The 72089-nt window shown below is 36.8% G+C and overlaps 3 protein-coding genes across 3 annotated transcripts; 2 read left to right on the top strand and 1 right to left on the bottom strand.

Annotated features, from left to right (window-relative positions):
• Nucleotides 1-26827: 26827 nt before the first annotated feature.
• LOC149540071 (UDP-glucose 6-dehydrogenase 3-like) lies at nucleotides 26828-40984 on the bottom strand. The gene is made up of 3 exons (XM_089801261.1): nucleotides 40449-40984; nucleotides 28978-29418; nucleotides 26828-27851 (listed from the first exon to the last, which is right to left on the bottom strand). Exons 1-3 carry the CDS (start codon nucleotides 40899-40901, stop codon nucleotides 27294-27296), a joined length of 1452 nt encoding a protein of 483 aa, XP_089657387.1. The 5' UTR covers nucleotides 40902-40984; the 3' UTR covers nucleotides 26828-27293.
• Nucleotides 40985-59817: 18833 nt separating this feature from the next.
• LOC149540070 (uncharacterized) lies at nucleotides 59818-60408 on the top strand. Its single transcript, XM_089802647.1, has one exon. It carries the CDS (start codon nucleotides 59818-59820, stop codon nucleotides 60406-60408), a length of 591 nt encoding a protein of 196 aa, XP_089658773.1.
• A 2266-nt stretch (nucleotides 60409-62674) lies between these two features.
• Nucleotides 62675-64846, top strand: LOC149540069 (uncharacterized). The gene has a single exon (XM_089802646.1). The coding sequence runs from the start codon at nucleotides 62675-62677 to the stop codon at nucleotides 64844-64846; it is 2172 nt and encodes a 723-aa protein (XP_089658772.1).
• Nucleotides 64847-72089: the final 7243 nt, after the last annotated feature.

Genomic DNA, 72089 nt, shown 5'->3' with positions numbered 1-72089 from the left:
AAATATTTATTCGAAGGCAGTGTGTCACATTGTGTCTATTTTTAAGGGGGTTGTGAAGCATGTGGAAAACAACAGGGGAGAGAATCAAATTTTGAGATTTTATCTTGGGAAGCTACAATAGGCTAATTCTAACACGCATTTAAACCATTATGACCCCAATTTTAGTGATGGGTATTATGCCTAAAGTGGGTTTTATATTTTAAAACCATTTTTATTTTCTAGATTCACACAGTTAGTTGTTACAATCATAGATTAACATTGAGCTTCACTTGGTTTTGAGAATAGTTTAATATTCTTTACTAATCAAGGCCAATGATGTGAAGGAGGAATGTCATTTGGCCCCACACCCCCCCTCAAAACATCTAAATTTCTCGTTAACATCTAAAATATTTAAGAAAGGACCAATCTTCAAAGTACAAAAAAAGGTTTCAGGCTTGCAAAAGTGACATCATTTTCCCATCTTCTGATGCATGTCAATTTTCAATCACATCCAAAATTACATTTTGTCACTCTGAATCAAGAATGCACATGCAGTTGCATTCTATATGCATGGACAATAGGAAAAGCTAAAAAAATGCAACACAATTATATTTATTTAATATGTCTATTAAGTTTTTTTAATTGTAGACCATCGTGAACATTAGAACTCTAGCTGAAAGATTCAAAGTTGCAATGTCTATGATGGTCTATAACTTAAAATACCTAATTAAAGACCTCTAACAAAAATGCTAGCCTGTTACATTTTTCAGCTCCACCTAATGTTGTATGCATATGAATTGAGATTGCATATTGAACTATGGCCTCCTTCTACATTGTCTGAAACCAAGAGATCACATAGTTAGTTGTCATGCAATCATAGGTTAATGTTGAGCTTCACTTGGTTTTGAGAATAGTTTAATATTATCTACTAATCAGGGCCAACCATGTGAAGGTAGAAGCTCATTTGGCCCCACCCACCCCCCTCCAACATCTAAATTCCCTCTTAGCATTTGAAATCTTTAAGAAATGATCAATCTTTAAAGTACCTAGAAGTTGGGCTACTCTCAGGGGAAGTCCATTTTCATTGCTCACGAGCAATTCATCACAATTCTGTAGTGTTCCCATACATCTAACATGGGTACATCAAGGAATGTCCTCATCATCTCCTACATAAAATTAATCTAATATTACAAAATTTTCCCTAAGGAATAATAGTTCAAGTGAAATAAACACATAAAAAATGAGAGAAAAAAAGGAATCTACTTACTAATAGGTGTTGTCATCACATCTGTGGCCATGCTACATGTTGATTGAGTTTTATTATTTTTATGTTGTGCCAAGATCTCTTTGTTTATATACATACATACATACATAGACACACACACACATGTGTGTGTGTGTGTATATACACATATATATACATATACATACATATGTATTACATACATACATATATAGAGATCACAAGGGCATGGTAATGAGATGCAAAGATCACAAGGGCATGGCAATGAAATGCAGCGATCACAAGGGCATGGCAATGGAATTCTAGATCTCCACTAATCTCCACTAACATTTAGAGCTCTCCACCCTCTTTTGCACACAATTGTCCACAATCGATCAAAACAAATGGGGAATGATTAATATTGTGTTTTCTTTTTTTTGTTTATAATCCATAATCCATAATCTACAAGATCTTGCTATATACATACATACATGGATACATAGTTATGTGTGTGTATGTATATGTACATATACACATATTTATGCATATACATTTATATATAAATATATACATATACATATATGCATACATACATACATACATACATACATACATGGGTAAAAGTACAAATTTGTGTCACCTTTTAGGCTGACTTATCAAAAAGACTGAATTTGAGTATTTCTATTTAAAAATCTATTCTTTTTAAACATATGATCTAGATAAATTCATTCTAGCTAAGTTATATATGGTCTCACACGTTTCCAATTGGGAATATCTATTAAATGCATGTTTTCAACTAATTTGTATCCAATTACTAGAGAAATAGAATTATTTTAGAAAAGCAGCATTTCAATAACTCTAACTAATTTTAATGATTTTTTTTAATAATATGTAAACACCTTTTTATAGTGCTCGGAGTCAAAAATACTCTCATATAGATTTTATAGTGTTGCAATTAGATATAGTATATTGTAATTAAAAAATTCTATAACCATGTATTTTAACCCTTGAATAAATGTCAATTTTGAGAAAGAAAAAATATTAGATCATATCAAAAATGTCTAAATATTATATGATGTTCTAGAGGAGAGAGTCCTCTTCTAGAATGTATAATTTTTCTCCTAATTAGAATAGATTTGTTTTGAAAAATGTGGTGGGAGATGAAAACTATCGATTTCAGGTGAGTTGAGAATCCAATCCTTATAAAAGAGAAAATATAGATCTAAAACCAATTTTTATTTTTAATTGTTCTAGATATATATGTTATCTATAACATAGCCTGATATCAAAGGGAAATAACTCTTTTTCCATATAATTTTGTGGTGGGAACTAGACCCCTAATTTTCAGTGTTTTTCAACACCTAAAAATTTATCTATAAAAATTAGAAAAATATATTAATTATTATTCTAAATAATTATTAAAACTTATAATCCTAAATTTCCTCCATTTCTACACATTTTATTAGTTTGCTTCATTTCCAAATTCAAAATAGTAATACCAATTTTATGTCATTGAAGGTGAACAGTTATACTTTTGTTAGTCTTTTCCTTTACAAAAGGGTGACACAGGTTTGTGTTTTTACCCACACACACACACATATACATACATACATACATACATATATACTTACATACATGAAAATAACCTATGCTATGTTTTCTGGAGACATGGGAGAAGTTACTACTAGTTTCACTACTTAATAACATTTTGGATCATATAGTGATGCCCAAGTTAATAGCAACAGTAGATACTTGGGATCCTCGTAGGGAGATTGTGCCAATACATGCATGGTTACATCCTTGGCTTCCATTGTTGGGCCAATGTATGTGATGCAAGAGCATCAGGACATGCAAAGATCCCTAAATAAGAAAAAATAAGATGGATCAAAGGCAAGGAGGAGTTTAAACCAATCAATTGGCATGTGTTGAAGCCAATCATGGCCTTAGAAGGCTTTAAAGATGATAAAAATGTAATGAATCCTAAAGGGTTTGTTAAGGACCTTAGGCTCTTTAAGAGTGGAATATGGACATAATTGAAAATTGGAGTTAATTGGGTCCTTAGGAGTCTTAGAAAGGTTTAGGATTGGTTAAATTGGTCTTGGGGACTTGATAGGAAAGTTTAGTGGGTTAGTTATTTTATTCAATAAATTGTAAATTGGGAAATTCGTATATTTGAATCCCAATGGTTAGTTCTATTTTGGGGGGAAATTAGATTTAATGAGTTTTGGGCATAGCTAGGCATTGAAATCAATCCAAATCTATTGGCATAGTTGTAAGGGATGCTAATAAGTCAAGTTTGAGGCATTGTACGAAGAGAGTAGTATTGGGATTGATCAATTGTATGGACTATGTAAAGAGAGCCAATAAAAACTTCATTTTTCAAGCATTTGGTGCATGGTGGCTTGACTATCATTGATTTCTTGTAGTCTTATGATCTCATAAGCCTTTTTGCATATTTTTTGATCAATTCCTAATGCACGGAGATTTGTGAAGTTCATTCCTTTCAAGTTTGTTGTCTTTGAAATAAGGGTTTCATTATTTGCATTAGCAAGTTTGAGTTTCAGCTTGAAATGTTGATCATTCTATGAATGTAGGTGTCTAATTTTCATGGAATGATCTTGTAATAGTATGTAAAAATCATATCTAACAATTTTTTGACAGGAAGTTCTAAGGATTGGTGATCACCATTGGAGTTTGTGAAGTAAAGGGCACTAAATTCATGGCTATGGAGTAGCAATAGGAGTTCTAGCAATTAGAGGTCAGTGTTTAATGATTGGAAGTGATTTGGTATGTTAGATACAAGGTGAAACAACCTTCAATTGAGTTTTAATGTGCTTGGAAGGAAGAGATTTAGAAAACCCTACCTTTAAGGGTTTAAAGGAGACTAATTTGGGGCTTTTGGGGTTACAGGATTTTGGGACTAATTCCTTTTGGATTTGGAACATTTACAACATAAGGAGAGATTTTCTAGAGTTTAAGGTCTTGGGAATACAATAAACTTGTAGTTTCTTTGTTAAATTGCCCTCTTTTCATGCATTTTTTAGCAACAGTATGGTAACAGCAGGATATGGTCCAAAGGAACACATAGAACCCTTCTGATATGTTGTAATACGTCTTAATGGGTATCTGAATCCATAGTTTTTTTGGGGAGTGTTTTGGAAAGTTTGAGAGGAAATTTCACTTTTATGTCTCTATAGGGCTATTGGGAAAACAATTAGGCCTCTAGAATAGTTTGAGGGATTTGGGTGTTGGATGTTACTTGAGGACCAAAAATTAGTTGAAACCTTTTGAATCCACCTTGATTTGGCCTAAGACACCCATCCTAATCATTGGGGAGGTGTTGGATTTTTTTGTGTACTTTTTGCTTTATAGAGGGTTTGGGGAACCTTGTACTTCCCTTATAGATTTAAGTGGGATTAACTTGGTTTTGAGTCTCACCACCCTTACCTCTGCATTACTATGGAGCCTTTATATTCAGCCAATTGTTATAAGTTGGTGAATGTGCTTCATGCCTAGCATGAAAGTGATGCATCTGCATATGCAATTTTATCACCTTGGAAAATTGTATTTGATCATGCTAGTTGGGAACAACTAATTGTTCATTTTATTGTACCTAATATGATGATAGTTCTACATGAATTTTTAATCAACCTAGCTAGTTAGCAACTAGACCCATTTAACTGGGTTATAGCTTGTGTCTTCTTTTAAAAATATCTACTATGATATGTTTCTATAAAATTTATTGCAAACTTTGCCCATTTTTCTTGGTCTACATTATTTGTGTGCAAGGTTTTGAGGTAAGTCACTTACCACGGGTTGAGTGAGTTTTACTGATTTATTAGTTGGATTCTAGAATATGTATGTAGCTAGATCAATTTTTTGTTGTGCTAAGATGTAATAAGCACCTTAAAAAAAAATCTCTTTGTATATATACATACATACATAAACACATACACATGTGTGTATGTATGTATATATACACATACATATACATAAAGTGAAGCTTCTCTATATATATACATACATACATACATAGACACACATATATGTGTGTATTTATATATATACACATACATATACATCAAGAGAAGCTTCTCTATTCACCTACTAAGAGAAATATAAAGAGATACATGTTTAGAAGGAAAAAAGAACATTTACATAGGTACATGTTCTCCCCTTGAAGCAAAATCACGAAGCAAGGGCACAAAGATCACAAGGGCACAACACGACAATAAAATGATAGAGAAAGGGCACGGAGATCACAAGGACATGACATGGAAATGAAATCATAAAGCAAGGGAACAAAGATCACAAGAGCACGACAATGAAATGCAAAGATCACAAGGGCACAACCACAAAATGCAGCAATCACAAGGGAAAGGCAACAAAATCCTAGATATCCACTGATCTCCACCAATGTTTAGAGTTCTCCACCTTCATTAGGAGCTCTCCACCCTCTTTTGCATGTAGCTCTTCACAATCAATCAAACAAATGGGGAATGGTTAATGTCATTTTTCTTTTATTTTTTTGTTTATAATCCATAATCCACAATCCACAAAAATTTCTCTATATATATACATGCATACATACATACATAGACATTGATGAAGGGTGCTCCTCTTAATACCATAAACACAACATAAATATATAAAATGACACCAAATGCAAGAACAAAATATGGACTTCTTATTATCGTCACAAATGTAGAATTACAAAATTTACAAGTATAATATGCTAACCCACATGGGTGCCTTCATGACAGTAATCTGCAAAACTAAGCTACGAACTACCACCTAGAGTTGTCTTAGATAATGTTCGGGTCTTTCTTTAATAGGTAATTTTATGCCACTCGAGAAGGTTCTATAAATTGAAACTTAATACCTAGGGCCAACAGACCCTAATAATACATATAGAGTCAGCCAAATACATCTTTGTCATTTATTTTAGGAATTTTGGGTAGCCCAACTTTGGAAGGCCATAATGTTGCTTTGATTGGCTATTATAACCACTTTTCAAAAATGTCAGCTCCTAATCTATGGGCTAAAAACCACACAAGCACCTTTTCGTCAAGTTTTTGGACCTCATCTAGGCACTCTAAGGCCTCCAATGGTGAGCCTAAAAAATTTTCTCCTAAATTTCCCACTAAAAATTCACAATAACTTCGCTGATAGTTAAGCTGGAGCAATGAGATTTTTATGGTAGGCTTATAACTCTAAAATGAACCTTCATGTAGAAAATGAGAACATTCTGAGCTCATATGAAAAACTTACTAAAAATGGAAAGTTCCCAGAAATAGCAACCTCCTGTCTATTAGTCCTTATTAAAATAGAAAAGGATGAAAATAAAAATATTTTTTGGGTGATGCAAGATTGCTCTTACACTAAGGACATCAAACACCTAGGGTAATTTGAGAAGTGACTTCGTCACGTCTCAAGTGTTTAGAGGAAAACCAAGATGGTTAACCTTCTTCCTTGCTAGCCATGATGATCCTCTACTAGCCTCCCTTTCCATTTGACCAGATATTCCTAATAAGTTTTTTCCTTTTTCTTTTTCCAACACAATTATCCATTATCTCCTCAATCTCCTTTGTAGCCGAACTAGCTGCTAGAATACTCCACTGCACTTCTGTAACTTCATCTCCATCACCTCCTTCATAATCCTCTATCAAATCTAAAATATTAAATCCTAGTGAAATATTCAATTCAGAAACCAACTCCACTTTATAAGCATTTCCAGAATCATGACTTTTCACTATCTTGCACAGTCCAAACTTCTTCATCTTCAACTCATTATATGTACCCACTGAAAAATGCTCTTTTCTTAAATGAACCATGACTTCATCTCCAATATGAAATTCCTTATACCTCCTTTTCACATCTTCCTTAGCCTTGTAAAGTGTATTCATCTTTATGATGTGCTTCCTCACCTCCTCATGGATGTTCTTCAAATGTTCAGCAAATTCTTCTACTTCAACACTACTTATCTCTCTTTTATCCAATTGTTGCAATTCAAAAGCATTTTTGAGACTGCTCTCATATACAATTTGGAATGGTGATTTACCAGTACTCCTATTGGCAGAATTATTATATGCAAATTTTGCCTGTAGTAAAATCATATCCCATCATTTTGGCTTGTCTCCAACCAAACATCTCAGCAAGTTTCCCAAACTGTGATTCACAACTTCTTTCTGTCCATTAGTATGTGGATGATGTGATGAACTAAACTTCAAATTTATCTTCAAATTCTTCCACAATGTACGCTAGAAATACCCAAAATAATTGGTATCTCAATCTAAAACTATACTCTTTGGTAGGCCATGTAGTCTCACCACTTCTCTAAAAAACAACTCTGCCACATGAAGAGCATCGTTGGTCTTCCTACAAGGAATAAAATGTGTCATCTTTGAAAACCTGTCAACTAACACAAAAATAGAATCAAAACTATGTTGCATCCTCGGTAATCTAAGAACAAGATCCATGCTAACATTCTCCCATAGCTTCTCTCGTACAAGTAATGGATGATACAACCCTATATTCTGCTTTACTCCTTTCACCATCTGAAATAATCTACAACTCTGTACAAACTTCTTTACTTCTTGTCACAACTGTGGCCAATAATAATTCTCGGCAACCAAAGCTATGGTTTTATCTCTGCCAAGATGTCTAGCCAATCCTCTACTATGCTTCTCCTTAATGAGATTCTCTCTCATTGAACTTCAGGGAATGCATAACTAGCTTCCTTTGAACAACATACTATCTTGGATCATGAAATCCAACCACTTTGTCCTATCAAGTGTAACAAGTTCTATACAAACCTTCCATGTTTCACCAAAATTAGGATCCTCTATATACAAAGTACTAATTTCTATGAACCCAACTACCTCTATCTACATTTTTGTCAGCAAAAGTTGTCTTCTACTAAGAGTATATGCAACTATGTTAGACTTCCACTCCTATGTTTCAAGACAAATGTATAACTCTGCAAAAACTCAACCTACTTCAAATGTCTTTGGTTTAATTTTCCTTGACTATTCCAATATTGTAAAGCTTGATGATTAGTATACAAAACAAACTCCTTAGGAAGAAAATAGTGTCTCCACTTCTTCAATGCTTGAACTATAGCATAAAATTCATGATCATAAATAGAATATTTTCTTTTTGCATCATTCAACTTCTCACTAAAATAACCAACGGGTCTACCTTATTGGCTCAAAAAAGATCCTATTGCGGTACCGTGCATCACAATCTACTTGGAACACCTTGTTGAAATCATAAAGTGCTAAAACAAGCTACTCAGTAACTTTCTATTTCAATAGATTAAAACTCTTATCTACTCCTACAATCCACTTAAATTCTTTCATATCCCCTCTCATTGTTTCAGTCAAGGGTCCACAAATACTGCTAAAACCTCTTATGAACTTTCTGTAAAAACTAGCGAGTCCATGAAAAGATCTTACCTTTTTCGTGCTTCTTGGAGTAGGTCATTCAAGGATAACCTTCACTTTCTCTGGGTCCATTTTTAGACCTACTGAGACTACAAATCTCAGTACACCAACTCCTTTACAAAACTACACTTCTTTAGGTTTATTAGTAACTTTTCTTCCCTCAACTTATCAAACACCTTGTGAATATGGATCAAATGCTCCTCTAATGTCTTAATAAATATCAAAATATCATCTACGTAAATAGTGACAAACTTACCTAGAAACTCCTTGAGTACCTCATTCATGAGCCGCATAAAAGTGCTTGGTGCATTGGTTAGCCTAAAAGGCATGACTAACAACTCGTACAGTCCTTCTTTTGTCTTGAAAGTAGTCTTCCACTCATCACCTTCTCTAATACGAAGCTGATGGTACCCACTCCTCAAATCTATCTTTGTGAAATACTTAGTTCCACTTAGATAGTCCATAATATCATCCATCCTTGGAAATGGAAATTTGTACTTGATTGTGATCTTGTTGATAGCACAAGAAGCTATGCACATTCTCCATTCACCATTCTTCTTTGGTACTAATACAACTGTTACAACACATAGACTCAGAATCTTTTGAATCAACCCCTTCTACAACAACTCGTGAACTTGTATGTTCAACTCTTCACTTTTTTCTGGTGTCATTTTGCGCACTGTCTTGTTTGAAAAACTAGCTCCTAGAACTAAATCCATCAAGTGACTGATCTTCCTCATTGGGGGCAATCCATCAGGTACATTATCTGATACAATACCATAAAACTCTCTGAATATATTTGCAACTTCTTCAAGTACCTCCTCTACTTCTTCTTTACTATCTTTTGGAATTATAGAAAAACACATAGGCTCATGTTTCATACCTTTGAGAAACTCTTTTCCATCAACAAAACATATTCTAGCAGCACTACATACCTTTTCTTTTTTATCCTTCAATGGCTTCAACTTATGCTTCACTCCATCCTTGGTCAAAGTATAGGTATTTTCTCGCCCATCATGTACAACATGCCTATCAAACTACCACGCCCTACCCAACAATATATGACATATGTCCATAGGTATGATATCGCATAGTACCTCATCCTGGTAGCTTCCAATCTTGAACTTCACTGAGCATTGCTCATTGACCATGACTTTGTGGTCATCTTGCACCCAAGCAATACAGTATGGATGCAAGTGTTTCTGTCTCTTCACCTTCAGCTTTGTGACCATTGTTTCTAACACTAGATTTTCAGTACTTCCACCATCCATTATTGCATCATAACATTTATCTTCACATCTACACCTTGTGCGAAACAAGCTCATTCTTTGATCAAGTTCATTCTTACCACTTAGTAGGACTCTTCTTTTAACTAGAATTTCTCCTCTTTTAGCATCTTCAGAATGTGATGATCTGGCATTTTCATCAACATGTGCAACTTTGGCCTAGCTTTCTCTTCTTTGATCTATCCTTCCTTAGCACTGAGAACATTCAAATTCTCTATGTCCTTCTTCACTATAGTGAAAACATTTACCACGGAAGCCTCCTCTTCCAGATCCTTGTCCTCTGCCTCTTCCTCTCCGATCTCTATTGTTCTGATCATGGAAATTATTGGAATTGTTTCCCCTTTAGTTCTAACGGCTACTTCCAGCCTCATCCTTGTTCTTCTGATCATCATTATGGCCTCCATCAGATCATCTGCCAAATCTTTCACTGAAACCTCTTTCACTATTCTTGTTGTCAAACTTCTTCCTCAATTTTTTCTCAACTCTTAGGGAAAACTAGTATGCCTCCTCAATACTATTCATTTGAACTAGACTTAGCTCATCCTAAATACTTGGCCTTAACCCATTAAGATAATGGATCACTTTCTCCTTATCAACTTCTGCATGGCCAGTTCTACTGAGAATTCAATAGAAATCTTTGGTATATTCTTGAACAGATTTTCCCACTTGCTTCAACCCTTCTATTTTCTTCAATAGATCAAGCTCATAATCCATGGGAATGAATTTTCACTTTAGTTTAACTATCATATGATCTCATCTAGTGATTTTTTCCTTTCCCTTTCTATTTCACTCCAACTAAACCTCCTACCGCCAAATCTTTGCATGTCCTTTTAGTTTCACCTTCGCAAACTCAACCCTATCAAGATCATCAATGTCTTCATACTCAAAGTACTCCTCTAATTCATTGATCAAATTGATCATCTCCTCTGAGTTAAGATTTCCCAAAAATTTGGGACCCTCAAACTTAGGTCTCTTTTCTAATCTTGGAGATGGCTTTAAAAATCCTCTCCTCCTCTAGGTTTAGAACTACCTCTGCTTCAGCATTTTCTTCTACTTTGATCTCATCCTCACTTTCATCTCTTATGGGAAGATTTATTCTTTTGTGCATTTTTTCTTCTAATGCTTGCATTTGTCTTTGGAGGGCTCTAAAACCCTCAAGTGTAACACATGTAGCTCTTTTGCCACACTCTCTTTGTGGAGGCATTTTCATGCTTTCGCTAAAACCCTAGTGCAAGTTGCCTCACAATCAGTGATCTATCCACACACTCAAGAACACTAGCTCTAATACCACTTGATGAAGAGTGCTCCCCTTGATACCATAAACACAACATAAATAAAAAAACAACAACAAATGTGAGAACAAAATATGGACTTCTTATTATCGTTGCAAATGTAGAATTATAGAATTCACAAGTACAATATGCTAACCCACATGGGCACCTTCATTATAGTAATTTGCAAGACTAAGTTATAAACTACCACCCAGAGTTGCCCTAGATAGTCTTCAGGCCTTTCTTAAATAGGTGATTTTATGTCACCTAGGAAGGTTCTAGACATTGAAACTTAATAGCTAGGGTCAACAGATCCTAATGATACATATAGAGTCAACCAAAGACATCTTTGACATTTATTTTAGGAATTTTGGGTAGCCCAACTTTGGAAGGCCATAACTCTTGAACCTTTTCTCATATTGGCTATTATAATTACTTTTCAAAAATGCCAGCTTTTGATCTACAAGCTTGAAACCGCACAAGCACCTTTTCGTCGAGTTTTCAGACCTCATCCGGGAACTCTAAGGCCTCCAACGTTGAGCCTGAAGATTTTTCTCCTAAATTTTCCACCAAAAATCCACAATAACTTCTTTGATACTTAAGCTGGAGCAATTAGATTTTTATGGTAGGCTTATAACCCTAAAATGAACCTTCATGTAGAAAATGAGAACATTCTGAGCTCGTATGAAAAACTTACTAAATATAGCAAGTTCCTAGAAATAGAAACCCCCCTGTCTACTACTTATTAAAATAGAAAAGGCTGAAGAAAAAAATATTGGGTGATGCAAGATTTCTCTTACACCCAAGATGCTCCTGCATTAGACAACATAGATATGTGTGTGTGTGTGTGTGTATGTATATATACACATATATATATACATATAAATATGTATATATATGTATATACATACATACATATATACATACATATACACATACATATGTACATACATACATGCATACATGCATATACATACATGAAAACAACAATGTATTTTCTCAGAATTTACAATTGTTCAAAAAAATTAATGTTTTACAAGAAAATACACCTAAAAGACTGTTAGCTCAAAAGCAAGAACATGGTGTTGAAACAATACAAAAAGTGTTTGACATGAGAGGTTTGGAAGTGAGGGTGTTGACCAATCTTGAAAACTTGAATGCTAAAATGAAAGCTATCAATGATTAAACACCTATGCTAGAGTTACAACACAATGTGAAGTTGATTTTAGATATGGTAGAGGCAGATATTCAAAAGTTTAATAATCAAAATTTAAGGCATGAGAGAGAGTCTCTAGAAAAATACCACAAGGAGGAATAGCATTAGAAAGAAATTGCATAACAGAAATAAAAGCTAGACAACATAGAGGATATTATGGAAGCCAATAGATGGAATCCAAGAAAGTGTTGCAATAGGTACTATGACATTGGAATCACTTGCAACTGTCTTTGAGAATTTATAGTCCAAATATCAAGAGGACTACAAGTTTTGCAATTTTTCATGTATTGCATTTGCATTTTCTTATAAGAGTGTTTCAAGCATTGGCACAGTCTCCCTGCGATGCTCCCAAGTATCCATTTCTTATAAGAGTGTTTCAAGGTTGGGAACCACTTCAACATCCTTGCATGCTTTAAAGGTAATGTCATTGTGGCAGAGGCTTCTGCAAGGGAATGAGCCTTGTGATTATGACATTTACATAGAAGAAAAACTTGCTTCTTCAACTCCTTACACTCAACTCTTCACTGAAGTTATTCTTCCAATAGTGAGAATAGCTGCTACAAATTCTTGGGATCCAAGGGACCATGAACCTATGCTACATTTTCTAGAGGCATGGGATAAGTTACTACCAACTTTAGTACTTCATAACATTTTGGATCATACAGTGATGCCCAAATTAACAACAATAGTAGATACTTGGGATCCTTGCAAGGAGACTGTGCCAATACATGCACAATTACATCCTTGGCTACCATTTTTGGGCTAGGGTATGGAGTCTTTATATCTAACCATTCATTATAAATTGGAGAATGTGCTTCATGCTTGGCATGCAAGTGATGCATCTACATATGCAATTTTACCACCTTGGAAAATTTTATTTGATCGTGCTAGTTGGGAACACTTGATTGTTTATTTTATTGTACCTAATGTGATGAAAATTCTATAGGAATTTGTAATCAACCTAGCTAATCAGCAACTAGACCCATTTAACTTAGTTATGTCTTGTTTCTTTCTAAAAATATCTACTATGATATGTTTTTGTAAAATTTCTTGTGAACTCTCTCCATTTTTCTTGGTCTGCATTATTTTTGTGCGAGATCTTGAGGTAAGTCACTTAGTACGAGTTGAGTGAGTTTTATTGTTTTATTATTTGGATTATGGAATATGTATGGAGTTGGATCAATTTTTTTGTTGTACTAAGATGTAATAAGAACCTTAAAAAATATCTCTTTGTATATATAAAGATATGCATGTTTAGAAGGAAATATAAAGAGATACATGTTTACAAGGAAAAGAAAAGAACATTAACATAGCCTCTTGAAGAAAATCGTAGACCAAGGGCACGGAGATCACAAGGGCACAATACAGAAATGAAATTGCAGAGTAAAGGCACAACAATGAAATGTGGAGATCACAAAGGCACAGCAATGAAATGCACCGATCACAAAGGCATGGCAAGAGCTCTCCACCCTCTTTCGCATGCAACACTCACAATCAAAACAAATGGGGAATGGTTTATATCATGTTTTCTTTTTTTTGTTTATACTCACTAGGGAATTGCAATTATGGCCACAACATCAGTATTGCATTAGCGTCGGGGACAATTGCAAAGAAAAACATGGAAATCAACACAAATTACATCATCGTCTCAATTTGACTTCAAATGTTGTAGTGTTGAATGCTTCTCTTATGTCTTCATCTGACGAAGCATCCTCAAATGTTCCTTGGAATTGTTGGACCACTGATTTCATCACAATAAGCTTGGTCTCAGCCTCATCTTCAAAAATCTCAAGGCAAGAAACATTGTAGTACCTTTCCACTTCCAAAAATTTCTCTTGAGTATGATCCTTAATCCTTTGGATCTCCAAATGTAATCCTTCCATAATATTATTCAATGCTAATATCTTCTCAGTCCAATCATCGAGCTTGTATAGCTCCTCAACAATATATACTTCCATCATCATATGATACCTTTGACCCTTTATTGATTTCATTACTTGTAGGTCTTTAGCCCCTGTATGTACTTCATCCATTAACCCAAAATATTGGTTCACTATGGAAGCCAAATTGTCGGCACTAGACTGGATGTGGTGCAACAGGTTCAAATTACCCTATATTATCTATACACCTTTCCCCTCAAAATTGTCACCCCATTGCTGACATGCTTCCAAAAATGGATCTATCTTTGTTGCCCCTATTACTCTTCTCTCTAATGTCATTGTAAGAGTAATCTATGGATTTTCTAGGTTGATTGGGCCCACAAATTCATGCAAATAGCCTCTTAATAGCTCATTTTGCTTCCGCAATGCTATCAACTCGAACTCATCCTAGTCCATATGCCTAAACACCTCTTTCATACATGTAGTGATCATCATTTTGGTTGTTTCTATTGTAGCTCATCCCTACATGACCTTCTTGATTTTGTAGTCTTTAAAAGTCAGTTGTTTGGTGTCAATGTGCAAATGAGGAATGGCTATATGCGCAAGCAAGTCCTGATCTTTATTCTTCTTTATGAAGGTTAGTGTTCATGCATCACCCATAGGTGGCTCGAGCTTCTTTATTGCTTTTACTAATTCCTTCATTCCCTACTCAGTTGTTAGGTCTAGCTGCCTCTTTTGGAAAAACATAACCTCCATCTTTAGCTATGTCGATGTGGTGCCCATGGGAGACATATACTTGGCTAAAGAGGTTGCTCTTACTATAGGCTCCTTTCCCTTATCAGTCCTCTCTGGAGTCTTCTCTTGTTGAGAAAGATCTCCAGTTTGAGTCTCTATATCTAGTTGGGCTAAGGTCCTAGCCTCTGTATCTTAAGGAGTTTGTTGAGGCCTTTCAAGTATTTTCCCTTCCTTAGATACTTCATTAGCATGCAGTTGTTGGGGCTCCCCTTCTTTGGTCACTTGTTCTTCTTCTTCAATAGTTGGGGGAAGTGGAGTCACTGGCCCTTTATCCAAAATTGCCAAATCTTGAGATTGTGGTTGTGGAATACCTAGAGGTCCTTGAGGTAGAGGCAAAAATTGATTCCAATCCTCTCCTAAGGGTTCACTTATGGGAGTATCTCTTATTTTCTCTCCCACCATCTCAGTCCCTATTGGCATAAAGTCAAAATCGAAGAGGTCAAAGACATCATTTTCTTGACCCTCCATATCATCTATCCATTTTTGTTGCTCATCTTTTGATGTTGATACCTGGATCAACTCCCTTAGAGGAGATATAGGTGTCAGTATGGAGCTTTTTTTCCTCTCTTCCTTTGTGAAGCTAGCCGAATGGGTTCTTTGGCTTAAGGGGAAAAAGTCAATTTGTTCCCCTTGTTTTTCATCCTTTACTTCTAGGATGGTCTTAGACACTTGTGGTGATGGAGTTTTTTTCTTCTTTAGTCTCCTTCTCTGTGTTCTCACCACAGTTGGTTCAATTCTTTCCCTTTTTGGAGCCAAGGGGGGAACTTCTTCCTCTTCAATTACTACTGGTGGCACCCTTTGCTCCTATATATGTTCTTCCTCTGACTATTCCAATTTTTCTTGCTCTTGTGGCTACTCTTATGGTTGCTCTTGTGTTGTCTCTTGTGCTTCAAGCTCAGGTTGAGGCTTTGCTTATTTTGGTTGTACCTATCCTTATGGAGGTGCCTGTACTTGATTTTATTTCTTATTTGGTCTACAAGGTTTTTTTTTTCCTATTGATACCCCTATCAACTCCAAAGTACTCAACTTCTCGCTCCCATTCATGTTGATGAATTATTTCCAGCCTTACTAAACTGTTTCCATCCTTACTGGGGATTGAGCAAGGAAGGTTAGTACGATGACTTTTACACCTTTTCCTTTGATTGGCCTCGTTGTGGCTTGTAGGGGGATAGCCTGAGGAACTAGATGTATTCTAAATGGCTTCTTGATCCATGCCTTTGTTAACTCGACTATGTGACTAGCTGGCTGATTTATATCTGCATTCTCATCCCTCCAAATCTTGGCATTCATTATACATCGGTCATAGATTGTATCCCTGTTGTAAAATGGATCCATGACATCTTTGGTGTCCTTTTCCACATCCTTAAGAGGGATATTTATCTTCAACACATGTTCTACTAAATTTAGAGTCATCCTACAATAGTCCTTATAGAGACATCGTAGTTATCTACATCATTCATCCAATGGTCCTCCAAAGCATCTTCATGTACAAACTCTTTCCATGCCAAGTATTGTACCATGCCAATATTGCCAAAGTATGGGCGAGGTGAGTTGTATTCTTCCAAGGGATATTCATCCCACTCATAATCAAAGGTGATGATATCTTTCTTTTGTTTCACCTTGAAAGCACCAATTGTGATGGGCCAGACCCATGTCTTCTTATGATGTCTTCTCTCTCTGTTGTATGCAGAATTGAGTTGGTGTGCAATCTCCAACTGGATGAGCCTATTAGATAGGTATCTTGGGAACTTCTTTGGATATAGTAGAGTACCAACTACCCTAAGATAGGTGAAGGTTTTTAACTAAATGTAGCAGGCATTGATTTCGAAGATCCTGGCTGCTACCTCTACTGACATTCTTATGGCATAATCACTTCAATGAACCTAATGATTGCGAGGATGAAGCCATCATTCACCACCCTATATTCTACACTTTGCAGTGGGAGATTCTTCTTCACCAATTGTGGATATAGCACATAGGGTCAAGCATTTGCATCATGCATGCTTCCCCAATTGTAGATGCCTCAGTAGTCTGTGGTTTTTTCCGCCAACAAATACACCATGTGTGATGTCATATAGAAGCACGAGTTGGCTTTGACAGCTACTAGTTGCTCATCCAAGTTGTCATTTAGGATGGTAGCCCAATCAATTGGCATGTTTGTCATTCTAATGGTCTCAATGAAGTGGATCATCCAAGTCTGAAAGTGACATGCTATTGGGAGTCCCATAACTTTGCTCAATAGCACAATCGCATACCCAATATCATTCTTCATATAACCCCTTTTCATGTCAACTTTTCCTACTCGGTGATCCACTAGTGTTTTGTTAATGAGGAAGGAGCATTGCACTATTTCCTTGTGTTTCTTTCAAATTATCCTTGTACCATCGTTCTACTCCATCATATGTTATTCATAGATATTGGTCTACCCTAGGAAGGTGAAATACCTTCTCAATGTTCTTAGGTCGGAGGTCCAGGAATATCTCCCCTATAACGCTCTTAATGACCTTCTCTTTGGTCACATAGTGTTTCGTAAGGGTCATTATCCATTCTGAAGACTGAATTGATGTTGGATGTGATGTTGCATTGACAAGGCCTGATCGGATGAGGGTTGACACCATTGTAGATCTCTCTTTAGGTTTATTGAAAATTGTGAGGAATGCATTCCAGTCTATATATCCAAGTTATGTATCTTTGATCTCGGTGTGTCCATCTTGAAGCCTTAATTTCCTTGGTGCCCCTTGATATTTAACTGTGACTAGTTTTGGAGCCATCTTTTTTTCCATTGAAGAGGATGAGGACGCTATTTTATCTACACAAGCGAGGAAAACGTCAATTGGAAGGTTAAAATTTGACCTAAAATAGACTCTAGTTAACTCCAAAATAGGTCAAAACTAGACAAAATGCAACAAAATAGTTCCATCCCCCCAAAATTCCCTAGAATGCAATTTAGTGTACCCTAACAGGTGTGCTAGTGCATTGTTTTAAGCCTTGAAATGGTTTTTGTGCACATTTGCACACGTGCGTACCTAGGTGAGGTGCACACATTTACAGCTGTGCACTATGCATGACAACTTGTGGGGGAGCTAAGTTTTTCTCCAAAAGGTTGGAGGTTCGCACATGCGTACCTTGTGGAGGTGTGCATGTGTGCACCTTCATAGTGCCTTAGGAGTTAATTCTTGTTTTTATGTATTATGTTTGACTGTGAGAAGTTGAGCACATGCGCACCTTGTGGAGGTTGTGGGTGTGAAGTTCTATTGATTAGTTTTAGGTTTTTTGTTTGTTAGTTAGGTCTTTCTTGGAGGTGTGGTTGTGCACACATGCATACCTCATGGAGGTGTGGTTGTGCACACATGCATACCTCATGGAGGTGTGCATGTGTGCACCTTTGTGTTGATTACCTAACCTTTGTTTCTTGTCAATGTGTGTAGGGGAGATGTTTTGTGGAGGAGTGCAATTTGCAATTATGCGGAGGTGCACACTTGGAGGGGGTGAGGAGTAAAGTGAAGAGAAGGTAGGGGGGTCGGGATCTTATATAGACCTTGCGCTCAATGTGCACCTTTGCAGGTGCGCACCCTCCAGAGATGCACATGTGCAAATCTCCAAAAGGAGGTACAATGTGCACTTGCACAAGTGCGCACTTAAAGTACATGTAATCTCAAAAACTTCATTTTTTCTCCAATCTTTGTCCTCCAAACTTACCCAATTAGATACTGGGGTTTGACCTAGACTCCTAGGGGAGTCCAAAAATGACCCAGACTCTAGACTAGGAGCCTAGTAGGAAAAGAAAAATTGCTAAGGGTTCCCATTTCTAAAGGAAATGGAGCGTGTGTTGTGAGACCACAATAGGCACTTCCAAGTCCATCGTTGGTTTTGTCAAGCATGAAAAATTTCCCCGACCCACCCAAAATCACACCCTCCTACCTTTGTGAAGCACATTTCCATGTGTCATGGAATTTTTTCCCTCGGACATGAATCCTTACGATCCCACTCTCCACATTTTTTGAGGGCGCACTTTTGAGTCCATCAAGGATTTTCTCCCACAGATAAAATTCTACCATCTCTCCAAAACCCCACATTCCTTGAAATCCAGAGGGATATTGTACTTACTTGTGGATTTTTCAGTGTGAACGGAAATCCTCAACACAAATTTTTATTTTAGGGGTGCAAATTTACCCCATCGCCAAAAGTGTTCCAAAAGAAGTATCTCTCATCCCAAATTCCATTTCTAAAATTAAAAAGTTGAAAACTTGAAATGAAATTAAAGAATTAAAAATTTGAGAAATTTAAAATCATGAAAATCCAAATGTGTGAGAGTTGTCGGATGAAAATGGAAAAATTTGCAAAAAAAAAAAAAAAAAAAAAAAGAATCCTTGAAAGATCTTAAGACTTTGAAAACTTAAAAAATCTTGGAAGGTGAAAAAATTCCAGAAAATTTAAAAAGTGAAAGTTACTCGAGCAAAAATTGAAAGCTTAGAAAATTTGGGACAAAATGAAAAGTTGTGAAATTTGAAAAATCTGCGACAGTGAGAAAATTTCAAGGTCCAAAATAGTTTTAAAATTCCAAAACAAATCTACTAAATAGCCATGTCCAAATCATAAAAGGTTGATTTTTTTTTTATGAATAGTTATTTTCTATTAATAAATTAATATACTTGTTACAAATTCACAAAAAAGGGTACAGGGGATACAAGATCACCCCGCAAGAGTTCATACGGTCGTAGTTGGAATCAACAATTATTCATCAAAAAAAAACATTAAGCAACCCCTTAGGCCACCAAAGTAGTGTCAACCGAGGGGGGTGATTCATCTCGATCATTAAAACCCCAATCATCCCTGGGAAAAATTTTGAATTTTGGAAAAATCCCAAGACTTGAAAAAAATTAAAAGATTCTTAGAAGATGCAGAAATCATAAAATCCAAAGTGTAGAAAATTTTGAATCAAAATTGCAAAAAAGTTGGAAATTTTGGAAATTTGAAGAGAGTTAAATTTTGAAAAGTTTGGAAAAAAGGCGATATCGTGAAATCAATTGGAAAAGAAAAAGATTGGGAAAATTCTTCAAGGATAAAAAAATAATTGATTTAAAACATTACAATTCAAGAAATTCGAAAAGCAACTTTTCTGTGGATGATTTTTGGATTTACAAAGAAAATTAATTATTAATTTTTATTAATATTTAATTTGATTACTTTTTTAGAATAATCGAATAAAATAAGAATTAAGAGAAATTGAAATGATTTTTGCATTAAATCAAGAAAATTGATTAAATAGTAATTATTAATATTTAATTAATTAATTTTCAAAAAATTAAAATAGGATGAATTGGACATAACTTCATCATGAAGCTTAAAGCAGCAAAATGACAAGTTTTTGAAAAACAAGAAGAAAGGCGACAAATGGCATAGAAATGGGAATCTTAGTGACTAAGTAAAGCAACTGCCTAATATTAGCCTGCAACTTTAATTGTAGTTTTTTCATAAGGATGGCTTATATAACCAAATTATTTCATTCTCTCTTACACACACAAAGTTGAAGAATGAATTAAAGCAATAGTGAAATTTAGAGAGTTTGGGAAAAAAAATTGAACAAATTCTCATGATCATTGAGGAGAGAGAAAATGAATTTTCTTGGAATTCGTGAAGGATGATTTTTGAAATTCATTACAAGGGAACTTTTTCAGTGAGTTCAAGATTTTTGCAAGTTTCTTGAGAAAAGCTTGAAAAGTAAATTCCAAGTAGAAGAATCTAAAATCTTGACAAAGTTCCAAAACATTCATCTTTAGGAGGAATTATTCTTGTTTTTTGTGCTTTTTGAATATTCTTAGGTATAAACATTTTTCTATTTTGTTGGAAGGAAGAATGGCAAAACCTTGAGGTTAGGGAGAAACACGGGGACAATTATAAAGAATTAAACAAGAGGATTTTATCTTGAATCCAAAATCATTTTGAAATGGGCAAAAATTGGAAATACAAGCCTCAGTGGGCCCAATTTGAAAGAATTCAATCAAAGAATGTTTGAATACAATGGCCATCATCCTACACACGTAGCTACCAGAATCGTGAGAAGTGGAATTGTTGTTGCAGCTGCTTTCCCTCAACATCTAGAGTTGATCATGGGAGGTGCCAAACACTATAGTCCCAGGGACAGAACAATCAAGGATTCAAATCAAAATATTCTCGCAAATTTTTCTTCTACATCCATATCTAAAGCATTTGGGATCCCTTCACATCTGAGAATGGTGACAAAAACACGGGAGAAGGCACTCAAAAGCTACATTGATGGAATTCAGTTTTGTGAAGAAATAATCAACAAGAGATCGTTGAAAAAGAATAGATCACATCATTCCAAGATTCCCAAGGAATTAGTATGGCTTGACTTGCAAGAGGAGTATAGCAACATGATCATGATGCTTAGTCGCATTTTTGGTGTGCCTCATTCCTATAAATTTGAATCTTGGATGTGGTACTTCGTTGAGTAGGTGGCAAAAGAAAGTGATAGGATAGATCGGGTTGGACTCATAAGTGATAACCTTAATTAACAATTGATGAATCTAGAGCACACAAGAAAGTTTTACATGAGCTCTTACATCATCTGTATGCTAGCACAAATGATGAATTATGATGGACTAAGATGCAAAAGACCGATTAGGAGTGGAGTCCAACACTTGAAAGTTCATGAATGCTACCCGCAATTGCATTTATATTCCAGAGATGATTATGTGAGGGTTTGTGATTTTTTTTCCATGTGCATAGTAAGGACCCTACAAAAGAAGTTGCATATGAGATTATCAATTTGCGCAATGAAGTTGGTGGAGGATTTTGGTGCTTGGTTCATCCAATTCCCCACCTTTTCATACATCTGAGTTCAGGGATTTTCCATACGGCTCAAACTTCCGAGGTACCCAACAGATAAGATGTTCTTGTTGGAACTCACTCAGCAACTCATAGTTTATTACAACATTCAAAAAGGGAAGAGGAAGTTGGAATTGCAAATCTGAATTTCCATTGGAGAAAGAAAACCTATGCATGTCCATGTCTGAAGGCAAATGAGAGATCATCAAATGAACTCTGCTTCTTTTGTCTTCCCCTTTATCGGAAAAGGTTTGAGCCCTTTAACAAGATCACATTAGTAGTAGGATCAAAGTACCAACATAAAGTTCACCTTGAGGATTTTGGGGCAAATGTTGCAAATGGGAATGAAATTAGAAAGAAGATGCATTCAAGATTGTTATTAATGAGCATTATCAGAGCAGGTAACATATTCCAAGTTCCTGGTCAAATGGAGGAGGATCCAAATGTGATGGGAAAAGTATTCAATCAAGAAACGATAGTTTAGCCATATGATTGGAAAAATAAAGAGTTCATAGATTTTGACAGTGTTTCAAGGTTAGTTTTGGATTTTACAAAATGGTGGATTAGGCGTAAGCTCACTAAACTAGTTGTGTTAACAAATGGATTTACAATAGATTAATTGGTCATTGATCGCTCAAGAATGAAAGGCTAAGGAAAATATCCAAAGGGACTATTGAAGAAAGAGGAACTCCATCAATAGGTGTAGGAACTAGGAAGGTGAAAGAGGTAGCTCGAGAAAAGCATTGTAGGAATGAGATAGATGTCCAGGAGCCTCAACAAAGGAAGCATAAATCTAGAAATGTTCTTGCTTCTCTAAGTCACACTTCCAATGTCCAGAAGATAGAAACATTTGAAAGGCAGGAAGTAGAGACAAGCATGAAGAGATTTGAGAGAGAAGATTTGGTTAGGCCAGTGCATGATAGACTGGGTATAAATGCCTACGAAAAATCTATGCAAGAGAGAGGAAGAGATCAAGATAGAGCTATAGAGGAAAGTCTCGCTACAATCTTAGAGTGAGAAATTATGGAGATGGAGGCTTGTCCAAAAGAAGAAGAAGCTCCTGCAATGATGAGACAGATTCCAATTGTAGAAATTTTTGCTCCTGAAGTGATGATGGATAGTCTAAGACATGAAGAGGAGATCAACTTTCAAGTGGTCCAAAGGAAAGAACAATTGGTGGTCCTAGGAGACTAGAGTATACTCATTCTAGAATGGTTAAAGCAACAAATTCAAAGAAGTCAACAAAAGGAGGTTGATCCAACAATTAAATTACAAGAAATTTTGGACCAAGCAAACCAATTCAAAGAACAAGGCAAAGCAAAAAGATTCAATCAAGTTGTTAGAGGAGAATTGGGGTCCAGGATTTCGCAGATTGCAACTCCTACAGTTGACAAGGGTAAAATTCAAATTGCTCCAAATGAGTACCATGTCACAAAAATCAATCTTGGCCATGCCTCATGTGAGCAAATCATAGAAGAATTTGATAAATCCACTCAAGCTTTGAAAGATAGACTAAAGAAGCTAGAAGAAGGATAACGAAAACAAAAAAGAGAAATCAAAGCCCTATGTCAATACATCAACGACTTGCCTCATCCTGTAAGAGAGAAAGGTCCATCATTCATCCCTCCGATTAATGTTTCAGCTGAAGCAGTAGATGATATCGATAGGATCAAGCGGGTTGCTTAAGGTGCGAAGGCTTGGGTTGAAAGAATTCAAGAAGCATTCAAACATGCAAATGAATTGGTGCAAGTGCATACTAGAGCATTTGTTGTACTCTCTAGGATCCAGTGCATGGAGGAATCATGGAAAGATGGGCATATTTACCAATATGAAATGATTTTCGACATTCAAAATCTGATGGAGACCCCAAAGAAAATATTGATCAACAGTTGAGTTAACAATTAAGGAGATGGCTAGGATTTCCTTAATTGGTGTAGTGCAATGATCACAACTAATGAAATGTTTGAGAGCTTCACCAAGGAATCCGGTCAATGGAAGAAGGTGGTTAACAACATCAAACAAGGGGTGTCCAACACAGTTGCATCCTTGTTATCACAAAGATTGGTAGAGGATGAAATGACACCAGACAATTCAAAAGTCAAGTTAGAGTTCTTTCAGTTGAATGTTTTTGAAAGAGATGATTTTGAGAACTTTACCATCTTCTCGAATACCATGCACACAACTCAGGACTTGCTACCGAATTGGGAGGAAAGTTTAGGAAAGGCATAAAGAACAATTGCAGTTGTGTAATTTAAGCAAGAATTGACACCAAGCACCGGTACAGAAGAGTTGGAGACGGTGTTGGATTGATTCCATGCCTTCAAGTGGGGAATCGAGGATAGAGACATTTAATACATAGTGGGTGTTCTTAGTGGTCATTGATTGCACTCGACTCCCTTCCTAAACAAGCATGCATAGTGGGCATTTATTGCCTACTATAGTAGTGGACTTCTTATCGCATTAGTGTAGATTCCTTTTCTTTGCCTTAATCCTAATTAGGGCTGATTTGGCACAATCTGGGCCACCTGTTGTAATTGAGAACCTAGATAAATGCCTCACTACTCATTTGTAAAGGAAGGATTTTATGAGATTGTTGCTATGAGCTAGTGAGATAATAGAGTTTTCATTGAAGCGTAGTGAATGCTTGAGGTGTCTTGGTGATTGCTTGTTCTCTTAAATTCCCTCACTTAGATTAAGTTCAGTTTAGTTAAAGTGTTGTGATTGAAATGGACAATGTGATAGTGTTTTGATGAACTTCTTTAATTCATACTTTTGTAGTTTTAGTGATTCTAAATCGTTCTGCAAAGTTACCCTAAACCCTTTTCATGCATATGTTTAACTTCTATCTTTCATATGCATTGTTATTTATGTTTTATGTAGTGGTATGAAAATCTTTGGGATAACACTTGAAGATTGCACCAGTTCACATATAGTTGTGATATAACTTGGCAAAGCGAAGCTTGGTAAATTAAGGAATTTGTCCACCAAAGCACCATTTGTTATCATCATTGCCCTTCGGATTAAAATAGAATTTCTAAACCCTATCCCAATTTTTTTTCTACATCTTTTGTGAAAATCAAAAAATGTACTTAACTACAAAACCTTTAGATACCTCCCACATCTAGCATGGCTTGGAATGAATCTGAGTAAACATACATAAGGCCCCTTGTGATCATCAGCAAATCACGTCAACCACCAAACTTATCCACAATCAAGAACTGGCGTTGAAAGAACCTTGAAGTCATTGTATGATCTTCTAACAATCTTAGCATACATGAGACTTTATTCAAGAGAGGATAAGATATTTCGATATTTTGTTCTACTATTTAGTGGGTCATAAAATACGCATCAACATATCCCAAATATAATTTCAAAATGACTTGCATGAAGGGTTTTTGTTCAAGTTGCTTGTCTAAGTAGTTATAACTTGGCTGTAAATAATGAGTGTTATAAACAAGGGACCCTGATCAACATAAAAATAACTGCTGCTTTTTTCAATCAAAGAAGAGGAAAATATATTGAAAGTTTTGAAGTTAGTAAAGAATTAACTACCTTCTCACAAGAGAATGAAGATGTCTCATGAGGGTTATAACAAATGTGTTTATCTTTTGAAAGCTAACCTTGTGGATTCTTCAAGGTTTAATTGCAGCTTAGCTGATGCAACATTTCCACTTCATCTTGGGTACTTCACATTATTCCCAGCAAATATTTGACATTCTGGGGCATGGCACTATAAGTGGAAACCCTATCCTTGTTTATCTTCAAGGTGTCACTTCTTCCTATTATTCCATGTTGAATAATTTAATTACTAGTTAACCTTTGTATGTATATATGTATATTCTTTTATATTCTAACACATGCAATTTTTTTACAGGTCTTGGATAAAAGGTAGTCTCCTGGAGGGGCATAATCCCTAACACTGCCCCTAATCAATTTGCAAGGCAAACTTTTGGGAACAACATTTTTGAATTCCAAAGGAATGGTTTTCATTTAAATCCGTTGAAACTGTGGGTTAAATCCTACAATAAATTTATTAGGGGTTACATCAATAACAGGAAATGACCAGCAGTGCTTTCCAAAGAACAAAAAAAAATCATCTATATGTCATTTCCCTTGTTACATGGAGAACTCTATATAGAATAAGGACTAGCAGCACTACTGCTGTTTTTTCCAATATGAATTTGCAAAATCTCATCACAAAAATACTTGAGATCCAAAGATGCTGCTCTCATTTATGCACTTCACACTCACATATGCCTCTCTTTATTCTTGACATATAACTGAAATATACAAATCCTCTCCAAAAAGAATAGGGGAATTCTCTATATTTCTGCTAGATAAGCCAAAAAAGGTTTACACAGAATAAGCTCAAAAAACCTGATTGCAAAAAGCAATCATATTTTAGTAATAAGGAAATAGTTCTGATTTTTAAGCTATTGAGGGACATGCTTCAAATATTACTGCACAATTCTTAGGTGCATGTGTTACAGATATAGTCATGAATATTCTATGGTTCTGAATGGGAAGAATTTAACTAGATTGCAAAATGAAATAATCATGTTTTGGTACAACAATGTTCTTTTTTCAGATCATAGTCTTGTATATAAGATTTGGCAGCAGATACTTAGGACGAGAAAGATCAAAACCAAATTTGTCAAACGTGAACTGATAGCCTTAATAAATAAGAAAAAAAATGTTGCCATATAGATTTTCTTTCCAGAAAAACTCAATAAGCAACCAATTTTTCAAAATTGTTTGACAGTGTCAGGATTCATCTGTTAATGAGAAGATAGATAAGATTTCAACTGACATACCTCATATTCAACCATCTGGAGCAATAAGGATGATGAAAGTTACAAAATAATAATGCAATACAAACAAAACTGCTACAACTCTTCATTAGTATTGCCTCTCCATTTAATCAAAACAGAAAAATCATTACTTTTCCTCAACTTTGAGAAAACCAATGCTTTATACATTCAAGGATTGTATATAGTCCAGTAGTTAGAATTTCCTCATTCTTCAGCAAATGTCTTAAGCCAAAGAAAATGCTCTGGTTCTTGATGAACATTGCCTCTTGCCAGTGTATGAAAAATACCTCTCAACAGATAATTCATGGCCAAAAATTTAGTTCTAATTTTGTACTGGTATGACTTGTGGCTAACATCACCCCACACTTATTAGGTGCATGTGTTCTTCTAGTAATAGATGAAGCAGATGTAAAGTTAACCGTGTGCCACAGAATAAAATATCCAACCAAGAAGCAAGAATTGAAATAAATAGGAGATTTGGCACAATTTGTAGGGATCTAAACTAGGTCAACCAACAACTAACCCTCTCCTGAATCTTTCTAAATTGAGGGCGCAGCAGCTGGGAGATCCTTGATCCATGGATCCAGGGGTTTCCCAACAGAGTACACAATAAATCCAATCTTCCTCAGCTCCTCGGTGTTAACCACATTGCGCCCATCGAACACAAAAGCAGGCTTCTCCATGTTCTCATAGATCTTACTATAGTTCAGACTCTTGAATTCATCCCACTCAGTCAAGATGCAGATCCCATGGGCATTCCTAGTAGCCTCGTATGCATCCCAAACCACATTCACCTGTTTAGAGGCAGTAGGGCTGCTGGGGACCAGATGCTGGGGGTGATCCCAATCAAACTTATTCATGGCTAAGTCCCTCCTGATCTGGTCTTCTGTCACTTGTGGATCATAGATGCTCAATTGTGCCTTGTCGCCCAATAAGCCATGGCACACATCAATGGCGGCAGTTTCTCTTGTGTCCCCTGTGTCCTTCTTGAAGGCAAATCCCAGAATTGCTATCTTCTTGCCAGAAACAGTATTGAACATGGATGAAACCACCCTGTTCACAAATCTAGATTTCTGGTAGTCATTGATGTGCACAACCTGTTTAAAGTAATTTTCAATTTAAGTCATGCCCATTGCAAATAGTAAGGAAATAGAAAAACAAAAGATTTACATTTAATGCAAACAAAAGATATACATTTAATGCAAGTATATTTAGTCTAATTCTAAAGAAACTAAGAAAAATGTTGGCATGTTCACCCATAAGAATGATACTGACTGAACAAACAGAACAAGGTTGGAGGGTCTAGAACCTCTACAAAATAAGAAACAGAAAATCAAATCAGAAAATATGACTTGATTCTTAAAATATAATCAATCGACAAATCCGATACTTACAGATTTAGTACATGTTTAGCCAACTTGAAAAAAAGCCTATAAATATATCCAAACCCATTTCAAATAGTATGTAGCGCGTCATAATTCCAAAGAACCTAGGACCTACAACTAATATAATATGTGTGCATTTTAACTATTGGCACAGATGAAATCCCAAACATGAACGGAAAAACAAATACCAAATGACAAATCTGATTTTTTAAGAAGCTCTGTAAATTTTTGAAGAAACACTTTAATTCCTGTTATTTTATTATTAACATGGATGACACCCCAACCATGAATTGATTCTGCATAATTCCAAAGAAAGACATAACAAATGGTAAATACAATTACTTAGTCTGTATTTTTACCTATTAGCATTGGGCACCCGAGTCATTAATAAGGTTATCCTTGATTCCATGGAAAAACTAGTACTACACCAAATTATTTTTACCTATTAGCATTGGGCACCCGAGTCATTAATAAGGTTATCCTTGATTCCATGGAAAAACTAGTACTACACCAAATTCAAATTTATCTATAGTCTATCTATTAGCATTGATGACACCCCAAGCATGAATGTGGTTATGGTCAAAGTCCTGAGCCAACAAACAAGGATCTGAAACCTCTAGAAGTTAATCTACGGATACAACTTGATTTTCATATATTGAAAGGCATTTTCGTTATTAACTTTTAATTATACTTTACTCATGAAAACATGACCAATATACATTCACACAATTTAAAATATGTAAATGTAATTAAAGAGAAATTTGGAGATATCTGTATTTGAAAAATTTCTAAAGCTTTTAACGGACTGTCAAAAAATTGCATATAAAAATGCCCTTACCTGTTTCCAGTAATGTGCAACCTCTGCCAGGCCATTGCACTCACAGATGTATACCAGGTTCAAAATATCTTTTTGAAAGCAGGAACCACCAAAACCTACACTAGCATTCAAGAATCTGGGGCCTATGCGTGAGTCTTTGCCCACAGCATATGCAACCTCTGCCACATCAGCACCCGTGGTCTCACAGAGAGCTGACATGGCATTAACAGATGAGATCCGCTGAGCCAGAAAGGCATTAGCTGCCAGCTTTGACAGCTCAGCAGACCAAAGATTCATGGTCAGGATGCGGTCTTGTGGGATCCAATGAGCATAAACTGCTGCAAGAGCCGAAACAGCCTTCTGTCCCTCAGCAGTTTCACGCCCCCCAATAAGGACTCTATCTGGCCGCATCAGATCCTCTATGGCAGTCCCCTCGGCAAGAAACTCTGGATTTGACAGGATCTGAAAATTAAATTTACAGTTATTTAGGTATTGTTGTTCTTGAGTGGCTCAAAAATAGTGAACAATTTAAAAGAACCCAAAAATAATAAACAGTTAGTGCATTTATAACAGGGTTAAAGAAAATGTGCCAAAAACTACATTATAGACAAGCCTTATGAATATCTTACACAATTAAGAAAATGCAGTCTACAATAGTACCTAGCTCGTCTAATAAAGCAAATATTATCCAGCTGAAAAGATGCATTACAAGTGCGGAGTGCATCACTAATATACCAGAAACAATGCAGCTGAAAAATATATAATTGGAATGCCGGGAGCATCTAACAAATTGAATAAAATGCAATTGGAAATGTACAACAGATACAGCAAGTGCATCTCTAATAAACTAAATGACTCCAGTTGACAAATATAAAATATGAGTGGCTTGGACATCTCTAACAAAGTAGAGAATATAAAGCTGAAAAATCTGGCAAGAATATTAATCGAGCACTTCTCTCAGAAACTGAAAAAAATGCAGTTTTGAATCATGTACAGCAGATGTGTCTGGTGCATCTCTAGAAACTAAAGAGAATCTGAAACTTTAAGCAACAAGCGTACAGTTATTTTTTAAAGACAATGACTAGACAGTTATGTAAATATATAATTATAGTCTTGCAACTACACTGATATGCTTTGAGCATATCTAGCAAAGATTGAGAAGTAAACAATAGGATTACACAAAGAAAATGCTGCAGAGAGCTAAAAGGACCTAAAAAGTACACAATAGGAATGTCTAAATAAAATGAAGTTAAAATTAAAAACAACTAAGAATCGTATAATTAAAGTGCCTAATGCATCCCCAACAATGTAAAACAAATGCTGTGGAAGACTAAAAGGGGCTGCAAAATATATAATAGGGTTGCCTAAGGAAAATGCAGCCAATATGAAAAGGAGATGAACAGTATTCAATATGAATGTTTATAACTTTATTGCATCTTCCTTGGATCTTTTAGAATAATTGCAAGTTGAACAATGAAAAAGAGCTATTTAGTATAGTAGTTGTATGACAAATTGAAGAAAATACAATGCAAAACTGTAGAGAAACAAAATCATAGAAAAGTAATGGAGGGGCAAAAACATCACCTAAAACAAAATCTACACTGCATTTCTGTTCAGCGGGGATATTAATGTGGAGGCATCAATGCCACCTAAAGTAATATATTCACTACTTTCTGGGTTAAGAAGGGTCTCATGGAAGGGATGACCCTGAAGTGCAGTATAAGCTGTGAGCCTCCCATCCAGGAGGTCTTGGGTTCCAGTCTGCTTGAGCCCCATGTTGTTGTGGGCAACAACAGGAGCACTACATTTGGATAGGTGGTGGACTGATGGAAGGGCAGTCAGTCCCTATTCACAATGCATAGGTGTTAGAGGTTCATTGCAATAAATTGATAAGAATGGATGGAATCTTTATCTTGAAAATGACAACTTTGGTTTGTTAAATGAAAAAATTTATATTAATAATATCCATAAATAAACCGGATAGTGCGACTGAACAGAAGAAGAAACTGAATGATGGCACTTTACGAAATGGAAGGCAGTTTTCAGCTGGTGAATTACAGAGAATTATTTTGGTATATAACTTTACATACAGAGAGCTTTAAGCCGGACCGTAAGTGCTGAAATTACTATGGCCAAGGGAATCAAAGTAGTGTCCCTCCTTTATATGTCACCTAAAACACAAAATTTGGTGCAGTAAAAACATAGATTGACATAGACAGAGATGGCCATGAAGACCCAAAAGTAAACCATATGCACGTTAGTTGTTATTTGGGGCTTTGACGAAAAGTTGAATGGATTTAACAATTATTACATTCAAGAGAAGGGATTGAATGAAGATATTTTACCAAATGGAAGGCAGTTTTCAGCTGGTGAATTACCTCTGAGAATTATTTTGGGATATAATTTTACATACAGAGATATATAACCTGGATGAGATGCTAAGTGCTGAAATTAATATGACCAAGGGAATTAAGGTAGCATCTCTCCTTAATATGTTGACTAAGACACAAAACTAGGTGCAGTCAAAACATAGATTGACGTAGACAGAAGTTCCCATGAAGGCCCAAGAGTAAACTATACGCACATTAGCTGTTATTTGGGGCTTTGGATGTCCTAAGTAAGGAAAAGTTGAATGGAAATAATTATTACATTCAAAAGCAGACTCACTAGCAAATTCAGAAGCAGATGGACAAAATTTCACTATCAACAACTCAGAAGAATCTTCACAAAGATTTGTAACAGAAAACTAGGATGCAAAAGAATTCACTAGGAAGATGGCCATTTTTGGGGTCTAGGCTCTTGATGTCAACAACACCTTTCATAGATCTAGGATAGCTTAGGACAGACATATCCACCTCAAACATTAGCTTAAAATTATCACGGGGTGTTGCCATAATTTAATCTGCCCCTTATAATCATATTATAAACACACACACAGGGTGTTGCCATAATTTAAACAAATACTATAGCTTAGGACAAAGTATCCACCTCAAACATCAGCTTAAAATTATCACGGGGTGTTGCCATAATTTAATCTGCCCCTTATAATCATATTATAAACACACAACCAGGGTGTTGCCATAATTTAAACAAATACTTTAAAGCAATCAATGCTATGATTGGTTATAGATTACAATTAATTCGCAATCTGTACTTTCCTAATCCCAATTGCAGTGAAACAGACAACACACAAGTTGAAGGATAAAACTAGGCAATTTTAATCAAAACCATCACGGATTAAGATCACCCAAATTCTCAGTACGAACTGCAAAATGGAGAGCGACTAATAATGATGACTAACCAGCTATATAAAGTATTTCACAGTAAAGAGGGCTCGCACCTTTTCAAAGAGCTATAGGAACAAGGTTGGTGAATCTCAATTGTCTCAAACAGGATATAGGGCTAGGATGGATACGACCATTAGGATGGAGTCCGGCCTTAGAGAAATGGCCTTTGGGGGGATATCTCGACCCTTGGGATCAGTAAGATTGTAAAAACTAAGGCTAGATTAGTTCACAGTGCCATTAAGATCATATCTGCTCTGGTTGACTGACCCAAGCGTAACACTAACGTTGTTGCTATGCTTGTGGCCACCATTCTGCATGTGGATAGGGACAAACCAGCCATTAGGGATTTTTACAAACAGTCTTCAAAGCACCAATCGTTAAGAAGCTAGATGTTGTTGATGACAACCTCTGCATTCCCAAAAGGAACAAGTATTATAACCGGCACTCTCCGATTGAAGTATTCCCAATCCTGATCATACAAGATAAGAGGGCCTTTGTGCAAAGAATGGAGCGAATCACCCGCAACTGGATGTTCTAAGTGGCAGCTACAAACACACGCATCTGTGTTAACTAGAGGGGCATGGAATGGTACAGCCAGATGGAAGACCTCCGGGAAGATTGAAGATGGTTTATCAATTCAACCTTTGTCCAGTCTGGTTAAGCTTGAAACCACTTTTTTGGTTTTGACCCAGCTCGGAGGGCCTGTCTTTATAACTAGTAGTACCTCTGCAAAGAAGGTTGCCGTTATAGTGGGGGCTGTTGGGACTCAAAATTGAAGCCCTGATTTTGAGTACCATTCAAAAAATCAAGCCTTATAAGTGCTTTTGAGGCCTAAAAGGTGTTTAATGTTTCTAACACCTTGCATTCAATATATCCACTTGTCCCATGAAGATAAATTGTCATTCTGTGAAGTTCTGTTTTGAGCAATGTCCAAATCTGCATTCTTGCCTAAGTGTCCCAAATCTGCATTTTTGCCCAAGTGTCAAACAATGACAGGAGGCCTTGTTTGCAATTGAATATCTCACACCCAGTAATGTTTCATGACTCGCCGCTTTGGGAGTGTTTAGTATCCATACCAGAGAACCTATGTTTCAATTTTCGAGTCGTTTCGATATGTTGACTAAGTTTTGGATCCCTCAAAGTTAGTCATTAATTGTTGTCATGCTGATGCAAATTGTTCAAAATTCTGGGAGGCCTTGTTTGACTTGTTATTTCTTTGACCCAGTTGACCAAAATGAGAAAATTCCATTTGCATTGCATTTTAGAGGTTAGAGATTTGTTATGTTTCAATTTTGAACTTATGATGAATCCGTTTGATCAGTTTTCAAACATAATTCCAAATGCAATTTATGAAGTTTTACTGGTGTCAAGATGTTATAACTATGAATCTGTGATAGTTGAGATCGAATGGATTGTATCGTTGTGTTCTCCTCTAAAAATACTTTAAGTGTGCCAATCTGCAAGTTATGACAAATCCCTCTGCACACTTTCTCAAGTCCATTCCGTGTGCAAAAATCACTTTTCTGCCAGTGTTTCCAGTCTGCAAATTCTAAGTAGCCCACTTTGACCGCTCGCCAAATTTGCCACGTTATTCATCATCAGCGCAAATCCCAATTTTGGGTTGTCTTCGTGACAGCGAACCGATGCCCTAGTTTTCGTCCCCCCAAGTGTCAATTTACCCTGTTTTCAAAGCCAAATCCAAACGTGATTTATTGTTTTCTGACATGTTTTCTTGCAGGGAGTTCTAAAAGGGCAACTTTGACGGTAAATATCTTTTGACCAAGAATTTGTCATGAGACGTGATTCGACAAGATGCAAGAATGTGGGACAAAGGATCGGTATGTTTGATTTCAAAGCTCGATCAGGTGTTTTTGTCAGTTTTTAAAGCCAATCAAAGGTCCTCCTAGCACAAAGTTGACAAGTTTGCAGAAAGAGGTGAATTGAGTTTTAAAAGTTGAACCAACAGTGATTGAATGGTTTTTAGTCAATGTCAGATGTTTAGTAGACCACTCTAAGATGTCAGTTGTTCGAAAACAAAAACAAAATTAGCCGAACCCACTTTGGGGCCCGACTGATGTTATCATATCGATAACGTATTGTGCGAAGTGAAGATGTTAAAAGGAGGGTATAATGGCTTTCGTAATTATATAATTCTGTGAATGCATAAAATTATCACACGCTCTCATTCATGAGACCATTGCCAAGACCAAGTAGAGGACTTTTATGGATCCTTGCACCAATTGTATCACAAAGTTACAAATCCGGCTGGCATTGGAATGAGCTTTGTGGACGAGTTGGATACTTGTCGTGGAAGTCCGAAGTTGTACAATTTTTTAAAGCACATCCCAACAATGGTTTTAAAGTGACTATACGAAGACTTTTCTCATAAGGCAATGTATCATTAATGTTTCATCAAGTGGAATGAGGCTTGAATCGATGGCCATTATGCAAAAGAAAAAGGAAATGTTCAAGGTCAACTCCCATGATCCATCTCTTCGCTCTTTCAATGTGGAGCTTTTCTTGGGGTTGTATACCCATGAATCTATATATGGAGCTATGCCTAGGCTTACCGATGAAAAGTGCAGGAACTCGACTTTAAGAGCAAGTCGAGACAGAGCACACATGCCAACAAACCAAAGTAGGAGGGATTAAAACGTTCCTCAACGCTCCATTCGACATTTTTAACAGGAAACTGCATTGTGAAGAAGGTTTTTGCATGGGAGGACACCTTCATAACTATCTGGAGACCGCTCCTTGCAAAGAAGATGGATTTGTGATTTGCTGTGGCTGTAGGCAGCATGTGGGGATCATTTTCCTCGTGTATGTGAAGCACAGGAACACACCTAATTTCATGTCTAAGAAATGTTTATCTCTCAGGAATTTATTCAAGAATATATTTATTTTCATTGTGCATGAGATGGAGGAGGAGACGAGTATTGGCCAGCTGGAAGAGTCAGTTTTGAGCCCCACAGCCTAGCAGTTTACTTTGAAGCTTTATCATGGTACCGGTGAATGACACCAAATGCGTATGAGCTCCAAAGAAATTTTGTTTGTTATGATCTGAGCAATATAAGACACTCGAATACATGGAATGTGAGGAGTGCAAGGGAGTGTGTATGCCATTGTTATCCTAATCTTTTCAGAATGTCTAGAAAATACAGAGCTGAACATGGAGAAGAGCGTTTATGAGAAAGGAAACACTACCTTTACTATAGTTTTAACTAGTAAAATTTCCATGTCGCTGAAGCTCTCATTGAGAAGCCGCTCCACCCCATACTAAACCTGTGAGGATATGTGATTGTCCCAACAAATGGATACGGTGGTGAAGTATGGAAAAGTCCTTTTGGGCAGGCAGAATGGGACGCCTTTGCACAGTCTTTGTATCGATTGCTTCCAATGTTGCTGTCCGGTCCACCTCTACGTCATAAATCAATAGGTCTTTCTCATTTTTCCTTGCATGAAGGCAAAAACATTGTCCCACATTCATTGTGGTGGTGTTCTTTCAAATGTTTAAATATAACAATGTTTATATTGTATGGTGTCTTAAGAGACACTGCTTTTTACGCCTCAAACACCTTGTGCAGTGGGCCCGGCCTATGTGACCATGAGTAAATTTTGATCAAACTTGCTGACTGGACGTTCATTGGACCTGCGAACGAATCAAAGATTGACACGTGACACCAACAGGATTGGGATGGATGAATTGCGAAATGACAAGTAAACAAAGCTTTCAGACGTGGCACGCTTCTTGAAGTGCTGAGGTGTCAGAAAATGCCACGTGTCACGATGTCACTATATCGCGACGATGTGGCAAAATGCTGACTCGTCATTCGACATAGCGACTGATGACATGGTAGTGACGTGGCACGGTTTCAGACGTGGCACGCTTCTTGAAGTGCTGAGGTGCCGAAAAACGCCACGTGTCACGATGTCGCTATATTGCAACAATGTGGCAAAATGCTGACTCGTCATCTGACATAGCAACCGATGACATGGTAGTGACGTGGCACAATGACAAGGCAATGATGTGGCGATGCTAACTGGGTGCTGATGTGTCCAGAGGTGCCACATGTCGCGACGTCGCTATGTCGCAATGACATGGCACAATGCTGAGCGACCGACCATGTGGCAAAACAAAGGACCAATGAGGAAGTGACACATGGCGTTGGTTGGCAGGTGTCAGGTGACTAAGCCGGAAGTCAACCAATCAGAGCATGACACGTGTCAAGGTCGGTCAAACATATTTGACCCAAATGAAAAAGTGAGGGAAAAATCAAAAAGGCATAAAAATTAATTTTTTATTATTTTCCCCTTTTTCTGACATGCCTGAGGAGTTTTAAATAAAATTTGAATTTATCCTATAGTTTTAACTTTAGAAAAAGTTAAATATATGCCAAAGTGCAATCTCAGAGTCATGACAGGAGCTGATAATTCAAACTAAGATTTTGGGCATTTCTACTAAGTGCATATAGCACTATTATATATCGCCAGAATCAAGAGAACGAACTTTCTGTTTCTGGAGTTTGTTTTCACACAGGAGGCCACTGGTACGAGTTATGCAAGGATTTGTCTCAGGTACCCAATTTTCAGTTTAATTCAATTGAGGCAATTCAAATCTAATTCCCAGTGAAATGGTGAATTGAATGAACATAAAAGACAATAAAAATGCAGTTATGGGTGAAATTTGTTAGATCCAAATCAGTTGAATCAAAGCATTATCAGCATTTCATGATTTTTTCAGGTATTTTAGGAAGAAACATTTCGAGTTTGTTACAAAACAATGAGGAAAACCAAATAAGATTTCATGGGTAGAAAGATGAGAGATGTTTTTACAACAGCAAAGGATGAAGATTCAAGTGGACACATGTCACTTCCTCTCTTTCTGATTCATTGTAGGGGCTCCAATTTTGAGTTTTCTCAAATTTGTGAGACCAAGGTTCTAGTTTCAGAGAAAATTTCTCACTGCTGTGATACCATGTTGGCAGTTTTCAGTGTAAGACCACATTGTTGGTTCCAGTTTGTCTGTGAGACCACATTGTTCGTTCCAAAGCTGTGATTCCACCATCATTTTTCAGCAATCTCCCTTGTCATGAACAGCAAGAAATAAGAATACAAATAGTTTTGATCTGTTAAGCAGTTTTACATTTCAATTTCATGCATCTTATTTTATTTGTTTCAAAGAAATGAATGAAAATGCAGCGGCAAGTTAATCTTCATTTTGATATCTTGTCTCCCATTCATGCTATTTGTGATCTTTTGTGTTTAATTTAACAAAGATTATGAAACTCAGTTGCAATCTGTTGGTTGTATATGATTGATTTATTTTGCTTATGACTCAAGGAGTTATGTAAATGCTTGATTTATCATCATAGGATTGCAGATATCATGAAGGGATAGGTTGGGTATGAGATTCAGAAAGATGCAGATGTCTGATTCACAAGATGAATAGATAGATCAAGAAGTCTTGATGTATGGGATATGCCAATGACTTTCAGGGATGTATGTTAGGGGTTTGTATGACTGCCCAATAGATAAAGCACTGATCATATACAGGATCAGAGTGTTATGTTGTTCATGTCATATTTTTGCTGAAATCAACATCATTAATCAAATATCTTTCCCTTTAATATCGAACGAACTGAAAAGAATACCCTCACTTAGCTTAGCAATTTCTTTGGCCATGTTATTGGCTATTCCATGTCTAAGATCTGTGCGTAAGTGTTAGAAGATTTAAGGTTTTTATTTGCTTTGTTAGATTCAAGAATATGTTTTAGCACTGGTAACATATAAGTGAATCTGAGGTCCACCCGCCTAGGTTTTGCAGAGCCTGAAGAAGAAGAAGGGTCTAGCCTTATAGTTGGCCCAATGTCTGAAAGGATATGTTGAAGATGGGAAGTAGCTGCCTCTAGATGTATCTTGTTCTCATCGGGGTAATTTGAAACTATGAAGTTTCAAAACACCAACAGGTGCCATTTTGTTTCTTTTCTACTAAGGTTAGGATGATAATCAGTAAGTAATGTAAATACGATAAATTAAACATATCAGTAGAATGGCAGGCACTCCATAAGTTATAACAGAGCCTTTTGTATAAAATATGGTTTCAATAATAGCACCATCTGGTATAAATTTACAAACTTTACGTTGTCATCTTCGCAATGCCCTGATCCGCAGTGGTCCTTGGTTTTATTGTTGTTTCTTTTTGCTCTGTCTCTTAACATGGTTTTGCATATATTTCAGCATGGTTTTACCATTAACGCTTCTCACATATGGCTCAGAGTTTGCATAGGCAGTTTAGAATGAGTTTAGTTTTGAATAAATTTGGCCTAATCTTACCCCTGTCCATTTCAAATCTTTTCCATAAATTTGAGGTTAAAAGACTTAAACAATTATCAGAACACAAGAATCAGTATAGTAAATAGGGTTCAATACTACTAAAAATTATGCATTTGATTATTAATCAGGGAGGGCTTATGAGGACAGTTCTCTACACTTGCACTGCCACACTAGAGACTTCTAGCCAGCAAGCAACAACACATTAATTCACTTCAAATGATATTTTATATTAAAATTCTAACCAGACTAACGATTTTCTAAGCTTGACAATTTTGACAAAATTCAAGAAAGCAGGATGTCCAAGCATATTCTTCCTGACGGAATCTCCCCTAGGGTTGTGCACTCTTTCCCCTTTCAGACTTATTCAGAGCCTCAGACATCGTTCTTAACTCATCAGATATGGATAAAACGGAAATTTATATTATAAGATCCAAAATGAGCATTGGACTAGAATCACATCAATTTTGTAAAACTGGGGTATGCCCCTATTAATGTGTAAAAGTGTATAGGACAAAAGTCCTGGGCAAGATTAGAAGTTTTCTTCTCCGTTCTTTCCTGCCAATGCCTGTTTGAACATAGATGCTGAAAATTCTTGTAAATTCTAATTCTTTTTAATAATATAATCAATTGGCCTCGGCCTTTTACTGATCCAAAAAAATAATAATAATAATTACATTCAAGAGAATTAAGCGTAGTTACTCTCCACTATGTCGCCCAAAACATAAAATTAGGTGAATTTGAAACCTTAAGACTGGTATAGAGACAAGCTTTAAGGCTTAAAAGTAAACGGTACCATGGGATAATTAAGGGTAGACTACCTCCATTATGTGTGAACAAAAACATAAAATTAGGTGAAGATGAAACTTAGACTGCTTTAAGCATGAGTTCTTGATAAGGCCCAAAAATAAACAGTATGCACACTACTTATTATTTAGAGCTTCAGATATCCCAAATAACAAATAAAGTACCAGAATTATTGTAGCTGAGAGAATTAAGGGTACTTTTACTCTTCATTATATGTTGCCTAAAACATAAAATGCTGTAGAGATGAGTTCACATGAAGGCCCAAAAGTTAACAGTATGGACAGGATTAATTATTGGGGGCTTCGGATGTTCCTAATAGCAGACACTATACCTGAATTATTATGGTCCAGAGAATTAAGGAGCCTGCTTCTATTATGAATTAACTAAAATATAAGATTTGCCTGAGTCCAAACCTAGCCTGGCTGTCGAGACGACTTCCAAAGGCCCAATACATTATTTCTTATTTGAGGCAACAAATATGAAATAACAAACTAAATACAGGAGCTATCAAGCCCAAAGAATTAAAGTAGTCTCCATCCATTTTATGCTATCTGAAACATAAAATTAAGTACGGTCTAAACTTAAGTCTGGCGTAGACACAAACTCGAATAAGGCCCAAAGTAAACAGAATCAACATTAATTGTCATTTGGGAGTTTGAATTTACCAAACTGTAAATAAAATACATGTACTAACTGTTTAAGCCAGCACCTTAAAGGTAGCTGCTACACTCGCCCCCGCTCATCATGGACCTCATTAAAGATAACATTATTCCATACCAAAAGGGTAAAAATTATCTCGACCATTGATATGTTCAAGGCTTACTACCCTCTTAAAAGGAAACTACCAACCATGGATCTCATTAAAAATATCATTATTTCATAGAACAAGGGATCATAAATATACTGATACTGGATCTACTACCTAGCATAAACAAGCTACTAACAGGTGAAAGCACGGATCTGGCAAATTGTACTTGAACTGTCGATTTTCATACCAATTTTCACATCTACTGGTTACAAATTTGGTTTTTTGAAAAATGAAGGGAGATCGGATTACCGATTCGATACCTGAAAGTGAATCCCCTTGTTGTTGTGCGTCAAAATCTTTTCAATCGCCTCCGCTGTCTTAACTGGAACGGTGGATTTCTCAACAACAATCTTGTCCGACTTGGAAACATCCGCAATCATGCGCGCGGCCGATTCCCAATAGGTCAAATCCGCAGCCTTACCGGCGCCCAAACCGCGGGTTTTGGTAGGCGTATTCACGGAAACAAAGACGATCTCGGCTTCAGCAACGTGCTTCTCGACCTGGGAGCTGAAGAACAGATTGCGGCCGCGGCAGGCCTTCACCACGTCATCCAACCCAGGTTCGAATATCGGGAGGCGATCACTGTTCCACGCCGTTATGCGCGCTACAGATATATCCACCACCACAACTTCAATCTCTGGGCATTTCAGCGCTATCATGGCCATTGTCGGGCCCCCAACGTAACCTGCCCCAATGCAGCAGATCTTCACCATTTTGTGGCTATCTCGAATCCCCCGGCTTATCTCTGCCTGAAACACAAGCTACAGGCTCCCCAAGAGTGGATTCTTCTGTGGATGAATTTGGCCTTTGCTGCTCGAGACTCGGTTTTGTTGGTGTTTGCTTGTGTTGTTAAAATGTCAAGGCTTTCCGCGTGACTGCCATAACCACTAGTTAGTGGAATGTACGAGGTGTTCAGAAGCTGTGTTATTACCAGATTGATCACACCGTTGTTCAATCCATCACGCTGAATGCATTTTTTTAACCAAATTCAATGGGGAGAGAAATCCATTCGAATACAACTCAGCTGTTCCTGTGGGTAGGTAGTGCTAGGGCACTAAGTTTGATGGCTTTATGGTATAATTTATATATATTTTTAAGGAAAAAAACTTAAAAGAATAATAAAAAATAGGGAAATTATAAAATGGTCTAAAAATGGATGACTTGTAAAATTAGCAGTTGAACGTTTGGAATTATTTTGTGGAGGAGCAAATTAAAGACATAGATGTCAAGAGGAGATGTTTTCGATGCACCTATTCTTCAAACAAATTACACTGTTGACTTTTTCAAAATTTAAAAAAATATACAAGATTTTTATGAAAAATTGAGAGTGAATTCATGTTGATTTGAATGGTAATTAGCAATTGCGCCATAGGAGGTGCAAGGGAATAGCCAATAGGCAATTTTGACATGCTTTAATTTAACTACCTATATGTTCAACTATGTAAAATTGAACAGATCATCCAAGTAATTCTGACAATGTGCATCATTTGCCCCAATCAAAGAGTTTCCTTGGCTTCTGTAGTCATGCATGAAAAATAGAGTTGCCCAATAGATACTCTACCACAAATTCTTGTCGTGGCAGATGGATCCAATGATGCAATACAAGGTAGGAGAATCCTCAAAGGAGATGTCCTAACCCCAAGCAAATAACCACACAACGGAAGAATAAAAATAACACGGATTTAGATCCAAAATAATATAAATTCTCATAATATAATCAGAAGATTTACATCCAACATGCCCGGTTGTAAGGCCTTTCGGGTTGTGGCCAAGTACATAAGCAAATACAGCAACAATTCTACAAGATATCACAAGATCCAAATCCTAGCTAGCCCAGATCCACAATCTAATAGAAACCCCAAGAAGAATCTAAACTCGTGCTCGCAAGTCGCCAAGCAACCTTCTTGTTTCCCAAGCCGCAGTTACTAGCTCTACTAACAAACTTCACTCTTCTTAGCTACTCCTCTCTAGATGACTTCCTCCATGTTGGATCCTATGTTGAATGAATAATGACAAGACAGGAACATCGACTTATACCAAACCAAGCCATAAGTTGGCCTAGCAAGTCACATTAAATAAACCCTCAAGCCACAAGTCAACTTGACAACAAATATTAAATGTCTTTTTCCCTCTTTTCTCTATTTTTTTTTTCACCAATTTTCGTCACTTTCTCTCTCCAATTTTATTTTTAATTTTTTTAAAATTTATTTATTATGACCCATTTTATTTTATGGTGCAAGATGCTCCTGCATCAAACTCCCCAGGTAGATAGAAAAGTATGTCCCATACTTTGATGCCAAGAGAAATATCTGCACACAACTTCATCTTCACCAAAGGTTTCCGATCCATCCCAAGCAGAAGAACAAATCTAAAAATCAACCATCTGTGCTTCATCTACTGAAACATCAGAATCAAGTGAATCTCAACAACCCAATCACCACGCTCACTCCCAGGAACAAACTGAACATAATGCTTCACCAACAATCTCTGCAATTGATCACAACTAGCAATAGCAATATCCTTAAACATGAAATTCATGTCATCATGAAACTCCAAAACCAAGTCAACAACATGTAAATCCTCAGCCATATCAATCAAAGGCAAATCAAGAACATATAGATCAGTAGTATCATGTAGATCCTCAACCACATTAGAAACATCCAACTCCACATTAGTAGCAACATCCATATCAACCATATCCATAAAAATTGGTGCATCTTTAATCATTTCAGCAACAACATATGAATGCAAATCCTCGTCCATATGTAAATCCTCATAACCAACAATCTCATCATCCACAATAAGATGCTCTACATTTTTCATGTCAGATCCATCTAACTGATCATGAAATCAAATATCATTTCCAGCATCAGCAAGGTTAAGAACCTCTTCATCAATAACCATAAGTTGTTTTACAGATTTCGCATCACACTCCTCAAACTGATCAACAAAACCAACTTCTACCTCAACCTTACCATGTCCTATTTTCTTTTGAACAAGTCTTCTAACTGGCCAAACAACTCACTTTTGGATTGGTAGACTCCAACTTCATAAATCTTTATGAAACTCAATTATCCCTTCCTTAACTTGATCGGTCAATCTAACTTCAAACTAAGAAGACATCTCTAAAATCTTCTTCTCCACCACATCATGAAGATCTACAATTATTCTAGGGTCCAATCTTCTCATAAGCATCTTTCAAGATCTCTGTAAACCCACTACAATAAATCCATGCTCTTAACAATCACCAACTAAATCAAACTTTTGATCAACAAGATCAAATTTCCATCTTCGCAACCATCAATCCATCTGTAAGTTCTTTGTAATTGTAAGTCAAAACCATGATCTTCTACCTCACAACAAAGATATCTTGGACTTTAGAAGGAACAATCCACCACAAGATCGAACTCTGCTTTGATTATCTTCACCCCAGGTCCTAGTGCAAACTACCTCAACTTTGATGATCTATCCACACGCTCAGGAAAACTTGCTCTAATATCATTTGATGCAATACAAGGCAAGAGAATCCCCAAAAGAGATGTCCTAGCCCCTAGCAAATAACCATGCAACAAAAGTATAAAAACAATGCAAAGATTTAGATCCAAAATAATACCAATTCTCATAATATAATCAGAAGATTTACATCCAACATATCCGTTGTATGGCCTTTCAAGTTATGGCCAAGTGCATAAGCAAATACAATAACAACTATGCAAGATATTGCAAGGTCCAAACCCTAGCTAGCCCAAGTCCACAATCTAGTTGAAACCCCAAGAAGAATCTAAAATCGTGCTCACAACCCACCAAGCAACCTTCTTGTTTCCCAAGCCATGGCTACTAGCTCTATTAACAAATTTCGCTCTTTTCAGCTACTCCTCTTTAGTTGACTTCCTCCATGTTGGATCTCATGATGAATGAATAATGACAAGATAGGACTCTCTACTTATACCAAACCAAGCCACAAGTTAGCCTAACAAGTTAAATTAAATAAACCTTCAAGCCACAAGTCATGCTGGCAACAAATATTAAATGTCTTTCCCCTCTTTTCCCCATTTATTTATTTATTACCAATTTTCATCACTTTCTCTCTCCAATTTTTTTTAAATTTAAATTTAAATTTATTTATTTATCATGTCCCCTTTCATTTTATGATGCAAGATGCTCCTACATCATCCAATAACTCAAGAAATAAGAAAATGAAAGGTATCTCAACCTGCTCAACTAGTGAAATTCCAAGGAAAACTGGCATGCACTATCTTTTTCTCAAATTTATAACAAGCATCAAGTCCATTCACCTTCATTGTGATATTGAATGATGCCTCTAAGACAAAGTCTTCTTGTCTCTCTTCCTTGTTATGAAAATATTCTTTATTTTTTCGTATTGTTGTAGGTGATAATTTTACAAAAATAATTGGTAGTCATAGATGGATGTATGAATTGTGGTGTGTCACCGTGGGTTGGAATGTGTTTGTAAAGGAATTCTACATTATTGACCTTTTGGAATGCTACATAGTTGAGAAAAATATTATATCACATTATTCATAGTCCCTATGATTGAAAGAATGGTTTTAGGTGTCAAATATTAGTGGATTCAATGTTTCTTTACTTATGAACATAGTATTTTGACACTAGTGAACTACCAAAAGACATTAATTAATTTTAATTAATTTTGCATTTCTAATTAAATGTTATAGTCTATTTCAAAGCATTGCTGATAGGATTTCTCTTGCCTTTTGTTGGTATTAAGAAATTCACTGTGTTGATTATACAATTTGAGCAAGGGGTTGCACAAGCCATAGTTCATTCTTCTTCTTATATAAGACATCCATGTAAAAATATTTATAATGAGGCAAAAAACCTTGTTAAATAGATGCTATAACCCGATCCTAAGCTACAATTTGCACTTCAAGTGCTTTGAATGTAATTTTTTGGTTTCCTAAAATTATACACCATAATGTCTACTGCAAAATTGAATGTTTGAATGAATTGGCTAGTAATACAAGCTTTAATCATGAAAAAATTAACATGTTATTGAAGTGACCTAAATGCAAGTCACATTTTTTTGTGCAATTTTGTTTCTTGTGAAGGCTGAATATACTTTACTTAATTCTAATTGTATAAATGTACATGAATGACCCAAGGGCAATGCTTTTGTTGAAATGCTCTTTTATTTTTATTTTTTTGCTAAATTTCCATGACAAAACTCCTCCCCTAGAATGAAAAATTTGAATATGAAACCCTTCCCATTTAACAAGTTTGTTGTTAGTTTGCTTCACTCATTTTTTTGTGCAGGAGCACCCACATCAAATGAAGGATCTCACATGTCCTAAGAACCTATAGAATAGGTTAGTTTTAACATCTAAGTAATTCTTGCCCATTTTGTTGAGTATGGAGCATGGCCCAACTTTCTTTATGTGAAGTTTTGTATACCTACCCTTAGGTAGTCTCTCTTTCCTCATGAATGCCCATACCTTGTCTCCAATTTTGAAATGGACTTCCCTTCTTCTCTTGTCTACTTGTTCTTTGTACTTCATGGAAGATTTCTGCAATGCTTCTTTCACTTCATGTTGCACCTTGGTGATGAGCTATGAAAGCTCCTCTTCTTGTGCACTAACCTTGAAATCAGATGGTGACTCAACCAAATCCAAAGGACCTTTGGGATGAAGGCCATAGACTGCTTGGAAAGGAGTTTTGTCAATAGAACTATTCATGGAGTCATTGAAGGAAAAAATTTCTTGGGGTAAGAGAAAATCCCAACTTTGAGCATGTTGTTTGGTTATGCATCTTAGGAGGTTGCCTAGTGACCTATTCACCACTTCAGTCTGCCCATCAATTTGTGGGTGATAGACAGAGCTATAGGTCAAATTAGTTCCCAACTTTTTGAAAAGAGTCCTCCAAAAATGCCCTTGAAACTTTACATCTCTGTCTAACACAATGGTTTGGGGTAGGGCATGGATTCTGACTACTTCTTTAAAGAAAAGATGTGCAATATGGGATGCATCATTGGTACTCTTGCATGGTACAAAGTGGACCATCTTGTTGAATCTGTCCACTGTGACAAACACACTGTCAAATATTTGTTTGGTGCTAGGTAGACCCATTACAAAGTCCATTGAAATGGATTCCCAAGGCCTTGTGGGAATTGCCAAAGGTTGATACAATCCCGAATTTGTAGATAATCATTTGGCTTGTTGGCAAATGGTGCATGTTTCAATGAACTTCTTGACATCATTTCCCATCTTTGGCCAAACATAACTCCTCTTTACCATGTCTAATGTCTTGTCTATTCCAAAGTGACTACCTAAGCCACCATAATACTTCTCCCTTATAATGTTTGTCCTCATGGAACACTTGGGAATGCATAGTTGAGCCCCTTTAAATAGGAGTCTATTCTAAATGAGATATTTAGAAAAATTAGTGTGGTACTTGTCCACCATTTTTGTGCATACTTCAAAGACTTCTCCAAAATCTGGGTTACCTGCATACAAATGATTTAGTGAGTCTATGCCCACACTCTAGAGTTGAACTTCTTCAACTAATCCCACTCTTCTACTAAAGGCATTAGCCACTTTTTTTGCTACACCCTTCTTGTGTTTGATATTGAAAGTATATGCTTGTAGTTGCTCCATCCATTTTAGATGCTTAACTGATAACTTTTCCTGAGAATTCAAAAAACTCAATGCATAATTATCAATATAAACTACAAATTCATTTGGGATTAGGTAGTGTCTCCATTTCTTTAGGGCTTGTACCATAGCATACAACTCTAGGTCATATGTAGAGTACTTCTTCTTTGTTTCATTTAGTTTTTCAGAGAAGAATGATATTGGTCTACCTTCTTGGATTAAGAATGCACCTATGGCCAAGTTGCTTGCATCAGTCTCAAAAGTGAAGACTTTGTTGAAATCAGGAAGCACTAAGATGGGGTATTGAGAAACTTTGGTCTTCAATTACTGAAAAGCATCATTAGCCTCCTTTGTCCATGCAAACTTGTTCTTCCTTCCTCCTTTGATGATGTCTAGCATATGAGCACACACATGACTAAAATTCTTGATGAATTTCCTATAGAAAATGGCAAGGTCATGGAAGCTCCATACATCACCTTAGTGTTGGGATTAACCTCAGACATAAATAATAGTTACATGCAAATATAACCAATATTAGAAAATAATAGACTGCACAGAAGAGAACACTGTAGTGCCTACCCCTAGTTCACATTTTGTTTTAATTGCCAAACTCTTTTAGGCCAGTTTTATACTTGATGTTTAGTAGCATTACTTTCAGATTATCAGATGTTGTTTTACACTCAATTTATTATATGATGAGATGACTTGGTACTCTATATTTCATGCATGTATGATGATTATTCAATGTTTTCAATTATCAATGATGATTAGATATACGGTTTATTATCACATGTGCTTTCTTATGGATACTTACCCCATACTGCATGTGTATGGTGTACGTGTTTGTTTTCTTTATGTATGGTGTTTCTGATGTGGTTAAGGAAGGGAGTCGTAGTCACCTGCTAGTCAGGATCTACACGATGCACCACTTCCTGCCATTGCTTGTTTAGCTTAGAATATTGTGTCTGTACATGCGTGGATTTTATGCAGGTTGCAGGTACCGGATATCGACTTCCCTGAATTGCCAGGATGAGCGTACCCTATCGCATTATCTCAATGGTAAGAGAGGGGAGATAAACTCTTAAGTCCAATTCCTAAACCCTTTAGCCAATTGTCCTAATTGATAATTAGGGCAAGTATCTGAGTTAAGTACCCTCCGAATGCATCAAATGATGTTATTTCGTGATTATAACCCTTTTGTTTGATTTAGTATGCATTTTTCTATGATGGGTTTTCGTATGTTGCTTTATGAGTCCTTGATGTATTTTCTATTAATTAAGTTTAATTAAAAGGATTAATTAATGATTTAATTTAATAAAAAAATTATTATGTTATTTTAATATTTAATTATATTTAATTAATGGAGAAATTAAGTAAATAAAAAGAATTAAATTTGGAAATAAAAATTTTAAGTATAATTTTAGAATGTGATAATATTAATTTAATTTAATAATAATATATATTTAGAGTTCATTTTTAAATAAATGCTAAATATTATTATTAATTGAATTAATAAATATTTTATCAATTAAAGTTTCTTAAATAAATTAAAAGTGGAAAAGATATTAAATTATTAAAGGTTTCTAGATTGCATGATCTAAGCATGAGTTTAAATATAAAAGAAATTAATTAAAAAGATTAATTAATGATTTAATTTAATAGAAGATTATTATGATATTTTAATATTTGATTATATTTAATTAATTGAAAAATTAATTAAATAAAAAGGAATTAAATTTGGAGATAAAAGTTTAAGGATAATTTAGAACATTATAATATTTATTTAATTTAATAATAATATATTTAGAGTTCATTTTTAAATAAATGCTAAATATTATTGTTATTTAAGTTAATTAAATATTTTATCAATTAAGTTTCTAAAAAAAAAAATTAAAAAGTGAAAATATATTAATTATTAAAAGGTTGTAAGATTGCATGATGCGAGCATGTGTTGGAAATAAAGAAATTTATTAAAAAGATAAAATAAGAGGAAATTATAATGTTATTTTAATTTCATAAAGTGCGCATGGGATTAAAAGTAATAAAGATTAAAAATAGAAGTCAAGTGGAAAAATTAAATAAAGTTATTTAATGATTCATTTAATATGCATTAAAAAGATAAAGCAAAGATTAATAAAAGATAATTTTGAGTTAACGCAGTTGAGCAAAGAGTCCTCTCGGGTGAACGCACAATTAGTGCCCCGATTTGAGGAGAAAACTCCTTATCACAACTTTGGGGTTCATTTTTGGGGGACACGAATTTGGAACGGAAAATTTTGGGAGACAAATTTTGGAAGCGGATTTCAGAAGGCTAATACCAAGAAAGATTTCGGAAGAAGGTTATTGAAGAGGAGCGAATTTTCTTACAGTTCCTGGGGATTGCATAATAGCATCAGGATCAGGTAGGGTCTTGTGTTTTTGATCATCGATTAAATATGCAATTATCCTTTCCTGTTTTCTTCGTGTCTGGGGTTTGTAAATCCGAATTCTTTGTGTTGAAAGTTTTAACTTTTCAATATTGTAAATTATTAAATGCTTGTCAATATACTCGACATACGTAAAAATTAGAAGAGTGATCAAGAATTCTTATTTGATAGATTAAAGAAATCTGAATTTAATCGGTGAAGGGTTAAATTTTAAACTTATAAATGATCATTGTAGATTGAAATTTGAATGGTTAATATTATTTTCTCTATCAGAGTATATTTGTGAATGTTTATATATATATATATATATATATATATATATATATGTAAACAAATATATATATATTATTAAAATCTAATTTATTGAAAATTGTTTTTGATAAATAAATAAATAAATAAATAAAAAACAATTTCTCTTAAAAAGGGCGATTTTAAAAATTAAGTTTAGAGTTTCTTTTTAAAAAAAAAAAAAAAAAAAAAAAAAAAAAAAAATGAAATAATCTTTAAAACAAAAAAAAATAATAATAATAATATATTAAATAAAGGTATGGGGGGGGAGGGAATTACCCCGTGCCCCACCCCCTGTCGCCGTCAGCGACCAGTATCCTGCGTCGCAGGTACTGCGATGGCAGGGTACTTTGTATCCGGCCGCCGCAGGCCCTGCGAAGCAGGTGCTGCGGCTCTGACGCCGGCAGCCTTTGAAAAGGCTTTAATTTTTTTTTTTTTTTTCGTCCATTTTTTTTTATGCGTTCAAAACATGTTAATTTATGGTATTTTTAAATAAAATTAAAATCCATAATATTAATTATTAATAAATTTATATTATTATTAAATCAAAATTTTATTATTAAGTTATATTATAAATTAATAATTAAATAAATTATTAATTCATGAATAATAGTTAAATAAATTATTAATTAATTTAATTATATTTGATTTAATTAAAGATTAATTCCAAATTATTTTAAGATAGTAAATTTAATATTAAGGATAATCTTATATGTTTTTTTTTTTGCCAATGAATTTTTGGGTTAACGTGTAGGTTAAACTGTGAACTTATTTTCTTGAAAACATACATTAAACTAGAAACAAAAATATTATATTTAACCTGATTGCTTATGTTCAAATCAATCTAGCAGTGAGAATATGAACTATATTGTTTTGTTATACTGTCTATGCTTTTGGGGTTTTTGGAGATTGTCCTAGCATTGACCAGTTTAGGTTGTTACCAGAGGCTCGGGGATTATGTGAATGTGATGTTATGATGATTTGGTCTCGATCTTTCTTAACCCAACCATGGTAGTGTGATGGAGTGCTCTATGACATGATTGTATTTATTGGTTGTTATTGCTTCCAGTTTCTTGGTGTGAAGCTGAAGTGTATGTATATAAGATACCTGACTTAACCATTTTTGAGTCATCGATCAGTTATATTTGATAACCATTTTTGAGTCTCGATCAGTTACACTTGGATTGCTTTCGGTCGCTTGAGAGGACTGAAGTGTTTGTTATGTTCTTGATGATGTCATGTGTTGACTTGATCATTTTGGAGTCTTTGATCAGTATTGTGATTTATCATTGGTGCCTTCAGTTGCTGATAGAGAACTGTTGTGATCATATGATTATTATTTGATGCTTACTTGTTGCTCATGAAGAACTGATGTAATTTTTGTGGCATATCTTTTATGATATTTTTCAGTCGCTTGTATAGGACTGAGGTGATTTTATTATAATTCTTTAATTCGTGATTTCATGAGCCTAGGGTAGGTTATCTATGTGTAGTGTCGGGAAGTGGCTTGCAATGGGGATCGGGGCCCTAAGAGGCTGCCTGGAGTAACCCATTGTAAGTTGTTTTAACAAGTGAAAACATCTCACCTAAATACTGACTTAAATGAACCTAATAAGATAATTGTATGTTCTCTCCCATGCCTTGAGTGCTAGTACAGGCTAGGATGGGGTAGAGAGAACGCTTGGTTACGACCTTGCATTCCATAGTATGCCTCGTCAGTACGAGAGGATATTAATGGCCGCGGAATCACTAGGGACCCGGGATTCCTAAGGGATTGCTCGGGTAACTTCTACGTGACTTTTGCGATGACACTTTCCCGCTTGCATAGCAGGTTTCCTACGTGTCTTTGTGGTGCCTCTGGGTCTAGATGTCTATCTATGTTGGAACCTTTGCGTTAGTGTACTTTTAGGATTTCCCAGACTTAAAGAGTACTTGTGTTTTGTGTTTTGATACCTTGTTTGGGACTTGAGACTATCTCCTCAGCGCGGTGGGAGTGGACCATTTAGGTTCCACGCGGTCGGGTGGTAGTGCTTTTTACTCTTACCATTGAGATCCGTCCGTGGTCACCGTGGCTCGAGCTTTCTTGGTTGGCATTTACCTTCACTATGTTCTTGGATTATTATGATGGATGGTTAGATTTTATGATAGATGTTTTATCATTATGGATGTATGGATGTATCAGGTATGTTATTAGTTTCATTTATTTTACTGTACTTTGTATCATGGATTTGAGGATGATGTATCTTTATCTTTACATATGTATATTCTTTTAAGCCTTTCATACCCTGTAACATGTACAGTGGATGATTGAGCATCCCGAATTAAATTGCCAAGAGGCATTCGGAACAAATGTATATTATGGACATTGGACTTTCTGATTATTCTTTCATATGTATGTGGTAGTTGTTAGACTTAGAATTAATTAAATTTAAATGTGACTCAACGTCTTGGGATCCTTAAGGTGTAACTTATGATGTATGTTTGTTGATGATTACATGTTATTGCTCCGCTACTATGTGTTTGATGTGTATGTTATACTTTCTTACTTTAAAAAAAAAAAAAATGTTTAGCAAACTTAGTGAAACTCTAAGTTAATTCTTTTGGATCCCTTGGCGGGGCGTTACAAACACAAGACACCAAGATTTAATGTGGTTCACCTAATCCCTGGGCTATGTCCACCAACAACAAGTCCAATATTATTATTATCCAGTGATTAAAATCTGCAATCTCTTACAACTCAATATTGTTGCAAGAAGCTACAATATCACCATTACATTATGAAATCCCTAACCCTAAGCCTTTTTATACAAGCTTTTGTCGCTTACAAAATTAGGGCTAGAATAAGTCATCCAATAGGAAAAATAGCAACCAACACTTTTTATAATATAAGGGCATTTTTGGACCCCGTAGTCCTATAGAAATAATATGAGGAGAAAACCACACTGAATAAACCTCTGGGTCTTATTAGGCTCCACATCACAACAATCTCCCACTTGGAGACTGATCATAGCATTACTAAACTTGTAGCTCCCACTGGAATATCAAACCACCTTGGACTCTGTTGTTCTTTTATTATATTCAGTCTAGAAGACCAATCGAAGTTGAAGAAGAGTTCAGCTTCTCCCTTGGTAAACATATCTATTGGATTATCATCTATATGTATCTTGTCCAACTTTGACTGTCCATCATCCAAAACTGACCAAATGAAATGGTACCACAACTGTATGTGTTTTGTCTTTGAATGCAAAGCTGAATTCTTCACTGTAGACACCTAAATTTGATTACACTGCTTTGGTAATCCAATTTAGCCATCTCTAAAGGCATCATTAATTAAATTCTTATTTAATTAATCCTTTGTCATCCCCTAGTTGATTAATTTAATTAATCATCTATAGTCCTAATTGATAAATCAAATAATCTATTATTTATCAATTAAATCCTTTTCTCCTATCTAATTCCAAAAATCCCCATTTATTAAATAAATCTATTTGATAAATGAAATCCTCAAATTCAAAAACCCCTAACCTATCTCTAATCCTCCATTTAGCCTAATCCACCCCATCCACCCATACTAACCAAGCTTAGCCACTAACTCACCCACCCTCATTAATGCCATCCACTTGCACATCTCTAACATCCCTAATCTAATCCTAAACCCAAGCCTAATCCACCCCCTAATGTTGTCACATTCCTTAAACAAGTTTAAGACTTTCCTAATCCAAACCAAAGTCTCCCCTCAAAAAAACCCAACCACTAAGTCATGAGTGCTCTTACAAAACATAAAGACTCTTACAAGCCCACTCATGACTCTTACACCCATCTTCCACACTCTTCCCTCTTCCACACTCATTCCTCTTACATCCCTCTTACATACTCAACCCCACTCATCATGACTTTAACCAACCCTTTACCCTACCCTCTCACACTCATCCTCCTTGTGACAAGTGTCACCTTCCCATTGGTGCTAAACAAGCACAATCCATGTGCTCCCCTTTGAGTGCATCTTAGCCCTCCTTAAGCCTTCATCCATCCTTGCATCTAAGCCCTCCATCTCTCTACCCCTTAGCCTATAAATTGAATCCCATCACAAGCCATTTCATCAACAATCTTTGAGCTAAAGTTACCATGCTATTTTGAGAACCAAAGCCATCAACCATACCCTTATAATGCCAAATTGAGAGCTCACAAAGCTACCAATTTGCCATTATCCATCTCCATTGAAGCAGCTTTTGAGCATACATCCACAGCAAAAGGACACATCTACAGAATCAAGAAAGCATGGAGTGTTTTCTCTTGTGAGGTTTGCACTTCTTATTCTCTTTCTTTGTCTAAGCATATATGTGAATTTAGTTTTTGGTTTGTGAATGTTTACTTTATTTGTTAATGTTCTTTGCATACTGATTCTGGTTCTACATTCGCAAGATGAATGGAACTCTGACTATCTATAAAGAAATAATTACCCTTCTAAGGGTGTCCCAATTCTTCCAAAAAGAACTAAAGCCATATCATCTCCTTGGCTAGCTTAATAGTAGCAACATACTCTACCTCTGTAGTGGAAAAAAGCATTAACCTTCTACAATTGAGAAACCCAAATTACTATTGCCCCACTAATAGTAAATACATAACCTGTAGTAGTTCACTTGGTATCAGTATCCCCTGCCAAATCTGAGTCAACGTAGCCCTATAAATCAGTAGTAGAGCCCCCAAAATGTAGACACTTATTAGATGTTCCTCTCAAATATTTGAGATTCCATTTAACTGCATTCCAATGCTCAATTCTTGGATGACTCATATACCTACTAACAACTCCCACTGCATGTGCAATATCTAGCCTTGTACATACCATAGCATACATCAAGCTTCCTACAGTTGAAGCATAGGGTACCTTGGACATCTTGTCCTTGTCTTCTTGTATCTTTAGACACATCTCATTAGTCAACTTCAAATGACCAGGTAAAGGTGTGCTGACAAGTTTAGCATTCTCCATAGAGAAATGTTGCAACACTTTGCAATATAATCATCTTGAGATAATGTCAATTTCCTATTCTTCCTATCTCTGCAAATCTTCATACCAAGAATTTGTTTTGCTGCTCCCAAATCCTTCATAGCAAATGCATGTGCTAACTGGCATTTCAACCCCTTAATGTGATCCATGTTAGACCCAGCTACAAGCATATCATGAACATATAAACATAAAATAATGTAGTTGTCATCATCTGACCTCTTAAAATAAACACAATGATTTGAATGGCACCTACTCTATCCATGCTCATGCATAAAAATATCAAATTTTAGATACCATTGCCCAAGGTGCTTGCTTCAAGCCATATAAACTTTTTTTCAAATTACACACCAAGTTCTCCTTACCTTTGACCTCAAATCCTTGTGGCTATGCCATATATATCTCTTCATCCAAATCACCATGAAGGAAGGTAGTTTTACATCAAGCTGCTCCAAATGCAAATCTTTAGTAGCCACAATACTTAAAATAGTATGAATAGAAGTCATTTTTACAACAAGAGAGAATATCTCATCAAAATCAATGCCTTTTTTTTTTGTGCAAATCCTTTTACCATTTACCTGGCTTTAAATTGTTTCTTACCTCCATCCTCTTCTTTCAACCTGTAAACCCATTTAATCTATAAAGCCCTTTTACCTACAGGCAACTTGTATAAATCTCATGTCTTATTTTTTAGCAAAGAGTTCATTTCTTCTTTCATTGCAGACTCCCACTGAATCTCTGGATCCACCTGCATAACTTCATCATAACATTCAGGTTCACTAGCATCAATAAGTAAAATAGAATACAAAGAGGGAGAAAATCTTTTTGGAGGTCTACTTAGCCTTGATGACCATGTAACAATCATTGGTGTGTGTGGTATTTGTTGTTATGGTTGTTTCAGATCATGAGGAATTGTTGGAACATCATCTTTTGGAGTATCATCCAACTCTACATAATCATCTTCTTTCTTCTCATGTTGTTGCAACAGATCTTTGTACAACACTTTCTCATTGAATATGACATCCTCGCTTCCTACAATTTTACGATTTTCAAAATCACAAAGCCTCTAACCAAATTAATTAATGCCATATCTAGCAAATACATATTTATTAACATAATCAGATTTCCACAATCCATTAGTATGTGAGCAATGTTTCTGGATTAGATTGTGTGAGTTTTTTTAGCATCAACGTTTCGGATCATACTACATGATCCATCATCAGGATGAGAGAGCATCAGAATATGAAATGTGCAGACCAGGAAACCACAAGCAGTCCTAAAAGGAGAGGGAGGGAGGGGCACAAAAACCAAGAGGACCAAAAATAAAGACACAACCACCAAGAGAACAGGTACAAAATAACCAATCACATGTATAAATGCAGATAATGTATATATATGTAAAGGAATTTTATATTATGCATTAAAAAATAATTAAAAAATAAATAACTAAATAAAATAAATAAATAAATAAATAGATAAATTAAAAATTAAAAAATTAAAAAATTAAGGATCAGAGTGAAAAAAGGAGGAAGCACACGATTATGAAAATAAATAAATAACTATAAGAGGTTAAAAATACAAAAATTAAGAATTAAAAAATTAAATATTAAAATAATAATAATAAAAATAAAGAAGACTCAATCCCTTACATATATATATAAATGAACAAAAAATAAATAAATAAAAGCATGTGCAAATATTAAGAACTTATATACAACTATATAGAAATAAAATCGAACAAGCCAAAAAGTTTTGACCCCAAGAGAAAAAACAAGAAGAGAAACATTAGAAAGGACCCTAATACCAAAACAAAGAAGCTACAAACAAAATAAATAAATAAAATTAAGCTCAGGAGCAAAAAGCCCTAAATAAATAGATCGAACCTAAAAACTATAAACGCTACTATAAGAAAATGCGTAAATATGCCATAAGTGCGAAACAGACATGAAACTAAAACCAACCAAGATTAAAGAATACAAGCACAAAGAGATAAAAAAACAAATCATAAATAAATAAATGAGGATAATAAAAAAAAAAAAAAAAAAAAGACATCAAGATGGAAGACCCAAGGCTGAAACCAACGGCACAGGAAAGAGCTCGAGGGTTAGAGCGACACAGAGGGCTAAGACGAAACGAAAAAAGAGAGGAGAGACAACAGGAAACAACCTAAAAAAAGAACACAGAGAACATGAGGAGGGAGGAGCTTAGAGACCACAAGGTGGGGCCAAGAGACTGAAGACAAAAGGGGGGGGGGGGGGGGGGCTCCCCCATAAACCGAACAAGCCAAAACGGGGGAGTGACAAGGGAAGACTCGGAGACACACCAGGGGGGGCAGGAAAGCTCGAGAAGCATCAAGGGTGATGCTGATTATTAAGCGAGCCCAGAAGAGGTTGCCAAGACAAGCTAATGGACCATCCATCATCTCGATTGAGGTTGATGGGATGATAGTTAATTTCAATAGCTTCCTTAAGTTTTCTTTTGAAGAAGTTATCCTCCTTGGAAAGAATTTTGGCGGTCTCCAGACAAATGTGATGTTTGGTGGCCGAGGAATGCTCAGCAAGGGCAGATTTATGGGTTCTGTCATGTCTGATATCTGCACCATGCTCACGAATTATGGTATGAAAAGAACGGCCTGTTTCCCCTATGTAAGGGGCCCCACAAGAGCACTCAATCTTGTAGACTCCCGAGTCGAGGAAAGAGTCCTTGGTGTCCTTAAGGGGAGGAACTCGATGACGCAACTGCGAAAGGGGTTTGAAAGCAGTATGAAGACCCTTTTTAGATAAGATCTTGGCCAACTTCTGAGAGATGCCATCGACAAAAGGAAGGGTGGAAAACCGGGGAGGCAGGTTGGGTGGAGGACTGAGGGTACACCTAGAAAGAAAGAAGGACTTGGCTCGGTTGATGGCCTTAGAGATTTGCTTGTGAGAATATCCATTTAACATGAATACATGATGAAGATGAGTGAGCTCTTCATGCAAGTTGTCATCATCGCAGATTCTGAAAGCTCTGAGGGCGAGGGTCTTAAGGATGCCAACCTTTTGGCTGGGGTGATGGTGGGAGGATGCGTGCAAGTACAAGTCAGTGTGGGTGGTCTTACGGTGAACCTTGTGATCGAATGACCCATCAGCCTTTCAGATAAGAAGGACATCTAGGAAAGGCAACTGATAGTCTGACTCGAGCTCTTTGGTGAAGGAAATGTTGGTGACCAAACTGTTGATGTGAGAGTGAAATAGTTCAAGGTTCTCAAGCCCATGTGGCCAACAAACATTAGTGTCATCAACATATCGTTTCCACCATTTGGGTTTGAGGGGGAAGGACTGGATAGCCATCTCCTCAAAATGCTCCATGAAGAGGTTAGCAATGATCGGGGAGAGGGGCGAACCCATGGCTACTCCATCGACTTGTTCATAGAAGACATTTTGGAAAGAGAAGAAGGTGGATCTTAAACAAAGCTCAACAAACTCTGCGATCTCATCCCCGACCTTGCGTTTGACAAGATTGATGGAGTCAAGAATGGGGACCTTGGTGAAGAGGGAAACCACATCAAAACTAACCAAGATATCGCTAGGTTCCAACTTGGTGTCCTGAATGAATTGGACAAAATGGTTGGAGTCTTTGATGAAAGAGTCAGACTTTCCTAGCAGAGGCGAGATGATCTTGGCAAGGTGGGAGGCCAACAAGTACGTGGGAGAGCCAATGGTATCAAAAATAGGTCTTAATTGGATGCCACATTTGTGAATTTTTGGAACCCCATAGATGCGAGGGGTCACCTCTTTAGAAGGCAACAGTTTTTTCTTTGTTGACTCATCAAACGAGGACTTGGCCAAACTGGACTTGACTCTCTTAAGGATCATAGAGCAAGGGTTGCGAGAGAGGATCTTATAGCTATTCGGATATGAGAGTAAGTCAAGAACTTTAGACACGTAGTCCTGCCTGTTCATAACAACAGTGGCATTACCTTTGTCCACTTTGGTAATGACAATGTCATTACTACGAATTAAGTCATGGAAGGCGCGCATCTCAGAATTGGGGATATTGCGCTTGGGTGGCTTAGCATGCCTCAGGGCCACCGCACAGTCTTGCCTAATTTCTTCGACGACATCCGCAGCTAGGCCACTAATGGCATTCTCAATCTCAATCAAAAATTTGACATGAGGGATGGCAATAGGGGTGCAAGCAAAATTGAGACCACGCTTTAGAAAATTAAAGGACAGCGGGTCAATGCTGGCACTAGATAAATTGACCACGAGTTTATTCTCCCAATCGTGAACTGAAGAGGTGGAAAGAGGAGAGCTCAGGGGTACAGGCAGAATAGGGGGAGTGCACAACGAGACCAAGGAGGGCGAGACAACCCGAAAGGTGAAAGGAGAGGAGGTCCCACTGGGAAGGGAAGGCAAGGAGGACAAAGGGATAGGAGAAGATGACGTTGGCAAGGTCAAACCGAGGCCTAAGGCAGTGGCTACGGGGGCTGCTGACATAAGGTCAGCACAACTTTGGGTGACAGGACCTACACCAATAAGGGGAGGGGGTAGGTGCGAGGGGCATATCAACAAATCAAATCCACGATCTGCTAATTGAATGCGAGACTTATCAAGCACGAAAGAGGAGGACGCGTGAACAAGAGGCATACCTGCGCAAGCTGGAAGAGATCCGTTGAGCAAAGATGACTATTGAGAGGGGGAGGACCTTTGATCGAGTGCGCCAAGGATGGGAGACTGCTGCAACCGATTACTGGAGGACCCCGCGTTAGGAATGACCAAGGGGTCATTGTGTTGCCTGTGCACATTAGCCGCCAACGAGTGGTGAGGATCAGGGTTGGAAGCGCTACGAGGAGAGACACATAGGTCCAAGACGGGAGGAGGCGCTGGAGTGATGCTCTGAGGAGCTGGAGTCAAGCGTCTGGGTGAAGAAGCAATCGGCGAGGGATAATGGAAGACTCGTGAGGAAGGAGCGCGCTGGGCTGAAGATGACTGGTTTGGATCAGGCGAGTGATGAGGACACGTAGGTGCAAGAGGGGCCAAGGGATTGCCAAGCAAAGGAGCAGACAGGCCTGCGTGGTCTACCACTGCATTGGGGACATCAGCCAAAGAGGAGGCTAAACGAAGAGAGGAGTCACCACTGCAAGGTTCACCGTAAGACCACCCACACTGACTTGTACTTGCACGCATCCTCCCACCATCACCCCAGCCAAAAGGTTGGCATCCTTAAGACCCTCGCCCTCAGAGCTTTCAGAATCTACGATGACAACAACTTGCATGAAGAGCTCACTCATCTTCGTCATGTATTCATGTTAAATGGATATTCTCACAAGCAAATCTCTAAGGCCATCAACCGAGCCAAGTCCTTCTTTCTTTCTAGGTGTACCCTCAGTCCTCCACCCAACCCGCCTCCCCGATTTGCCACCCTTCCTTTTGTCGATGGCATCTCTCAGAAGTTGGCCAAGATCTTATCTAAAAAGGGTCTTCATACTGCTTTCAAACCCCTTTCGCAGTTGCGTCATCGAGTTCCTCCCCTTAAGGACACCAAGGACTCTTTCCTCGACTCGAGAGTCTACAAGATTGAGTGCTCTTGTGGGGCCCCTTACATAGGGGAAACAGGTCGTTCTTTTCGTACCAGAATTCGTGAGCATGGTGCAGATATCAGACATGACAGAACCCATAAATTTGCCCTTGCTGAGCATTCCTCGGCCACCAAACATCACATTTGTCTGGAGACCGCCAAAATTCTTTCCAAGGAGGATAAATTCTTCAAAAGAAAACTTAAGGAAGCTATTGAAATTAACTATCATCCCATCAACCTCAATCGAGATGATGGATGGTCCATTAGCTTGTCTTGGCAACCTCTTCTGGGCTTGCTTAATAATCAGCATCACCCTTGATGCTTCTCGAGCTTTCCTGCCCCCCCTGGTGTGTCTCCGAGTCTTCCCTTGTCACTCCCCCGTTTTGGCTTGTTCGGTTTATGGGGGAGCCCCCCCCCCCCTTTTGTCTTCAGTCTCTTGGCCCCACCTTGTGGTCTCTGAGCTCCTCCCTCCTCATGTTCTCTGTGTTCTTTTTTCAGGTTGTTTCCTGTTGTCTCTCCTCTATTTTTTCATTTCGTCTTAGCCCTCTGTGTCGCTCTAACCCTCGAGCTCTTTCCTGTGCCGTTGGTTTCAGCCTTGGGTCTTCCATCTTGATGTCTTGTTTTTTTTATTATTATCCTCATTTATTTATTTATGATTTGTTTTTTATCTCTTTGTGCTTGTATTCTTTAATCTTGGTTGGTTTTAGTTTCGTGTCTGTTTCGCACTTATGGCATATTTACACATTTTCTTATAGTAGCGTTTATAGTTTTTAGGTTCGATCTATTTATTTAGGTCTTTTTGCTCCTGAGCTTAATTTTATTTATTTATTTTGTTTGTAGCTTCTTTGTTTTGGTATTACGGTCCTTTCTAATGTTTCTCTTCTTGTTTTTTCTCTTGGGGTCAAAACTTTTTGGCTTGTTCGATTTTATTTCTATATAGTTGTATATAAGTTCTTAATATTTGCACATGCTTTTATTTATTTATTTTTTGTTCATTTATATATATATGTAAGGGATTGAGTCTTCTTTATTTTTATTATTATTATTTTAATATTTAATTTTTTAATTCTTAATTTTTGTATTTTTAACCTCTTATAGTTATTTATTTATTTTCATAATCGTGTGCTTCCTCCTTTTTCACTCTGATCCTTAATTTTTTAATTTTTTAATTTTTTAATTTTTTAATTATCTATTTATTTATTTATTTATTTTATTTAGTTATTTATTTTTTAATTATTTTTTAATGCATAATATAAAATTCCTTTACATATATATACATTATCTGCATTTATACATGTGATTGGTTATTTTGTACTTGTTCTCTTGGTGGTTGTGTCTTTATTTTTGGTCCTCCTGGTTTTTGTGCCCCTCCCTCCCTCTCCTTTTAGGACTGCTTGTGGTTTCCTGGTCTGCACATTTCATATTCTGATGCTCTCTCATCCTGATGATGGATCATGTAGTATGATCCGAAACGTTGATGCTAAAAAAACTCACACAATCTAATCTAGAAACATTGCTCACATACTAATGGATTGTGGAAATCTGATTATGTTAATTGATATCCTTCATGGGAGGGAAATTTGTTTCAAATCCAAGCAGCTAGAGATGCTCAGAATCAAGCTGATGAAGAAAATTGCAGACCTTGCCTTCCTCAAGCGTTGCAGAGACTCGAATGTTCTTCCTTGTTTTGTTAGAGTCACACACCATCTTTGGAGCGAATTTAATCAACATATCTTCCATCGTGCTGGTCTCTCCCTCCTCAAATCTGTCATTCAGTCAACGAGGCGAGACATCAACCACCTCAATGCCAAGTTATTTCACCTTCACCTTGAACTTGCCGCAGCTCTCCGTCCAGACCTATGGATCAGGTTAGACAACTCTTCCTATGCTAGAGCAGTGGGGTGGCAGGTACAGTGCAGCATCAGACAAAAAGCCAAGTTTTGGCGCCTGCTCCAACATTCATGCAACTGTTATGCTTCCTCTTCGCTCGGCACTTCTCGGTTCTCTCTTGCCTGTGACTCCTCTCTTCGTTCAGCCTCCTCTTTGGCTGATGTCCCCAATGCAGTGGTAGACCACACAGGCCTGTCTGCTCCTTTGCTTGGCAATCCCTTGGCCCCTCTTGCACCTACATGTCCTCATCACTCGCATGATCCAGACTAGTCATCTTCAGCCCGGCGCGCTCCTTCCTCGCGAGTCTTCCATTATCCCTCGCCGGTTGCTTCTTCACCCAGACGCTTGGCTCCAGCTCCTCAAAGCATCACTTCAGCGCCTCCTCCCGTCTTGGACCTATGTGTCTCTCCTCGTAGCGCTTCCAGCCCTGATCCTCACCACTCGTTGGCGGCTAATGTGCACAGGCAGCACAACGACCCCTTGGTCATTCTTAACGCGGGGTCCTCCAGTAATCGGTTGCAACAGTCTCCCATCCTTGGCGTGCTCGATCAAAGGTCCTCCCCCTCTCAACGGTCATCTTTGCTCAACGGATCTCTTCCAGCTTGCGTAGGTACGCCTCCTGTTCACACGTCCTCCTCTTTCATTCTTGATAAGTCTCGCATTCAATTAGCAGATCGTGGATTTGATTTGTTGATATGCCCCTCGCACCTACCCCCTCCCCTTATTGGTGCGGGTCCTGTCACCCAAAGTTGTGCCGACCTTATGTCAGCAGCCTCCGTAGCCGCTGCCTTACGTCGTCTTCTCCTGTCCCTTTGTCCTACTTGCCTTCCCTTCCCGGCGGGACCTCCTCTCCTTTGACCTTTTGGGCTGTTTCGCCCTCCTCGATCTTGTTGTGCACTCCCCCTATTCTGCCTGTACCCCTGAGCTCTCCTCTTTCCACCTCTTCGATTCACGATTGGGAGAATAAACTCGTGGTCAATTTATCTAGTGCCAGCATTGACCTGCTGTCCTTTAATTTTCTAAAGCGTGGTCTCAATTTTGCTTGCACCCCTATTGCCATCCCTCATGTCAAATTTTTGATTGAGATTGAGAATGCCATTAGTGGCCTAGCTGCGGATGTCGCCGAAGAAATCAGGCAAGACTGTGCGGTGGCCCTGAGGCATGGTAAGCCACCCAAGCGCAATATCCCCAATTCTGAGATGCGTGCCTTCCATGACTTAATTCGCAGTAATGACATTGTCATTACCAAAGTGGACAAAGGTAATGCCACTGTTGTTATGAACAGGCAGGACTACGTGTCTAAAGTTCTTGACTTACTCTCAGATCCGAATAGCTATAAGATCCTCTCTCGCAACCCTTGCTCTATGATCCTTAAGAGAGTCAAGTCCAGTTTGGCCAAGTCCTCGTTTGATGAGTCAACAAAGAAAAAACTGTTGCCTTCTAAAGAGGTGACCCCTCGCATCTATGGGGTTTCGAAAATTCACAAATGTGGCATCCCATTAAGACCTATTGTTGATACCATTGGCTCTCCCACGTACTTGTTGGCCTCCCACCTTGCCAAGATCATCTCGCCTCTACTAGGAAAGTCTGACTCTTTCATCAAAGACTCCAACCATTTTGTCCAATTCATTCAGGACACCAAGTTGGAACCTAGCGATATCTTGGTTAGTTTTGATGTGGTTTCCCTCTTCACCAAGGTCCCCATTCTTGACTCCATCAATCTTGTCAAATGCAAGGTCGGGGATGAGATTGCAGAGTTTGTTGAGCTTTGTTTAAGATCCACCTTCTTCTCTTTCCAAAATGTCTTCTATGAACAAGTCGATGGAGTAGCCATGGGTTCGCCCCTCTCCCCGGTCATTGCTAACCTCTTCATGGAGCATTTTGAGGAGATGGCTATCCAGTCCTTCCCCCTCAAACCCAAATGGTGGAAACAATACGTTGATGACACTAATGTTTGTTGGCCACATGGGCTTGAGAACCTTGAACTATTTCACTCTCACATCAACAGTTTGGTCACCAACATTTCCTTCACCAAAGAGCTCGAGTCAGACTATCAGTTGCCTTTCTTAGATGTCCTTCTTATCCGAAAGGCTGATGGGTCATTCGGTCGCAAGGTTCACCGTAAGACCACCCACACTGAATTTTACTTGCACGCATCCTCCCACCATCACCCCAGCCAAAAGGTTGGCATCCTTAAGACCCTCGCCCTCAGAGCTTTCAAAATCTGCGATGACGACAACTTGCATGAAGAGCTCACTCATCTTCATCATGTATTCATGTTAAATGGATATTCTCACAAGCAAATCTCTAAGGCCATCAACCGAGCCAAGTCCTTCTTTCTTTCTAGGTGTACCCTCAGTCCTCCACCCAACTCGCCTCCTCGGTTTTCCACCCTTCCTTTTGTCGATGGCATCTCTCAGAAGTTGGCCAAGATCTTATCTAAAAAGGGTCTTCATACTGCTTTCAAACCCCTTTCGCAATTGCATCATCGAGTTCCTCCCCTTAAGGACACCAAGGACTCTTTCCTCGACTCGGGAGTCTACAAGATTGAGTGCTCTTGTGGGGCCCCTTACATAGGGGAAACAGGCCATTCTTTTTGTACCAGAATTCGTGAGCATGGTGCAGATATCAGACATGACAGAACCCATAAATCTGCCCTTGCTGAGCATTCCTCGGCCACCAAACATCACATTTGTCTGGAGACCGCCAAAATTCTTTCCAAGGAGGATAACTTCTTCAAAAGAAAACTTAAGGAAGCTATTGAAATTAACTATCATCCCATCAACCTCAATCGAGATGATGGATGGTCCATTAGCTTGTCTTGGCAACCTCTTCTGGGCTCGCTTAATAATCAGCATCACCCTTGATGCTTCTCGAGCTTTCCTGCCCCCCCTGGTGTGTCTCCGAGTCTTCCCTTGTCACTCCCCCATTTTGGCTTGTTCGGTTTATGGGGGAGCCCCCCCCCCCCCTTTCGTCTTCAGTCTCTTGGCCCCACCTTGTGGTCTCTGAGCTCCTCCCTCCTCATGTTCTCTGTGTTCTTTTTTTAGGTTGTTTCCTGTTGTCTCTCCTCTCTTTTTTCGTTTCGTCTTAGCCCTCTGTGTCGCTCTAACCCTCGAGCTCTTTCCTGTGCCGTTGGTTTCAGCCTTGGGTCTTCCATCTTGATGTCTTGTTTTTTTTTTTTATCATCCTCATTTATTTATTTATGATTTGTTTTTTATCTCTTTGTGCTTGTATTCTTTAATCTTGGTTGGTTTTAGTTTCATGTCTGTTTCGCACTTATGGCATATTTACGCATTTTCTTATAGTAGCGTTTATAGTTTTTAGGTTCGATCTATTTATTTAGGGCTTTTTGCTCCTGAGCTTAATTTTATTTATTTATTTTGTTTGTAGCTTCTTTGTTTTGGTATTAGGGTCCTTTCTAATGTTTCTCTTCTTATTTTTTCTCTTGGGGTCAAAACTTTTTGGCTTGTTCGATTTTATTTCTATATAGTTCTATATAAGTTCTTAATATTTGCACATGCTTTTATTTATTTATTTTTTGTTCATTTATATATATATGTAAGGGATTGAGTCTTCTTTATTTTTATTATTATTATTTTAATATTTAATTTTTTAATTCTTAATTTTTGTATTTTTAACCTCTTATAGTTATTTATTTATTTTCATAATCATGTGCTTCCTCCTTTTTCACTCTGATCCTTAATTTTTTAATTTTTAATTTATCTATTTATCTATTTATTTATTTATTTATTTTATTTAGTTATTTATTTTTTAATTATTTTTTAATGCATAATATAAAATTCCTTTACATATATATACATTATCTGCATTTATACATGTGATTGGTTATTCTGTACCTGTTCTCTTGGTGGTTGTGTCTTTATTTTTGGTCCTCTTGGTTTTTGTGCCCCTCCCTCCCTCTCCTTTTAGGACTGCTTGTGGTTTCCTGGTCTGCACATTTCATATTCTGATGCTCTCTCATCCTGATGATGGATCATGTAGTATGATCCGAAATGTTGATGCTAAAAAAACTCACACAATCTAATCCAGAAACATTGCTCAGATACATATTTCTTTGACTTAGCTTCTAGCTTGGTTCTATTTTTAGAATATATATGAGCAAATGCTTCACAACCGAAGGTTTTGAGAAAAGAATAGAAAAGAATAACTCACCTTCTTACCAGTCCATGCTTCCTCTAGAATACCACAACCTAAAGGAGTAGAGGGAACTCTATTAATCAAATATACAATAGTATTGATAACCTTCACCTACATGTTTAAGGGCAACCCAACATGTAACCTCATGATCCTTGCATGCTCCATTATAGTCTAGTTCATGCGTTCAACCACTCCATTTTTGTGTGGAGTCCTTGGAACAATTTTTTGTCTACGAATACCATTAGTAGAGCAATAATCTTCAAATTCATGATTGTAATACTCACCACCATTATCAGATATGAGACATTTTAATTTCTTACTAGTCTCATTTTCAACCAAGCATTTCCATTCATTAAAGTTTGAAATACATCAGATTTCTATCTAAGGAAATAAATCCATACTTTTCTAGTTGCATCATCAATAAATGTAACATAATAATGAGACCCACCAAGGAAAGATACCTGAGTTGGTCCCCATACATCTACATGTACAAGCTCTAACCTCTCACTTTTCTTTTCCTTCCCAGTCTTCACAAATTCACTCTCTTTTATTTTTCATACACACAACTTTCATAAAAATACATACTAACACATTTCAGACCTGATAAAACTTGTTTTGAATGAAGCACTTTCATACATTTCTCATTCATGTGCCCATGTCTATTGTGCCATAGAACTATATCAAAATCTACAACAATTGTTTGTTCTCATTGCTCAATTGCAACAAATGTTCTTGAACATTCATTTTTCTCTTAAATAATCAAAGTAAAAGGAACAATATGACCTGTACAAAGATATAAGGTGCTTACTTTCATACCTTTTGCCACTATAAGGGAACCTTTTGAAACCTTCCAATTTTTATCATTAAAAGTTATTTCGCAATCCTCATCATCGAGTTGCCCTACTAAAATTAAATTCCTACTCAGCCTCGAAACATGTCTTACCATATGTAGTAGCCAATAATTCCCATTGTGTAATTTAATCTAAAATTTTCCCTTTCCAACAATTTGACAGGGTTCATTATCCCCCAAATAAACAAGCCCAAAATTCCCTTGGACATAATCAATAAAATAACCTCTATGAGGTGGCATGAAATGAAGCACCAAAATCTAAAACCTAAGAATCATCAACACTTTCTAAAGACAGAAGCAAAGCATTATCTTCATATTTGTTACTTACCACATTTGCCTCCTTGTTCCCTTCTAGTTTATTCCCTTCATTGTTCTTTTAAGTCCAACAATCTTTCTTCTTATGCCCTAGTTTTCCATAGTACGAGCAATCTCTTGGTTCTCTAGATTGAGACCTCTTTCCCTTTGACTTTCCTCTTGATTTCCCATGATTTCTAGAATTGTTTCCTCTCTCAGTCATTTTGTCTCTTATTTGTGTGTTTAAAGAAATTTGTGATGTAGATCTACGTAAGGTTTTCCTACAAGTTTCCTCACTTAAAATAACACCAATCACATCATCAAATTTTAGGGTATTAGATCTAGAAATAGAATTACTCACAGCCATTCCAACTTTTAGGCAAAGAACATAGAATCAAGAGATCTCTAATTTCTTTATCAAAATTAATACCCATAGAAGATAACTGACTAGTATCAATATTAAACTCATTTAAATGATCTGCAATAGATCCACCTTCTGTCATCTTCATATTAAATAAACACTTCATGAGAAATAGCTTGTTTGAAGCAGAGGGCTTTTCATACAATTTCACTAGGGTTTCCATCAACTCTTCCATCATCTTCACTTTTGTAATATTAAATGTCACTAATGGTTCCAAGCATAATCGAATGCTTCCAAGTGCCTTTATATCTAAAATCTCCTAGTCCTCATCTATCATAGTTCCCTATTTCTTAAATTTTCCTTCCAATGACTTCCATAAATCCTTCTGGTAAAGATAGTCTTTCATTTGCATCTTCTATTACTGAAAGTTCTACCCATTAAACTTCTCCAGCTTTAGCTTACCCTTATCTGCCATCGCTCCCACTCAACTGTGAGATCACCTTGTAGAGGATCGCTAAAAAAATGGCAAGGGTTTGACTATAAAAAAAAAAACTACGACAGTCCGAGCTAAAAAAATCATGATCATCTAGCTTTGATACCACTTGTTAGGATCAACCTCAGATAGAAATAATAGTTACATGCAAATATAAGCAATATTAAAAAATAATAGATCACATAGAAGAGAACACAAGACACCAATATTTAACATAGTTCACCCAGTCCCTGGGCTACATCCACCAACAACAAGTCCAATATTATTATTATCCAATGATTGCAATCTGCAAACCCTTACAACTCAATACTACCACAAGAAGCTACAATATCACCATTATATTATGAAATCCCTAACCCTAATCATTTTTATACAAGTTTTTTCCACTTACAAAATTAGGGCTAGAATAAGTCATCTAAGAGGAAAAATAGTAGTTGACGCCTTTCACAATATAAGAGCATTTTTGGACCCCATAGGGGTGCTGCCCCCAAACCATTGTAGAAATAATATGGGGAGAAAATCGTGCTGAATAAACTTCTAAGTCTGATTAGGCTCCACATCACAACAATCTCCCACTTGGAGACTGATTAGACTCCACAACAATAACACTTGGTTCTTTGGTGGAGGCCAGTTGACAATGGCTTCAACCTTCTTAGGGTCCATCTTGAGGGTTCCTTGTGAAATGAAAAAGCCTAGGAACACAAGTTCATTCTTCATAAAGATGCACTTTTCCAAGTTGATCACCAACTTGTGTTGATGAAGTCTCCTCGAGACCTATTCCACATGATCAAGATGCTCTTCTCTGCTATGACTAAATATTAGTATATCATCAAGATATATGACAAAAAAATTCCTATGAAATTAATGAATATCACATTCATAAGCCTCATAAATGTACTAGGAGCATTACTTAACCCAAAAGGCATTACCAACCATTCAAAGAGACCTTCAGTAGTTTTAAATGTTGTCTTCCATTCATCTCTTGGTTTGATCCTGATTTGATGGTAGCCTAACTTCAAGTCAATTTTGGTGAAATAACAAGCACCTCCTAGTTGATCCAATAGATCCTGAATTCTTGGCATGAGAAATTTGTATCTTATTGTGATTTTGTTTATGGCCCTGTTGTTAGTACACAACCTCCACTTTCCACCCTTTTTGGGAGCAAGGATAGATGGGACTACACAAGGACTTAGACTTCTCTAAATTAGTCCTTTCTCTAACAGATCATTGACTTGATTTGCAATCTTTGCATGTTGTATTTTTTTCATTTTGTAGGGTGCCTTGTTAGGAAAGGAGGAGCTAGGGATCAAGTCAATCTGATGACTGATATCTTTGATGGGAGGGAGGCTTGAGGGCAGGTCAGTAGCAGTGACATCACTATATTTGAGTAGTAGATCCTTTATTTCATTTGGAATAGGTTTTTTATCCCTAGTACTAATGTTCTCCTTAGGTTTAGAAACTAGAATGAATCCTTGGGAGTCAAGTTCTTTTAATGCCTTCATTGTTTCCTTCTCTCCTATGGTTACTATGGTAGACTTTGCCTTAGGATCAGGCATTGGTTTCATTGTAAAGGTTACCCCATTCTTTGCTATGGAATAGGTATTTTTCCTACAATGGTGTGTGGCATCCACATCATATTGCCATGGCCTACCAAGGAGAATATGGGAGGCATCCATCTCAACTACATCACAAAGCACTTTATCCATAAAATCTACAATTGAGAGCTCTACCTAAGCTTGTTTAGTTCCTAAGGTTTATTGAGCTTTTGTGAGTCAAGATACGTGATAGAGGAAGGGATGGGGATTCTTAGGAAACTTAAGTTTCTCAACCATCTCATAGGACACCAAATTCTCAGTTGATCCAAAATCAATTAACAAACTATATACCTTGCCTTGGCATTTGATCTCTGTTCTGAATAGGTTCTTCCTTTGGGGTGGCTCTTGGGTGTGAGGTATTTGCAAGAAGGCCTGTCTCAACATCAAACATGCTCCTATTGAGCTATCATTATGCATGATGCTAAATGACTGGAATTCTTTGGAACTCCTCTCGTAAAAAGTCAATTTTGTGAATCAACTCCAAGGTTCTGGGTGATCTTGAAACCTACTCGAATCTATTCAGTTGAAGATAAATGTTTTTGTTCACAAGGAGGCCTTTGGTAGTTCATTTTGATTTTGGATGAGATGTAGAATCTATTTACTACTTCAAAATAAAATACGCAAAAAGAAGTATGTTTTTATATTTTTTATATTTTCCAATTAATGCAATCTAACAATGCAGCTAGTATGAAGTCCTAAATTAACAAGGGGTTGTAGACACCTAAAAATCCTTTAGAAAATAATATTTTTATTTTTTGAAAAAAATCCCAGATGACATCATCATTTATTAATTAATTAATTAATTAATTTTTATGCCATTAAATCCTTTATGTTAATTAAAAATATTTAATTAAGGAATCCCTCCCAAAAATGTTTAAATCTTATTTAAACATTATTTCCTTATTTATTAATTATTTAATTAATAAATTGACCAAAAAACCCAAAATAAATAAAAAATTTATTTTTTGCCCAAAACTTGGCCAATTTCCTTAAGACCACTAACCTCTTCCAAAATCTTCTAATCCTTCTTTAATTTTGATTAAAGGCTAATCCCATCATTTGCTACCCCTAATCCCAACTCAAAATATTTAATTAAGATTAAATATTAATCCTCATGTTTATTAAAAAAGTTTTAATAAATATCTCCTCAACCCAAACCCTTGAAATAAATAAAACTTTATTTATTTCCTAAAAATCTAATTTATCCTCATCCTAAGAAGTTCTAGACTCTTCTAGAAAGTCTTCATCCTCATCCTAGGAAATTCTAGACTATTCTAGAAAGTCTTTATCCTCATCCAAAGTCTAGACTCTTCTAGAAGATGTCTTTAAACCTAATCCTAATCCCCTCCTAACCTTGTCATATTCCCTAAACATGGGTTAAAACTTACTAACCCAAGCCAAAGTTAACAAATATCTCCTCCTTCACCCACCCTCATTAAATGCCATCCACTTGCCTATCCCTAAGCTAATCCTAAACCATCCTAATCCATCCTCTAATCATTTGCACAAGCCTAAGCAAGCTTAAAACCTTCCTAATCAAGTCCAAGTCGAAATTGCTCTCATCACCCTCAAAATATCTCAACCATAAAACTTTATGAAGTCCACTAGGCCATAAATGACTCTTCCAAGCCCTTTTATTGCTCTTACAGGTCATTATGAGGGTCTTTATGAAGATTTTATCCCTTGAGCCTCCTTTGTTGACTCATCCTTCCCCTTTCCTCCATCCTCTCACCATGTGACATGTGTCACTCCTTGATTGGCTATAAGGAAGCACAATCCATGTGCTCTCCTCTCATGCAATCTGAGCCCTCCATAAGCTTTTTCTCATCCTTGCATCTTAGCCCTCAATCCCTCAAGCCTCTTGCCTATAAATTGGATCATTTCCCTTTGCAAAACAACACAATCCATGAAGTAAAGTTATAATGCTATTTTGAGAGCCAAATCCATACTAAAGCCATCTATCCACACCAAAAATCCACAATCATCCATTGAAGCCTTTGGAAGCATATTGAGCATACATCCTATCCATTTAGATAAAGCCACTCAACAAGAGAGCTTCTCATTGAGAGAGCCCATTAATGGCTCATATTTTCAATTGAGAGCTCATCTTAGTCTATCTTGAAGTTTATGAATTTTGTTTAGTTTGTAGAAGCTTTATTTAAATTTGGTTTCTATTAGCATACTAACATTGCTCATATACATTTTGGCACGCCCGGTGGGACCCCGCATGGGTCATCTTCATTAGCATTTTTAGTCAAGTTTTGTATGTCATTTGCTGATTTTGGCTAATTTTTCTTGTTTTTGTGATTGGTAGGATTGTATAAATTGGTTTTGTAGGTCCACATGAGCATGAAGAAGA

Source organism: Cupressus sempervirens, chromosome 9 (genome assembly GCF_028749045.1).
Source record: "Cupressus sempervirens isolate cs-2001-9-10 chromosome 9, ASM2874904v1, whole genome shotgun sequence".
Taxonomy (NCBI): domain Eukaryota; kingdom Viridiplantae; phylum Streptophyta; class Pinopsida; order Cupressales; family Cupressaceae; genus Cupressus; species Cupressus sempervirens.
Note: the sequence above shows the minus strand (reverse complement) of the source record. Positions and strands in the feature narration are given on the sequence as shown.

Bases quoted from the DNA above. Each gene is read 5' to 3' on its own strand.
- LOC149540071 (XM_089801261.1), bottom strand. From the start codon at position 40,901: ATGGTGAAGATCTGCTGCATTGGGGCAGGTTACGTTGGGGGCCCGACA. The intron at 29,419-40,448 runs GTATCGAATCGG...TTTAATTTTCAG, and splicing joins ACAAGGGGATTCACTTTCAG to ATCCTGTCAAATCCAGAGTT. The intron at 27,852-28,977 runs GTAAGGGCATTT...TACTTTAAACAG, and splicing joins TTGCACATTACTGGAAACAG to GTTGTGCACATCAATGACTA.
- LOC149540070 (XM_089802647.1), top strand. From the start codon at position 59,818: ATGTTAAATGGATATTCTCACAAGCAAATCTCTAAGGCCATCAACCGA.
- LOC149540069 (XM_089802646.1), top strand. From the start codon at position 62,675: ATGCCCCTCGCACCTACCCCCTCCCCTTATTGGTGCGGGTCCTGTCAC.